Here is a 72,089-nt window from a genome sequence, read left to right as displayed (position 1 = left end):
TGGACAGCCAGCAGCAGGATTCGTCGTTACTCAGTCCGTCCTTATCCTAGACATTGAGTATTAATCGGCTCAAGAACTGAAGATTTTACTGGGGCTTCATCTACTATGTGGATTCTTTCATCTGTACCACAGCGTGAGCAGGAATACATTGTGACCTTGGAGATTTCATTTCACTGTAATATTGTTTTCATGCAAATACATGTTGTACATTCAATACTTAAAGTGTACCTCCGAAGAAACAGAATAAAGTTGAGTTCAGCAGGTCACAATGTTACACTTGGAATGTTGCTGACCAGGATTAAACAACGAATGTTGCTGACCGGTGTTAATCAAGGAATACTGCTGACCGGTATTAAACATCGAATATTGCTGACAAGAAGTAAACAACGAGTACTGCTTACCAGTATTAAACATCGAATACTGCTGACAAGTAGTAAACAACGAGTACTGCTGACCTGTAGTAAACGACGAATACTGCTGACTTGTACTAAACAACGAATACTGCTGACCAGTAGTAAACAACGAATACTGCTGACTTGTACTAAACAACGAATACTGCTGACCAGTAGAAAACACCGAATACTGCTGACCTGTAGTAAACGACGAATGTTGCTGACCAGTAGTAAACGACGAATGTTGCTGACCAGTAGTAAACACCGAATACTGATGACTAGTAGTAAACAACGAGTACTGCTGACCAGTAGTAAACAACGAATACTGCTGACCAGTAGTAAACAACGAATACTGCTGTCCAGTAGAAAACACCGAATACTGCTGACCACTAGTAAACGACGAATGTTGCTGACCACTAGTAAACAACGAGTACTGCTGACCAGTAGTAAACAACGAATACTGCTGACCAGTAGTAAACAACGAGTACTGCTGACCAGTAGTAAACAACGAATACTGCTGACCAGTCGTAAACAACGAGTACTGCTGACCAGTCGTAAACAACGAGTACTGCTGACCAGTAGTAAACAACGAATACTGCTGACCTGTAGTAAACAACGAATACTGCTGACCTGTAGTAAGCAACGAATACTGCTGACCTGTATTAAACAACGAATACTGCTGACCTGTAGTAAACAACGAATACTGCTGACCTGTAGTAAACAACGAATACTGCTGACCTGTAGTAAGCAACGAATACTGCTGACCAGTAGTAAACAACGAATACTGCTGACCAGTAGTAAACAACGAATACTGCTGACTAGTAGTAAACATCGAATACTGCTGTCCGGTATTAAACAACGATTCGTGCTGACCAGTATAAAACAACGGTTACTGCTGACCAGTATTAAACAACGAATATTGCTGACCAGTATTAAACAACGGTTACTGCCGACCAGTATTAAATAACGAATACTGCTGACCAGCTTTAAACAACGAATACTGCTGTCAGTATTAAACAACAAATACTCCTAAATCACACTCCAACTGCTACACGAGCACTACAGCTCTTGGTGTTACACAAACTGACAAAAAGTGCATTACTCAAGGCCATATTGCCACATTACAACTACATATGAATACAACGATTTACAAACGGCTTGTTGAAAACCCCATACCCTTGAAAGTAATTATCTCCCATTTCATGAAGCACAGTTGCGCCCGCTAGGCGCGTCATGGAAACTAGCGCCTACTGCACTGACATGGCCCCAGAGAAACAGGTTCACACGCGGAGCTTCTGATTGGTAGCTCGTTGTGACAGCCTGGTGCATAAAGATTGATTGAATTGCTGAAGCGGAGAGAAAATTAGTTTCATCGACATAAATATTTGAGCGAGAACCGGTTATTTTATCTTGCTTCTCCCGGTCCGCCCGACACAAAGAAAGAAACTATTTGTCGTTGACTGTGTGAAAAGAGTCAGTGGCGGGCTGTGAATGAACCCATTGTATATGCAACATGTTAGCGAATTTCATAGTTGTTCATGATAGGTGTACATATGCACCGCTGACTTTATAAATCTGATCAGCACCTACCGTTCTTTTTTATCAAATGTGAGAATGTGTTCATTAAGTATCCAGCACAGACTCCAAGACGCAACTCTTTACTCCATCTGTTCAGACTGCACCAGTGATCATGGAGGGCCCAATCTACAGCACCACAAACCATGGAGCGTGTATATAGACAGACAGACAGACAGACAGACAGATAGTCTATTTGAGTCTCACCTCATATATACAGTAAAAGTACACGTAGAATTGGGAAAATATAGCAGTATAAGGAATATATGAGCCACTCTATAAGAGTTACGAGAGACTTGTTTATATGCTAAAAGTTTACACTAACACATACATAAGTATATACCATAAAAAAATAAATAAATAAATAAAAGGGTAAAAATAAAAATAATTTTTTTTTTTTTAAATGCATAAACATATCATATGAAAATATATACATACAGAATACTTAAAAGGTAAAACACAGGCATACACAATTAAAACATAATTAATTTATACGATAAAAAGTATACACTCTGAACACTCTGAGTTTTAAGAATATAGAAGATTACGACGACGTTTAAGTATATTAAAACAGTCTTTGGCACATTTAACCATTAAATGGTTATGACTTAAAATATAAATACTTTACCCACAGCACTGTACATTAGTGGCTTCACAACGGCGTTAATTAGCGTCTACACCGAAACGTCGCATTATAGTAATAAGAAGTTGTATATCCATATATTTACCTTGTTCATCGTGCGTCCCTAAGACGCATAAGAAACATACGCTTCTGGGTTCAAGTTCCTCCTCATCCTGTTTCAAGGTTTGTTGGTATCATAGCCGTGGATTTAACCAAAGCGGTTAAAACACCTGCCTCGTTGTGCTCTGTTTTGTTTATCGTTGTTTTGTTTTGTTCATGCCGTATACAGAATACTGTTAAGGCAAACCCCTTTATCAAACGCATTCTATTAGTTTGAAAACTGTGGTGTTATTAGTGTAGGGCAAAGGTATTTTGAATCATGAACGAGGGTGGAAATGGAATCCAGTTATTAACTAAATATGCGCCTCTATTTTGAATCCAGGTATTTGACTGTAACCTATGGGCATTGCTAACACCTTCCATTACCATCATACAAGGGTGTCCAGGCGAGGCCTCGGCTGAAGCAACTATCTGTATAAATATTGACCGTGGTGTTTAGGAGGACATAAATCACAGCTGTAAAGTTTACCAGAGTGCAGATCAGAGGGAGATCGATGCCATATCGCTAACGAGTCTGTCTTTGATTGCCTCGTAATGGTTTGACCAGGGATGGTCAGATAGGGACTCGGTTTGGTCAGCTCTAGTTGCGGCTGGTAATTGTTACATTGTATGACATCGTCATTACGAAGTTACTGGACGTTTGTTATTAGGAGAGGCGAATGGAGGAGAGGGAAAGTTACTTTCTATAAATAAATGTGTTCCGACAAATTGTGGAAATGACCTAAGTTTTACCAAAAACATAAATTGCTCACAGGATATGTTAGATGTTCTGAACAGAAATGTGTTGTCGCTCCGTTCAGATTATTATTTCAAACAGATTACCGACTCAAAAGCAAAGAAAATCATAAGAATATCTAATGGTGGGTTCTGAAGCTCAAACGTTGCGTATCCCAAATTACGACCCAAGCTGGACACATGTATAGGTTAATATCAACCTTTTCCTTGCAGTCGCCATTGTCATGTATCATCCAATACCATTCTATTCCTTATACGTGCCATGAGTGCTATTCAATCTGTGACACGACACAGCGTCCCTATAACTACGTGCCACATGACTCGGTTGAATCAGTGTTTCGCTTTAACGTTGAAATAATAGTGATTTGAAAGAAAAAGCAAGATTTATGGATGTCAACGTCTTTATTGTGAATAACACGACGTTTCGGAATGTATGCTTACTCCTTCATCAGATTGATCGGGTGTTGAAGGATTAAGCATACACTCCGAAACGTCGTGTTATTCACAATAAAGACGTTGACATCTATAATCTTGCTGTTCTTATGTATTCCACTTCTAAATGCCCTTCAAAGATTTTAATAGTGATTTGGGTTTGGATTTAATGTTTGTAATGATTTTGTGATATCGACGTTGAATGAACATCAGATATCAATGGTGTGCTCCAACGTTGAAATGACAGTGACTTTTGGTAGGATCTGAGAATTGAAATAATGCTGAATTATAATCAGATAGCATTGTTTATTTTATTTTTTTGACTGAAAAACTGAAATGGCGTTGAAATATCGACGTTGAGTAAAGATTCCAGGGCTAATGTTGTGCTTCAGCGTGGAAGTGACAAGGATTTGAAAGTTGAAAAAAATGATGAATCAAGATACCAATCTTTAAACAATAGGAATGACATTTGGTTGAATTTGGAAGTTGAAATATCGACTTTGAATCAGTAGTAGATACTTTGTTAAATTTTGTATTGTTTCAGGTTGAATACTGGCTGTATAGATACACACAGCTCTACAGCAACATAAAATCAGCTCAAATGGATTCCGGAATTCAACTCATATATTGGCTACTTCCTCTGTACAAGAAGGTGCTAGATGAGGTCCAGGGTTCAACCTGTGTCGGAGGCAAAGCAGATTCTTCAAATTGGAGACCAAACGTGGCGTGACCTGAGTGAATTGTTGCATGTGGACAGCGTCTAGTGTCATTGTCGGGCTATGAGGTACCCACACGATTACCCCTATCTGCTATGCACAGGTAACAGCTGTTAATAGTTTCAGATCCCTCAAAATCCCGCGATTTTGACATTTTCCATACCGGTATAGCGATCCTGTTAACGTATGCCCTGACAAAGCACGAGACAAGTGATTATCTGAACAAATGACTTTGGGTAACAATATAGCGTATACAAAATCAATGTAAAACTTAAGTTAAACTGTCCCTCAGCTACAAGATGACCACATTAATGTCTAATCTTGGCTTTTCAATCGATAGAAGCGACAAAGCAAAGTCCATCAGAATATTCACGTGTTGTCAAATCTCAATGTGTAAGTCAGTCATTATATTCACATGTTGTCAAATCTAAATGTGTAAGTCAGTCATTATATTCACATGTTGTCAAATCTCAATGTGTAAGTCAGTCATTATATTCACATGTTAAATTTCAATTTGTAAGTCAGTCATTATATTCACATGTTGTCAAATCTCAATGTATAAGTCAGCCATTATATTCACATGTTGTCAGATCTCAATGTGTAAGTCAGTCATTATATTCACATGTTGTCAAATCTCAATGTGTAAGTCAGTCATTATATTCACATGTTGTTAAATTTCAATTTGTAAGTCAGTCATTATATTCACATGTTGTCAGATCTCAATGTATAAGTCAGCCATTATATTCACATGTTGTCAGATCTCAATGTGTAAGTCAGTCATTATATTCACATGTTGTCAAATCTCAATGTGTAAATCAGCCATTATATTCACATGTTGTCAAATCTAAATGTGTAAGTCAGTCATTATATTCACTCGTTGTCAAATCTCAATGTGTAAGTCAGCCATTATATTCACATGTTGTCAGATCTCAATGTGTAAGTCCATCAGAATATTCACATGTTGTCAAATCTCAATGTGTAAGTCAGTCATTATATTCACATGTTGTCAAATCTCAATGTGTAAGTCAGTCATTATATTCACTTGTTGTCAAATCTCAATGTGTAAGTCAGTCATTATATTCAACGTGTAAGTCAGTCATTATATTCACATGTTGTCAAATCTAAATGTGTAAGTCAGCCATTATATTCACATGTTGTCAGATCTCAATGTGTAAGTCAGTCATTATATTCACATGTTGTCAAATCTCAATATGTAAGTCAGTCATTATATTCACATGTTGTTAAATTTCAATTTGTAAGTCAGTCATTATATTCACATGTTGTCAGATCTCAATGTGTAAGTCAGCCATTATATTCACATGTTGTCAGATCTCAATGTGTAAGTCAGTCATTATATTCACATGTTGTCAAATCTCAATGTGTAAGTCAGTCATTATATTCACATGTTGTCAAATCTAAATGTGTAAGTCAGTCATTATATTCACTTGTTGTCAAATCTCAATGTGTAAGTCAGCCATTATATTCACATGTTGTCAGATCTCAATGTGTAGGTCCATCAGAATATTCACATGTTGTCAAATCTCAATGTGTAAGTCAGTCATTATATTCACATGTTGTCAAATCTCAATGTGTAAGTCAGTCATTATATTCACTTGTTGTCAAATCTCAATGTGTAAGTCAGTCATTATATTCAACGTGTAAGTCAGTCATTATATTCACATGTTGTCAAATCTCAATGTGTAAGTCAGCCATTATATTCACATGTTGTCAGATCTCAATGTGTAAGTCAGTCATTATATTCACATGTTGTCAAATCTCAATGTGTAAGTCAGCCATTATATTCACATGTTGTCAAATCTAAATGTGTAAGTCAGTCATTATATTCACATGTTGTCAAATCTCAATGTGTAAGTCAGCCATTATATTCACATGTTGTCAAATCTAAATGTGTAAGTCAGTCATTATATTCACTTGTTGTCAAATCTCAATGTGTAAGTCAGCCATTATATTCACATGTTGTCAGATCTCAATGTGTAAGTCCATCAGAATATTCACATGTTGTCAAATCTCAATGTGTAAGTCAGTCATTATATTCACATGTTGTCAAATCTCAATGTGTAAGTCAGTCATTATATTCACTTGTTGTCAAATCTCAATGTGTAAGTCAGTCATTATATTCAACGTGTAAGTCAGTCATTATATTCACTTGTTGTCAAATCTCAATGTGTAAGTCAGTCATTATATTCACATGTTGTCAAATCTCAATGTGTAAGTCAGTCATTATATTCACATGTTGTCAAATCTCAATGTGTAAGTCAGTCATTATATTCACATGTTGTTAAATTTCAATTTGTAAGTCAGTCATTATATTCACATGTTGTCAAATCTCAATGTGTAAGTCAGCCATTATATTCACATGTTGTCAAATCTCAATGTGTAAGTCAGTCGTTATATTCACATGTTGTCAAATCTAAATGTGTAAGTCAGTCATTATATTCATTTGTTGTCAGATCTCAATGTGTAAGTCAGTCATTATATTCAACGTGTAAGTCAGTCATTATATTCACTTGTTGTCAAATCTCAATGTGTAAGTCAGTCATTATATTCACATGTTGTCAAATCTAAATGTGCAAGTCAGTCATTATATTCACATGTTGTCAAATCTCAATGTGTAAGTCAGTCATTATATTCACATGTTGTTAAATTTCAATTTGTAAGTCAGTCATTATATTCACATGTTGTCAAATCTCAATGTGTAAGTCAGCCATTATATTCACATGTTGTCAGATCTCAATGTGTAAGTCAGTCGTTATATTCACATGTTGTCAAATCTCAATGTGTAAGTCAGTCATTATATTCACTTGTTGTCAAATCTAAATGTATAAGTCAGCCATTATATTCACATGTTGTCAGATCTCAATGTGTAAGTCAGTCATTATATTCACATATTGTCAAATCTCAGTTTGTAAGTCAGTCATTATATTCACATGTTGTCAAATCTCAATGTGTAAGTCAGTCATTATATTCAACGTGTAAGTCAGTCATTATATTCACTTGTTGTCAAATCTAAATGTGTAAGTCAGTCATTATATTCACATGTTGTCAAATCTAAATGTATAAGTCAGTCATTATATTCACGTGTCAAATCTCTAAGTGTAAGTCAGTCATTATGTTCAGTGTATAGTTCAAAAATCTCAATTTATAGTTGTCAAATCTCAATGTATAGTTATATATTAATTGCGTTTTTTTGTATTGTATTATTGTATTAATTGTCATATATACTCTCCCAAAAACGAAACGCATGTAGGTATTTCAACTGTATTTTTATGTTTATTTTGAAACATCTTGTAGGCTTTATGTGTCAATGAAATATAGCGAAATTGCACACTGGGAATGCAGACTTATCCGTCTTTGGCATCAACTCGAGGAAAGTCAGTTTGAGTGTCACATGGAGACGTGTGGTGGCGCTGAAGTCAATACCTCGTGTGACCACCGTGGGCATCCAGAACTGCACGGCATCGCCTCGGCATCGAACGAATAAGTCTCAGAATCTCGTGTTGCCCAATCGCAGCCCACTCTGCCTGTAGTGCCTGTGCGAGTTGCTGAAGTGTCTGGGGCTGAGAGTTACGGCGTCGCACCCGTCTGTCCAGGGCATCCCACAGATGTTCGATCGGGTTTAAATCCGGTGATCTTGAGGGCCAGGGGAGCACATTGATGTCGTGGTTCTGGAGGAAGTCTCTAGTGTGACGTGCTGTGTGAGACCTGGCATTGTCCTGTTGGAACAACTCCCTCTGGCGATCAATGATTGGAAGGAGGTGTGGGCGTAGAATTTCGTCACAGTACCGTTGAGCTGTCAGGTTGCCCTGGATCATCACCAAATCACTTCTCCTACGGCAGGTGATCACTCCCCACATCATAACACTTCCCCGGCCGAATCTGTCCACCTGCGGAACGCAAGTGTCGGCGAAACGTTCACGTCGACGTCTGTACACCCGCATTCTTCCATCGCATCGTTCCAATAGAAATCGTGATTCATCACTGAACCAGATTCTACGCCAATTCGGTAGGTTCCAGTCCTGAACGTTGGTGCACCATTGAACTCGATGTCGACGATGTTGATGTCGAAGCACAGGGCCAAAATACGGTCTTCTGGCACGTAAACCAACCTCTCTCAACCTGTTCCTGACGGTCTGTGCAGAAAGCCTCCTCAATCCGGGTATTTGTCGAGCGGTACTGGTCGCCGTAGCTGTTCGATGACGCAGGTGATGTACCCGGATGTAGCGATCCTGCGCCGCAGTGGTCGCTCCAGGTCGCCCACTACGAGGGGCATCTGCTACCGAATTCTGCCGGCCATATCTCTCCCAGAGCCGTGAAAAGGTGCTTTGGTGAACATTCATGCGTCGGGCAACTGCACGTTGAGACTGGCCAGCTTCAAGCAAACCAATGGCGATATGACGGTTGGCTTCACTTAGACGTGGCATTTTGCGTTCGTCAACATATATTCCAAATACAGTGAATAATCGACAGACAGCGATCAACCTTTTATACCCATCATTGAGACTAACTGATCCCCAACTTTCACATGCATTGCATGTGAATTGTGTATTCTGTGACACTACACGCCGAAATTGACAATCATGCTGTTAAATACGGGTATTTTACGGATGGTGCGTTTTGTTGTGATGTTTCAAAACATAAACACCATAGGACTCAAAAACAGAGCAAAACCTTTTGTAAAACGAATCACGTTTTAATTCACTGCTACATGAAATTGCTATTTTCATGATGCGTTTCTTTTTTGGGAGGGTATATGTTGCCACAAAAAAAATAGAATTTATTCTTAACCACTCCACTGTACACTCGTTTCCCAGTCAGTCCTATTTTTTACCCACCTCCATTTCAGTGTCCAACAACAACTGTGTTTTCATAATGTTTATGCTTCCTGTAAATTAGCTACTTATTTTATACACTGAGCAGGTAACATAAATTCGTTTTAAGTCCTGACATGATTTCGTTATCTCCAAGTACTGCCTTAGAACAAGGCTAATGCCAACTGAAAACGCAATTCGCCTGTCAAAATGCCGACATTTGTATATCGTATATTGTATATTTGTATAAGTCACATGGCCAGGGGAGTAAAGTAAAAAAAAACTTAAGAAAACTTACAATACTGTATGAATGTAACTACACAGGTTTTCAACAGATGATATATCACCCGACTTTATATGTAAGCATTCAAATATTTGAAATGTAAATACACACATATATCTGAAAAATGAGACAAAACATGCACATGGCACACAAATCATTAACCTCGGTGAGATTTGGATTGAACAAGGGTCGCTGTTATGTGTGACAGACTGTGGGTATCAATGACTTCCTGGTATCATGACGTTGATCTTGATGGCGGAAAGCGTGACCCACAGAAGGGTGACAAGGGTGTGTCAGTTGAAATATGTCCTGGTAAAACGGATATGAACTTGGTTTGTTCTATCAGCAGTTTTTAGGTGAGGTAAAATCGATTTTACCGTCACGCTCGTGATTTAGTGACGTGCGTACACGTGTGTTTCACTAGGTCGGACTTCTACCGGCTTCCTAGCGCCAGTCCAATGAGATATCCTGCCGTAGTTTACGGTATACATCCGACACGACGAGGGTGCCGTTGTACAAAGGTATCTTAGGGCTAAGGTAATCGTAACCCCACACCTTAACATAGACTTACGACTGTCGTAGCGCTAAGGTTGTTTTGTACAACAGCGCCAGGGCCCCGATCCGCAAAGCGTTCGTAACGTTACGATCTGTCGTAACTCTATATATAGGTTTACGAATGTCGTAGCTCCCAGTACTTGGATTGGGGCCCAGTACTTGCTGTATCAAATGTCAGTCAGCGGAAACAAGTACCATCATCTAATGTATTCAGTTATAACCCAGTCACACCGCCCGCCCACTCGCCAAACTGATGTTCCGGCCACTAGAACAGGAGCTTATCAACTCAGATAGATATCAAAATTCTGTTTTATATATGGACAGTGTTTTGATGGAGAATAAATACAAGGGCAATTCTTGATAAATGGTGTGATTCGTAGTGGCGTGTCCTTGAAAAAATCATCTTCCATTTGGTGTATAATTGTGTGAATCTAAACACAACCCTAGTGAGTAGGACTAATCTGAGAGATCACATTCAACTTGTTCTCAAATCTCTTCATTGGCTAGTGTAGAAGAGAGGATAGAGTTCAAAATTCTGTCACTGACATACCAGGCTGTTCACAAGACATCTCCTCCATACCTACAAACTTTAACATCTGTCTACCAGCCTACGCGAAGCCTACGCGAAGCCTACGCTCTGCTGATCAGTTCCTCCTGTGTGTTCCTTTCTACATGTTAAAATCATTTGGTGCCAGAACCTTTCTACATGTTAAAATCATTTGGTGCCAGAACCTTTCTACATGTTAAAATCATTTGGTGCCAGAACTTTTCAACATGCGTCAGCTGTACTTTGGAACTCTCATTCCTAGGATCTGAGATGCTCTCCCTCACTTGACGTCTTTAAAGCTCATCTCAAGACCTATCTCTTTGGAAAATATTAAAATTGACTTGAACTGTAGTATGCGCTTAGATATGGAATACTGTAAGGGACATTCTCGCGATCTCGCTTAGAGCATGCCCGTGAGGTGTCGGGATCAGCGCTATACAAATGTCCTGATTGTTATCATTACTACACACGTCCCTTGTCTCACAGGCGCACAATGCTGTCATATGTATGCATATTGATTCATATCGTATCATTTAATTTGATCCAGTCAAGCAATACATTCCTAACGTGATATACTGAAGGTTGCTATATATGTACTGGATTATTTACAGACCGCCACTATATAGCTGGAATATTGATGAGTGCGGCGTTAAACAACAACCAAACCAAACCTTACCTCAGGTTGACCGGACATCGTGCTGCTGACATGTTGAACTGCCTCTCTGTATATTTATGTATATACTACACTTGTATATATAAAGTAGATGTGTTGTATTTTTTATAATTATTAAAGTGACAACATCGTCTAAGGGTCCGCAGAAGTGCAGAATTACGTTATTTCGGCGTTCCAGAATCATAAGATAGTTGGATCACCCTATTCATGAGTAACGGTTTGTCAACTCAGTATCCGTACTTTTGATCCAAGCGAAAGGTGGGAAAATGCACATCCTCATCACTACCGCCTTCCTAGCCATACAAGGTTGACAAGTCACCCCAATTGTAATAGCCGATTCTAAGAATGGGTTACTGATGGCCTATGCTTCCTACAAGTCCAAATTGGGACGACCTCATGTGCATGTGTTATTGACGAGGCAGCTGGGGCTTCTGGAGTTTCATTCCCAACATAAGTTCGATTCCCATTACGGGTATACGTACCGTTTCAATGTGTAGATATTGTAGATACAATGTTTTATGTTACAGAATACTTACAAAGAGTAACGGGATCGGGTGGTCAGGCTCGCTGACTTGGTTGACACATGTCATCGTATCCCAACTACGTGTATCGATGCTCATGCTGTTGATCACTAACCTCACTCACTCACTCAGAGCATGATATTTATTACATGAAATGAAGTGTTCATTGATTTCCATATGTGTCTGCCTCAACCGTTAAATAGAAAAAGGCCAAATTGATTAAACACTTTACTTTCCTAATCTTCTTCATACAGCTGGAATATTGTTGGATGCGTCGTAAAACAACAAACAAACAAACAAACAAATAGAAGAGTGATGTCTATTTATTCAGGTTAGTGTTTGTGTTGTTTAAATGCCAGTGTCAAACGTATTGAACTGCGAGGTGTTTGACAACAGTAAGTTGCATACAGGTTATATGTTCCGTCTGTAGATAATTTGCTTGCCCAAACTGAAGTAATGATGGAAAGGAAGTGCACGATTTCCGTGTATTAAAACACATTTTTGTTGAACGTTGATAAATGGATATTTTATGACAAACTAACATTGCATAGATGACGGAAGATTAAAATAAATCTGTTGACAAAAGAATTATTCTTGTCATTCGGTCCTCCGACTATGGAGAGAGCGGAAGATCGCGGGTTCGATCCCCGACCGCGTCATACCAAAAGACGTTAAAATATGGTACTTGTTGGTCCCTGCCTGGCGCTCGGCATTAATGGGTACAACAAGGACTGGTCGGCTCGGAGTCAGTATAATGTGTCTGAGTTGGGTACTCATGCTTCACTGCGGCATGGTATCTCAGTGGGCTAGCACTATAAAACCAGCTTGAGTCTGGGCTAGTACAAGCAGCCGCACATACACATACACACGCATGCACGTCGTCATATGAGCGAAATATTCCCAAGCACGACGTTAAACCCAATTTCACCTCACCCCAGCTCAGACTATGGAAGTGCATTAGTCTTACATTGCGTAGATGATGATTACATTTAAGTAGATGATATTCTCATCTACTTAGGAGAAGGTATTATCTACTATTGAATTAAGGATTTATATCGTAACCAAATTTAGACGAGTAATCGTTGTTAAAAATGGTTTCAAAACAAATGACGATTATTTTATTTTAAAATTTGAAGTGTGTTTATTGAGGTACTTTGTAAACATATTAAGTGTAGTAACTCTTCACTGAAATGTGCTAAAGCCGTATTCATTGAAATTATTTCACTTTGAGAGTCTGGTCTCAGGAGCAAAGTGATCTATACACCATTGAAATTGACAGCAATATATCTGTAATACATGAAACAGATAGTGTATAGATTTGAAACATTGCATATATATACCTTCATGCAAATAAATTGGAATATGGTTACATGGACTACATATACCGAAATACAAGCATAACTGTCAACTAAAAATATGTCAGAAATATTATATTTTAGAATGACTACGGTATTCACGTTACTGAATACCGTGCTTCCTTAACGACATGTCATACACTAAGTTTTAGCGTAGTTTCAGCCCGTAGAAGGACTCGGTGTGAAACCGGCAAGCAACACAGAGATGGGATCTAGTTAACTAAAAGTTATTCTAAAATTGACTAATTTCACAAATCACTACAGATATATCACCGTGGCAGTGCAGACTCAAAGGTAATATAGTAAGAACAGTGATTGTACTAATAAAACAGACATAGTAATATTCACCTCACTGCAAAAAAATTGAAGTTTCCAAACTTAGGCCCAGGCTGAGTATCCAGGGTAAGAATGACCACCACACCATTGCTGGTGTTCTTGTAACTTGAGATGTTATGTGAGATAAGAGGCAAAAGTTATCGCCCGTTAGATACCTAATAACTAATGACTCCAGAAGATTATCCAACTCCATGGTTCAGAATACATTGGAAATCCCACTGGGTTGCAGTACCCTGTAGTACCTCCCAGAACTCTGTCTAAATATAGCACAACAACAGGTACAATGTATTACGTGTGGAGTGAGTGAATGAGTTGGGTTTTACGCTGCTCTTACCAATATTCGAGCAATATCAGGGCGGGGGACACCAGAAATGGGCTTCACACATTGTAACAATGTGGGGAATCGAACCTGGGTCTTCGGCGTGACGAGCGAACGCCTTAACCACTAGGCTACCCTACCTCCCCGTGTTATATGTGGAACATTGTTACACAATGAATATAACTGCCTCATAACACTCTCCCCTCCAGAGGGAGAAAGAAAGTTTGAAGGTAGTAATAACTTTCTATGATAATCAAAATACAAAAGTTGCTAGGCATTGTTAATAGCGACAAACATTAATGCATAACTGCAAGAGGTGTTAACACAAATGCAAACCATGTCTGCTGTCAAAATTGATCACCATCAACCATCAGCGATATAGTTGTCTTTGCCTTGAACACGTTTGATGTCAAATCAATGCCAAGATGCGATGATGTTTGTTCTTTGTGTTATGAAGAAAATCAGATGTTGATCAGTGTACACTTGAAAAGGAAACAAAGTAGTACTAGGTTACACTTCAGATTGCTGCAGAACTAAAATTAAAGCCAAACTTTCTTCATCAACGGTGGCAATATTTCTCTGATGTTTGTCAAGTTTCCTTTCAAAACCTGATGCATCTTCCTTCAACAGGACAGGTGCAACACCAGTGTTTTAAAATAAAAGGAATACAAATTGCAGATACAGAATACCTAATTTCCCAATACGCTGATGATACTTCATTCATACTAGATGGCACTGAAAAATGTTTACAGGCGACATTAAAAATTCTTAGTAAATATGCCTCATTTTCAGGCTTAAAAATAAATGCAAACAAAACACAAGTATTATGGATAGGCTCAGAAAAAAACTCTACAAGAAAATTTTGCAGAAACTGGAATTTAGACTGGAAGAGTGACTCGTTTACACTATTAGGAATTGTATTTACTCACAACATCGCAGAAATGATTGAACGCAACTATAAACATAAACTTAAGACTCTCAAAATATCAATGAATCAATGGCTAGCAAGAGATCTAACTCCTTTAGGTAGAAATACCATATTGAAAAGTTTACTTTTACCGCAACTTAATCATTTATTTGTAACTCTACCCAACCCAAATGATCAAATGATTAAGGCAATTGAGCAGCTCTGCTATAAATTTATATGGAAAAACAAACCAGACAAAGTCAGTCGAGAAACTAACACAAAGAATTATGAATACGGAGGAATACGAGCCCCAGAGATAAAAAATCTTATTCAATCACAAAAAATATCATGGATTAAAAGACTCACCAACTCAGATTCAAAAGTAAGGAAATTGCTACAAACGAAGACACATTGGAACATCGACAGCTTTATACAAACATGCGAAACACACATACTTGAATCAGTAATAACACAAGAAACAAATCGCTTTTGGAAAGACACTTTGAAATCATGGGGTAAATTCGTAACCAGAAAAGCAGAAAAAGCAAAAAATGCATGTGATATTTTATCCCAACCCTTATGGTTAAATGACAATATTAAAATAGATGGAAAACCAAGCAATTATAAACATTATTCAAGCAAAGGATTACTTATATACACGACATGTTTGACGTCCAAGGTAACTTTTTAACGGTGGAACAATTAAAAAAATCGTTTTGGTGCAAAACTAACTTCCTAGAGCGTCAAGGAATAGTGGAATCAATTAAATACTACTGCAAATCCATAAACATCCATATTGAAGAGAAAATCCAAGCTCCGATCTTGCCCTATCTTTTACGAAATATAGTAGGAAACCCAGAAGGATGTAGAGATATCTATGACATACTCAAAAATGGTAAATCTAGAAAGCCTTTAACATATCGAAACAAGTGGCAAAAAGAACTTAATGAGTCTATTGACGATAGAAAAAACAACCTTTAAATGGTATAATAGTGTAACACACTCGTGGTTTCAATACAGCATTTTACATTGGTTTCTGCCAACAAATGATTTGCTAACAAAAATTAAATATAAAGATTCCAACACATGCACATTTTGCAAATCCGAGGAAGAATCAATTCTACATCTATTTTGTGACTGTAAAGTCATAAAAAACTATTTGGAAGAAAATAGAAGAATGGATATTCGAAAAAACAGGGTCAAATATTATCTTTTCAAAGAAAAATATTATTCTAGGATATTGTGAAAAGAGAAACCATGCTCTGAATTTGATAATAACAGTAGTGAAATATAATATATACAAAATGAAACAAAGAGATAAAACACCAAATGTGAACTACATTATAGAAGACGTAAAGACAACATATTATGCTGAACGTTTTAATGCCTATTCAAATTGCAAATATGACAGCTTCACAAAATTTTGGTCACTACGTCAAAATCTGTTCTGTTAACCTAGCGCTATATATAATGTACTGCTATTATATTTTCAAGTACCTATTCATTTCCACCTGAATGCACATTTGCCTGTAAATCGACTTTGTATATATTTGCGAATCATGTTTATACCAACCCGTTATGTAATGAACTGTATGACCTGGATGTATGGAGAATCAAAACTAAAAAATTATAAAACCAAAAACACCAGTGTTCCCATAAACTCCTTCTTGTTTTGGGGATCTGGGAATTTTTAAATAGGACTCATGTTCCCTTGTTCGAGCTGTACCAGACTTTGTCCTATATTGATGAGAGCGACACTAAACAACAAACCAGCCCGCTACCTTGTGTCAGTGGGTAATCGAGACTGTTGACGTTATATGTTATGAATATCTGAACTTTGATAACGCCGCAGTTAGCAATAGTCCAACTGTAAAACACACACACACACACACACACACACACACACACACACACACACACACACACACACACACACACACACACACACACACACACACACACACACACACACACACACACACACACACACACACACACACACACACACACTAAAAAAGGAGAAACAAAAGAGGAACTCGATTTTCCATTGGAGGTAGCACTTTGCTTTGAAACAAAATGTTTCACCTTCCAAATTTATTCAGGTGTTGGATGGGTTAAGCAGAATTTCTTCCTTGTTGAAAATTTCCATTTGGGCTTTAAATCCATCCCTACACTGTACCCAAGGAAATTGAAATCTGTACAAACACACTGGAGGTCACTGGCAAACGTGATTTTATGCTGCTGCTGTATATGCAGGGAACATGAAGGTTGGTGTTTTGCATCACGTTTCTAAGATATGGCGTCTGTATATATTTGATTACTAGATTTATACGTATTGCTTACTTGGTCCATTTCGATTTTAGGCAAGCAATGGATAGTCTATCGGTAGTCGTGTTATTTCCAGGGGCGTAGCTTCCATTAAGAAAATAAGCCCGAGCGTACACATGATTGTTGCTAAAACGGTTTGGCAAGCCATCAATACTATCTAAATATAAAGCTTGGCAACCCATCGGGCTAACACGAAAGTATTGGCTTGCTACGCGCCTGATTTCCTCCATCATTGAGTTTAGTTCATGCTGATGATGTGTCCTTGTTACTTGTCACGTCCTCTAATCTATGTAACAACATGTGAAACCCTCCTGTACAATATACCTACCTTCCAGGCGTCTGTTGTGCTCTACGTGTCTGCATGCATACTGGCGGAAGCCGAACTCGGTTCTGTGAAAGGTACATCACTTCTCATATCATTATGTGAAAATACTTCCAGATTTGCTAGATTTATATTATTAAAGCAACTGCAAAGGGCAAAGTCATTACAGTAAAATTAAAGTAATACTAACTCTGACAGTTTTCTCTCTTTGTTCAACGTCTCCCATGGGAATGATGCCTCTTAACTGTAAGTCTGTGCACAGAAAATCTGACTTTGTTTTATTATTTCAGATGATACAAAATGTCAGGATACACATTCTTCGTGTAAGTCCGCCAGCTGTGACAGCCCTGGTATTGCGGATAGCTGCCCGATGACATGTGGACGCTGTAACACCACAGGTTAATAACGTTCCTATATTTCTCTATCAGATTCAATAGAGCCATCGAATATACACCTGCTAGCAGCAAACCAGCCATTGTGGGTTTCACCGAAGTGGTATGTTTCGACGACTTAAGTTAGTTTGGGATTTATAAGCATGTTGATGTCACACAGTTTGACGCGAAGTCATCCATCCACAGCTGTCCCTGTGTGCACAGTGAATTTTACATCCTTTAAATTCGTAATGTTTAATGTGTCAGGAGATTACTTACACGCTGAACAGTTAAAACACTCTCTTCTTCTATCTCAAATAAACACGACAAGTTACCTCGAATAAACTCGTAGAATCCTTTGCATCATAATGTTACTTCGGGCGTCTATTCATTGTTAAAATATTCAAATATTTCTTTGCTGCAAAATCACTTACAGGATGCTATGAAAACCCCTATATTGTCTATTCCCTCTATTGTCAAATGCCTCTATAGTGCATTAAAAAAAATCAGTTCCATTTCATACCATACTAACATCAGTAGTAACCAGTATCCTTAAATATGTGTAAAGTGTGAACACCTTTCATGAGAATATTTGTTTCCCACCAAATTGATTGAAATATATGCTAACTTTCCTCTGTCAGGATTAACAAATCTGCAGGTATAAGGCCGAGTGGAATATATGCTGACAATTCTCTGACAGGATGAAATCCTCTGTAGGTATAAATCACTCCGGAGGCCTCGTCTGTCGAGCCACAGATTGTCCATAAACGTTCGGACGTAGCTAACATAAATAGTTATTCACAATTTATTTATTCAAATACAATATTTTGTAAAACCTCGTCTGACTTGAACTGGTTTAATACAACGACGATTCTGTTATTCAGTGAACTGTGAACGTGGACAGTACTGGAATGGCAGCAGCTGCGAGGAATGCCCGGATAGAGTGCCTCCTGAGTACAGCGGGAAGTGTCCTTGTACAATACCTGGGAGATGGGGAGTAAACTGTGAACATACGTGCAACAAATGGTGTTTGGATGGTAATTGTGACCCCATTTCTGGTGAATGTGCAAACTGTCCACGGAACAGATATGATCAGAAGTGCGACAAAACATGTGACAACTGTGGTAACTGTACAGACACACCCTCAGACTGTCACCGCACAAATGGAACCTGTCTGTGTGGATGTAGCCCTGGATTCTTTGGACGTGCATGTGGACAGCGATGCGACAGTAACTGTAGATCCAAGTCATGTAACTCCTCTGGAATCTGCATTAATGGTTGTAAGGAAGGATATTTCGGACCACAATGTGAGAAAACATGTGGAGCATGTGTGGATAAATCTTGTTCAAGAATAGGTAAATGTTTAAAAGGTTGCAACAGTGGATGGCATGGTAAGGAATGCTACACACACTGCAGTAACAAATGTGAACATTCAAACTGCCATCAGAACGGAACATGCATGGAGTGCTTGGATGGTTTTCATGGCAACCAATGCAAGGAAAACTGTTCTGCTGGATGTGCCACGAAACGGTGTAACAGGAATGGAAGCTGTCAATGCAGAAAGGGGTATTTTGGCCACCAGTGTCGTAATACCTGCAGTGTAAATTGTCTTAACACAAGTTGTAGTCAGACATCTGGGGAATGTGAGTATGGTTGTGTACTGGGGTGGTATAGACCGACATGTAGTACCAGATGTCCTGACAACTGTGCTGCTGGTGCCTGCAACAGATACGATGGCTCATGTTTGTCTTGTAGGGTTGGATTCAGGGGTACATATTGTAACATGTCCTGTCCTCGACATTGTGTTGAATGTGACCAGAATGCCAGCAACTGTATGTCGTGTGAGCCTGGTTATTTTGGAAACACCTGTGGAGAAAGGTGCAACGGTTGCCTTAATGGGAGTTGTAACATCACAGATCGATTCTGCATTGACGGATGTAAACCAAGTATATATGGGCAAGAATGGCAGTCCAATTGCTGCAGAAACTGTTTGAAGCAGAATGGTGTCCTATTGTGTTTTCAAAGTAACGGCACGTGTGTCTATGGTTGTCGCAGCGGCTTGTGCAAGGCAGAATGCAACGGAAGTACATGTGGTGGAACCCCTGGTTCCGGCGTCAAAGGTGAGAACCATAGATTCAAAATATCATAAATAGATGCAAGGAATGACAGACAAGCGTTCAGCACTCCTTCACGTGCAACCACTAAAAATATATTCAGTTCCCTAGACATGATAATGCGCGATAGAAGAAAGCAAGAATATTTATGTTAAAACTCCATATACTGTATGTTAAAAAAGTCCTAGAATCTTTACTTTACTAATGAACAATCATTGTCTTAACACAAGTTGTAGTCAGACATCTGGGGAATGTGAGTATGGTTGTGTACTGGGGTGGTATAGACCGACATGTAGTACCAGATGTCCTGACAACTGTGCTGCTGGTGCCTGCAACAGATACGATGGCTCATGTTTGTCTTGTAGGGAGAGATTCAGGGATACATATTGTAACATGTCCTGTCCTCGACATTGTGTTGAATGTGACCAGAATGCCAGCAACTGTATGTCGTGTGAGCCTGGTTATTTTGTAAACACCTGTGGAGAAAAGTGCAACGGTTGCCCTAATGAGAAGTGTGAAATCACAGATGGATTCTGCATTGACGGATGTAAACCAAATTTGTTTGGGCGAGAATGTCAGTCATGTCACTGTCTAATGCCCCGATGTAACGTTACGGGGTTATGCACAGGGTGTCAGAATGGCTACTATGGCCAGAGATGTTCCTCTACATGTCCACCGAGGTGCGATACCTGTGAGCAGTATACTGGCGACTGTGTGACTTGTGTGGAAGGCTGGCGCGGTCATATGTGCAACGGTAAGCATAGCTAAAAGTTGATTCTTAGTCTTCTTGCAACGGTCATTCTAAAAACGTTTAACATTCACACACAGGGTATTCTCCTGATTATTTTAAGCCATCGACCTATATGGATTAGTATTGTTGTCTTCAAACCCGTATTTCAAACACTGAAAAGTGAATCAGGCTAGGCGGAGCTTTATCAGTATTAAGTAAGTGAGTGAGATTGGTTTTGAGCCGTTTTTAGCAATATTCTAGCAATACCGCCGCTGGGAACACCAGAAAAATGGGCTTCTCACATTGTACCCACATGTCTTTGGCGTGACGACCGAACGCTTTCACCACTAGGCTACCTTACCGTCCCACCCATAAGGACGTGCCAGCCTAGCTGGTACTGTGATTGTATCCTGCTTGTGACAAGGAAATTAGCCAGCCTATGTACAATGTCTCAGTAGTATGCCCCGCCGCATTGAAGCCTGCATTGCTGCTCATGGTGACTTGACAAAATACTAACTGTTCACCTGTCTTTGAATCTGAAATTATGTTCTGCTAATATTCACATTTAATACGTGAGTAATGAGTGAAAAAAATATAACAAATTACAATCTTTAAATTCTCAATAATATCTGGTTGTACTGTACAATGTCTCCCTCTTTTTAACCATGTTGTTAACACCACATGTGTACAGTGCATTGGTAGCATCATGGACTCGTTCGTTCACCTCAAACACAAGTGTTATAACTTGTCGTTTCTTCATTGGCAAATGCCTTGTTCACATATGCCTCTGTTCATAATGATGTAACATTATGATGTAGTCTATTGAACAGGTTGATGTACCTCCATTAATGTCGAATTCAACTTTTTTTAGTGTCATACGTAAGGTCAGTTCGTCAGCTGGTCCGTGTCTTGTCATCATGCATTGGCGTCGTACTCTTTAGTGCTGTCATTGTAGCTGCATTTATCATCATCAGGTAATACATTGTATTTTCTTGTCCTTAAAGCAGTGTATCAAGATCAAATGCTATTCTGTATTTAGAGACTTAGAATGCGGGGAACGGTAACCTTTAACGTAAAAAATATGAATTTTACATTGCTATCACATCTCGCTAGGAGAAGAAGTAGAAGTATACCATCATTAACTTTGCAGTAGAACCTGATATTTATCTACAAATATTGACCCTGAATTTAATTTATTAATTTGATTTTCCAGAAAAAAGTGCACTGGATCGCCAAGGGGCATTTATCTCTCCCCTGTCCGAACTGACCACCTTGTATCGGATGACATTTCTCTGCAAGAGTTCAGTGACAACGGGGAAAGTGAACAATCTCAGTACGAAACTATTCCCGATAATTCACAGGCAGGATACGAGGCGCTTTCGCCATCAACTTCACGCACTTCCGGGTACACAGCTCTGCTGCAGTCGGCTGAAAATGCCCGGGTGACAGCAGACTAATATTTTCAACGCACATCGTTCTGTTTCACTTGTTGGGCTGTTGGTTCAGTTACTGATTCGTCTTCCATGTTTCGGCTGACACATTCTGAAACTGGGTTAATATCCTAGTATATACAAAAGGCAGATGTCAAAATATTTAACATCCTCAGTGACTTTTCTGTCAAGTGTTACAACTCCAAGTGGCCGTGTCTTTTTCTTGTAACTTTATAGTCTAAAAGACATTTTGTCCCATATACGAGTTCCAATTCATAGAGCACTATCTATTCATCTTCCTATATCATAACTCAGAATTTCAAATTGATGACCATTGAAACCTGATTTTCCAGAGAGACTCAATTGCAAATTACTCATAATTTGGAGTCATTTGGTTATCACAAACATTATTGTACCACCTGAACCATTGACGAATGTACGTGTTGTTAATGCTTGGGTGTGGACCTCTCCATATAATTGTACTTAGTATGAATTCACAGAGCTATATTTATCACGTATTTTAGTATTTGAAGACAAACCAATTGTAGGTAAACTAAAACATATGTGTATACATCCATATGCTTCAAACTGGACATATTCCTGTCATATACAATCATGTACAAAGATTTAATCTCACTTCAACTCGCTAGAGCTTATTGGTCTAAATGCAGTCCGTCGTCAGCCCGCCATCATTCAAAGCTTTGTATATTATAGAGTTGACTCTCATGCTGTATAGTTAAAATCGAATTCTTGTCAAATAACAGCAGGATTTGGATTCCATAATTATTGGGATGTACAATATTATTTTGCTTAAAGCTAACGTTTATGTGTAAAATATATATAAATGTAATAATTCTCCACAAACATTAGTGTTATGCGATTTAACTACCTTAATGCCAGCCTTATGACACAAGGCAGTCTCTCCATGAATTTAGTGGAAATGAGTCTGTTGTGTATATAGTTATATATTGTCTATCAGATGCAGACTTTAACGATCTCTCTCTATGAATATAGTGGAAATGAGTCTGTTGTGTATATAGTTATATATTGCCTATAAGATGCAGACTTTAAAAATCTCACTATGAATATAGTGGAAATGAGTCTGTTGTGTATATAGTTCTATATTGTCTATCAGATGCAGAGTTTAACAATCTCTCTCTATGAATATAGTGGAAATGAGTCTGTTGTGTATATATTCATATATTGTCTATAAGATGCAGACTCGCGCTTCTGAACTTTGAGGTTTCACCAGCTGAGCTCAGTAATGCGTCTATATTTATAATACTTGCTTATTGTGTATATTATTAAGAACGAGTAGATGTTTACGTGGACAGTGACATATTGATTGTACTTATGAAACCGTATTTTACAATCAAATCAACTTTCTATTCATGTTTCCTGTTCGAAATACTTGCACGCATACAAGTGGTTTGAGTTTTTCGTTTTCTCTGATTAACCACTGAGACAGACTTGTGGCGATCAACTTAAACTCAATTTATATAAAACGTACGTGCATATATTCACATTCGACAACATTTAGGTACAATATATATTCATATTTCTGTTATATACGCTGTGTATATCGTGAGCTGCTGTTATTTGCGAATAATAAAATCCTCCTGATTTAATGCGTGTTTTGATTCAAATTTGATTTTGAATTCATTATCCAGTCGATTATCCATTGTTTGAATTAGAAGCGTATACGTAGTTTATATACATACGCTTTCATCTCTTAGTCGCTCCTAGGCAGTGGAACGCAGTGAAGTGGTTTGGGCGTTCACCAGCCCAAGGCGTGTGTTTAAGTCCAATACTAGTAGCGCCGTTTATACATTGCTGGAATATTGCTCGAAGCGGCAAACACTTTACCCACTCACTGACTCACATAAATGCTGATCAGGTACATATCATGTAACGATGCCAGTGTGAAACTTTTAGGCTCAAGTTCCTTTTCGTATAACTAACAGTAACCAATACTGAAGTTGTTTCGACACGAATCTACATCGAAAAGTATGAGGTCTGCAACTAAGTTGGTTGGTTAGTTGGTTGGTTTGCTGTTTAACGCCGCACTCAGCAATGTTCCAGCTATATGGCGGCGGTCTGTAAACAATCGAGTCCAGACAATCCAGTGATCAACAGTTTGAGCATCAACCGATGCAATTAGGATACTATGGCATGTGTCAACCAAATCAGCGAGTCTGACCACCCGATCCCGTTAGCCGCCTCTTACGACAAGCATGTGTTGCTGAGAACCAATTCTAACCCTGATCTTCACTCGTGATATATGGAAAGATCCATATAGGAATACGGTTTAGCAGTTGTTTCCAGCCCCGCTGTATATATTCATTCATCTTCCCTCATCACCTCATCAAGGCATATAGGAAAGTACAGTTATACGTCTTGGCATGTTTATCAGCCTCGAGAAGGATAGTGGCAGCAGTTCAGAACTATCTACAGTTCGCGGAATGTTGTCCAGTTCTGACAGATATCTTAAGTCCAGTCACTACTGTTCATCACTGATCAAATCACTGGTCATCAAAACAAAACAAACAGTACTAAAGTGTGACAGTATGAGTAACCTTCCTGGCCGTGATGAATCTATTCCTGACGAGGAATTAAACCAACGTGGTCCTCACGATCCTGAATCTATTGTGAACACCATGTGGTGGAACAACCCTGCTCATTCTGCGATTCGTAGCATCAAATTACACACTGACATTAAATGTGGAATATTACACTAAAAAAGGTTCAGATGGGAAGGAATTACATGGAACACACACGTGTCGAAAACATTTCAAAGATGTAATTTTTGGGGTATCCGTAACATGAACCCCAACGTGATGAGAGTGCCCTGCATCCTCTGACAACCTGTACTCAAGCCTATGTCCTTCAGGGTAATCCAGCCCAGATCCATCCTTCTGTATATACAAACACAGAGGAACTATTCATCAAATGTTACTGGTTCAAACGGCAAACTGCTGGTAAAAGTAAACTCAGTTCTGTTATGAGAAGAATGTCAAAAGATTCTGGTTTCGGAAAAAGGAACTAACTAAGAAAAGAAAGAAAATTTCAGCAAGAAAATACTTAGTCCAAAATCTGTGCGACATCAATTGCCTCAAATCATGAAACTAAACTTCTTGGAATGTGCAGATATATTTGACGTCACAAATATGTGCGTACTAATACGTTACGTCCCAAGATCGGTGACACAATTGTTTACTGATCACACAGTTAGGTCATCTAGTTCCCAGTAAGTTTTTATGTTAAAGCACGTATTGTCGTCAACCGATCTTAGCTTACGTTTGAAAAATAACAACACACTCGTATGGGACTTCAGACACCTTTAATTAACCTTTTGAACAACAAAATCACTTTAATGTTCGCGTGACATGTTATGCTTGCCAACACTGACAGTCTGTCGGGGAACTGGTGTTGGTATTTTCGTAAGCCTATGAATTTCTATCTTCGCTTCGTAATCCTCTCCATTACCAGACATGGATCAGATGTCTATTACCAGACCTACTTTTTGGATCAAAGCACTGACAGTACGGCCATCAATCCGGACGCGATCGCCGATAGATGGGTGTGACGCCATGTTTGTTTACACTGTGAAAGTAGTCCCTAAAATTTGCATATGACCTCTCTTATTTGCATCGATATCCGTATAGGACCACGACGGATACCATTAGGTCTTCGTAACATGATGAGTGTCATATGTATACGCTCATCAAAAACGGTGTGGGGTACCAGGAGGCAGGCTCCGTTGCTTGGAAACATAGCTAAGAAGCGAAAGCCAGATAAATGGTATCTGGCGGACACCTGTATGTAACCTGTGCCAGTGGGTCATCGAGCCTGGCGTTGACGTTTTATTCTGCTATGACCCCTGCTTCAAGTGACAAATATAAGGGCTGGTCAAAATGTCGGCAGTGTATGAGTGAGTAACTGAACGTTGATAACGCCACAGTCAGCGTTAGCCCAAATACAATGAATGATTTTTTTGTATTTCCTCAGTTTCAGGGAGGAACATGCATTGATATTTAGAAACAGCATGGAACCATTTTCATTATCAAGAGAAATCCATAAAAAACACAACATATTTTCAAAAGCATTAATATCAGAAATATATGTGGCTTTTGTTCACAGTTTATGTAATATTTCAGTGTCTCATTTCGTAGCTTTATTCTGTGGTGTATAAGTTTTTAAATTAACCACACGGCGAGGCCAATAGGTGAATCAAAATTAATGCTTTTAGATGGGTTATACTGTCACATTTATGTAGTAGCGATACTTTTTCAGTTTTTCATACATTACACTAAGGATTACATATAAGTTTAATCAGATTTTTTAAGTTAATCGACCCTAAAGACATCTAACGCTGTCTGGCATTAGTCATATAAAAGGGTTGTGTTAGAACTAGTAAACTAGCTGTTCATGTGAGATGCGACATATTTCACACATGGTTTATTGCATCCAAACTCTCATCTTGCATCATTAACCCTATATATAGCATTCACTGTCACCTTCCGTAATTGTGCTACCGAAGGTCAGTTAGTAAACTAAATACCCCGTGGCGTACAAGCAACTGTTTTGTTGTTTGTGTGCTTGTTGTTTAATGCTGCACTCAGTAATGGTCCAGCCATATGACAACAGTCTGTAAATATTTGTTCGGCAACACAATCCAGTGATTGATATCATGAGCATCGACCTACGCAACTGGGGTACGATGACATACAACGTTAGTGGCGGCGGTGCACATTGTCGTTAAGCTACATTTTTTATGACTTACCATAGTTTAAGAAGCTGAAATTGTAACCTAAGTTAAACGAAAGAGAAAATTGTCTTACTTGTATTTGAAATGCCTCCCCATGTTCAGTGCTAAACCACGGTTACATGCTATATGTTCAGAGAGACACTCGTGTTGACGAAATCTAGCGCTGGAAACTGGTCATTGATATCAGACCCAGGGACACCTAACCTTCAAAAGGAGGAATGTACTTGTGATTCTGAATCCACAGATAGACCTCCCTCCAAACAACAAAGGTTCACTAAGTGAAAAAAGACAAAAACTTATCATACACAGTTTAACCCGTCATGGTCCAAAAAAGTATTCTTCTATCGTAGTAGCTATCATTTCTATGTCGGGTCGGTGGGATAGTCTAGTAGTTAAAGCGTCCGTTCGTCACGGGTTCGATTCCCCTCATGGTTAGAATGTGTGAAGCCCATTTTTGGTGTCCCCCGTCGTGATATTGTTGGAATATTGCTAGAAGCGGCGTAAGATCATACTAACTCATAGCATTTCTATGTCAGTTTATATAAATATATAACGTCAACGCCAGACGCTCTGTCGCGAAACAGATTCAACAGGGCATAAAGGGGTTTGGGTAAAGATAATATCAATTGATCACTGAAAATCAATGCTGCTTGCGGAAAGGGTATATATAGTATGTTCTGCCCTAGTGGTAGCACTTGCCACTCGTCCAATTTGCATAAAAACGTAAGCGTGTGTTGCCTGACACCTAACGACAATTCTCCTGCCATGCAATGGTAAAGTGCCAGGTTACCGTACATATGATGGACCAGACAACCAATCACATGAGAACGCATTTTTTGTCTTTACTGAAAAATAGATAACTCTAGTGGAGGATTCTGCAATGACATGAAATGAAACTCGTTCGTATAAACCGTTGGCTCGTCGATTCCCCACATGGATACAATATGTGAAGTCCATTTCTGGTGTCCCCCTCCGTAATATTACTGGAATATTGCTAAAAGCGGCGTAAAACCATACTCGCCATCACTCACTCACTCCCTTCCTCTGTACGGAGAGCTAGAGGTCGATGATTATACTCCGCGGTAAGACATGCTAACACGGTAAAACCGACTTTATTCATGGCACATACAACCAGCAAATCTTCACCTTACTCCATTCGATGCCATTCACATGAGGTAAGGCATCCTGGATTATGTTAAGGATTTTGACAATAATATTAAAAAAATCAAATGATCAATTTAAATCTCTTCAAAAACAGACACAATATTACGATTTCGAGTATGAGCATGTCATGAGCATGTGTTTATGAATAGCTGTCAAATGATGATGATACAATGTGTTTGCAAAATGGCAAGTGTTTTCAGCCCAACCTATGGCACCCGTCACAAACACATGTAGAGGCAAGGCAATTGTTCACCGGAAACAATCCATGTTATAAGAGATATCAATGTCAGAGTAAAAGCTTTACACGCTTTAAATGCGAGTTAAATACGACGATATCTTGCGTGGATACATATACAGCATAATGTTCTTTATATGGATAAAAGATTTTCAGTCCCGTCAACAGTATAGTGTGATGGAGGTGCGAAAAAACGAGGTTTTTGAAATATCAGCATTGTATGAAAAAATCCATTAAATTCAAGGTAACACCAACATATGCCTATAAGACATGTATAAACATGGATACACGTGTGTCTGTGTGTATGTACTGTAATGTATGACTATCATCGCCTATATTCCTCGTGAAACCTACTGTCAGTCGTGGCTATAGAAAGTCTAAATAGCGACATATAATCACCACAGTCAGTTTCAATGTCCCGATTAGTAAGCGACTTAAAAGCGACCTCAGTGCATGTTCGTCAACAATGAAGGTAACTGGAGTTAAGGAATATTGACATGCTTCTAGATTATACTATATCACTGTGCTTTTACCATTCACATCCGATGAAGGATTATACAATTGCAAGTTCGTCGCATGTGTGCAATCCACATCATTTTGATGTTTTTGTTACAGCCATTGCGTTTGATTGACGAGACAACAGATCTGAGATGTATTATCTGCCTGTACACACTTGTAGCAGCCATAACTGGAGGTCAGACAGGTAGGTAATGGACAGAGTGATTTCAGCATCTAGGAACAGATTAAAGTGTAAGTAAATGTACATAGCACACAATCTTGGCATCATCTGTGGTCTAACGATAAAATGGCCATTGATTATCATCAATGGAGCATACCAATAAATAGCTTGACAACCGGAACGAGAAATATGAAAGATCAGTGCGACTTGGTCGCCTGTTATATTTAGATCTACAACTTGAAGACCTGGAAAACACTCTCCACAACACAGTGACAAGGAAAATGGCTTCAGCATCCTTCATACAGAGCATACAACTCAAATATCCCTTTCATAGTTACAATTTTTGCTTGCCGAGGTGACGGTTACAATGTCTTCGTCAAATATTTCGAAATTTTATTCACTAAAATAAGCGTTACTCCTTGAACACTCCTTGAAAATAGTAAGAAACAACTGATTTAACGGCTATTGTAACATGGAAGACCAGGGTACAGCTGACAAAACGAGAATCATCGCTGAGATCATTTTAACGGCACTGCCCTTGTAGAAATCCATACCATGTCCTGATCAAATGGATGCGTTTCATGCAACAGGTTCATCTTCCCATGTCAAATGACGAGCATCACATTATCAATACTGACCCAATATTGACACGATCGCTGCGGTTCTCAGGTTGCAGTATCGTTTTCTGCATGACCGACCAACTAGTTGTGATCTGTTTCTAATAGTAAAGTAGAACGCCTGTGAGGTGAGGTGAAATTGGGTTTTACGTCGTGCTTGAGAATATTTCTCTCATATGACGAAGAAGGCCTGTGGGGGTTGATAAGTAACTGTGTAGGAAATTCAAGAATTTGAAACTTTCTCTACAATTGTCTGTGACGGTTCAGTTTCGATATATGTTATACATTGTCATGATGTTCTTAGTTCTTCAATTATATTTCTAACGAAACTCCTAATTCATAACACGTTTTGGAAAGGTTGACACAATAATCACTGACTGAGTTTGGTTTTACGCCGCTTTTAGCAATATTCCAGCAACATCACGGCGGGGGACACCAGAAATGGGCTTCATACAATGTACCCATGTGGGGATTCGAACCCGGGTCTTCGGCGTGACGAGCCAACGCTTTAACCACTAGGCTACCCCACCGCCCCGACACAATAATCAAAGGGAGACACTGTTTAGTCCACCGAGCTTATTCCACGGCGTTCCAAGGGAGTACATGAATTCAGTAGGTGAACTTGTCGCATAAGAAGCAATAACAATAGTCGAACATATGAAAGTGGAAATTACCAACGGATATTGAATTTGAACGAGTATTTTGTTTTCTTCAAATCCGTCCGCGTTGATACAACACAGTGAACACATTTCTATGTTCATTCATTCTGTTTGTGTTTGAGGGGACAGATGTGTTTATGGGTAACTGTTTCATGAAATTCAAATTTTGTCTGCAACTGTATGTAACAGTTTTGCTATATCGAATCTATATCTAATATTATACACTACACGCCAAAAGAAACGTTACCCTCCTATCTTTATGAATTACTGAAAAACTATCAAAGATATGTTAGAAAGTATTAGTTTACAAGAAAACTTAAAAACACAGCTTTATGCAAATCACGAAAAATAAATTCTCAAATGCATTCATATTTAGGTAAAATGCATCCTTTTCAGAAGAGTTAAATTGTCCAATTTTCGTCCATGCCGAAATACACTAACAACATTGATTTAGATGTCCAAAAGAAAGGTTGTAATATAATTCTGCTTTGAGACAAAGATAAACAATTTATAGTCACCATTTTTCAACTATTAAAACAAGAAACAATTGTTGTAGAGTATGTAATATTGTAAAATAATCATTCCTATGCTTCCAGTCTTTTAAAACATTTTCTGCTGATTTGCATTAGTGAAAACAAGTAAAACGTGTCTTTGGTATTGTGAAAAAGTGTTTAGGAACATCTAAAATTAATTTTGTTAACAGTTTTGCTTGCAAAGTAACATTGTTCCATTTTCTGTGTAAAAATAGCAATATCAATCGCCAAAACGCAGCAATATTCAATTATAGTATTTGCAACCATTTTACGTGTAGTATGATTCTATAGGGTATGAAGAGAGCCTAGAATACATGATATGATAGACAAGTACGAGAAATATGCCACGATTAACAGCTGAAGAGAGAGAAAGAGCCATTGGGGTGGTGCAGATGGGGTCGATGTACAATGCTGTTGCCAACGCCATCGGATGCCACCGTATCATGGTTATAATACTTGTTCAGGGCTTCAGTCAGACTGGGGTCACCGTAGACAGACCAAGAAGTACACGTCCACGCATCACAACGCCAGCTGAAGATAGGTACCTCCGTCACTAAGGCAGGAGGGTAACATTTCTTTTGGCGTTTAGTGTATATCCCCGTCATTTTGACCATTTAAAAAAAATTAAAACCTTTAAGGTCATAAAACGAAATTTTCAGGTCTGTTTGTAATAGTGCTATACATATCTATGGGATAGATACATTCTGAATACCTTTCTCTATTCATTCATGCTATTTGTGGTTCTTCTATTTAGTCTGAGGGCACATCTTATTTATGCCTCATATCATATTTCCCCGTTTTGTTTTCAGTTTGTAAGGGCTATGGAATAGAGTCATAGAATGTCATGAAAACACCACATCATTCAATTTTGGGTACTTATAAACAGAGACCGTATACCGATATATGGTCTCTGTTTTAAACAATTATTTGCAACATGTAACATTTGGACTTAGAATTAGCGCGGCCACCACGTGGCCTAAATAGGCTACCACGTTTCTTTACTATAGAGAATCGGTGTTTATCAAATTCAGTATCTAAAGATGTTATATATAGTAGTATAAACACCAAAGTGTGTATTTGAAAAGGGAATGAACTGTATCCAGTATTGTTTAGATTGTTGATTAAACATTTTGGGAAATTTGTTTTATTGAAGATTACAATAGTTCGCCATTGTAATCTAGACATAATATTGTGGTAAAGCCACGTTAGAGTTATCAGAACGAAACTGTTAATCACTTTGTGGACAAATTGTAGAAATACGCTAATTGTACGCAAATCGTCAAACCGTCTCCATCTAGGATAGAACAAACTCAAAGGGACCACTAATTTTAGTTGGATGAAACCATAGTCATAGGCACTGTGACTATGCTGTGGCCGAAACACATGTGCAGTTTACTGTAATTAAAAGCAAAGAACAGTGCAAAAGAATTAGACATATTTAAATAAATATACATTGCTTCATGACTTCACAGATGGTGCAACATGCCGGGATTCAAGTCCAACGTTATGTATCAAGAGTCTTTGTGGAAATCCAGGTATCGCTGAACACTGCCGGAGGACGTGCGGTCGCTGTAACGTAACGGGTTTGTGTTGCTGTCTATATATTTGTATTCCTTCCAACTTGAACACATGCAGAGATGTATGACAAACCAACATTGATACAGTAATATGTGAATTGCTTATGTGGCATATTAAACAATGATTCAGTGTCAGTTAAGGCTATCCATGGTGAGATTCATAGTACCAGGGTGCCGTTGTACAAAGCGACCTTAGCGCTGAGGTGAGCGTAACTCCCATACCTGAACATAGACATAAGGTATTCTTAGCGCTAGGGTTGTTTTGTACAAGGGCACCCTGGCTTATCAACACCTTTTCACCTTAATCGTCAAGATATGTCAAATGATTGCCAATGCTAAAATGTGACCAACTGTATTAATGTTTGGTCATATTGTACTTGTTCACATCTGCTTCATTTCGCTTTGAAGATAACATGAATGAAGCTTCGAATTCCCAAATCGAAACAATTATGATCTTTTTCATAAAAAAAACCATAACCATTTTGGTTTGGCTGAAATATGATCAATATGAAATATGATGAAAAACTGCTGTAATTGTCTAAATCTGAGGTACTGCTTGTGCATAAACGTCATAACGAAATGACGGATAAATCCATAATTCATTTTTCTGTATTTCATTTTATTAGATTGTGCAGTAGGTATGTACAGGACTGGCGACTCCTGCACAGAATGTCAGAGACAAACTCAGGATGACCATGATGGATGTACCAGAACGTGTCCGGAAATGGGAAGATGGGGAGACGCATGTAGAAAACAATGTGGAGTTGGATGCCGGAGTCTGGTGTGCTATCAGTGGTCAGGGGAGTGTGTTGATGGTTGCATTGGGGGGAAATATGGACAACGTTGTGACCTCAACTGTGACCACTGTGGTGTCTGTGGCAATGGAGTCTCGAACTGTGACCGTGAAGATGCTTCTTGTATCTGTGGGTGTTCAGGAAACTTGTACGGAGTTAAATGTAACAAACATTGCAATAGCAAGTGTCTAAATACATCCTGCAATAGCACAACAGGTGCATGTACACATGGATGCCTAAAGGGTAGGTTTGGATCGCAGTGCAACACAGCCTGCAGTGCCACATGTCTTCACGGTACATGCTACCAGAATGGATCATGCATGACGTGTGTACAGGGATATCATGGTGAACAATGTCGGGAGAGGTGTTCCAGGAACTGTGGTATTGAGACATGTAGTAGAGATGGGAGATGCAGTCCTTGTAAACCTGGCTACTTCAAAACACACTGCCAGGAGAAATGCAGCGACAATTGTCTGAATGAAACATGCAGTCAGAACAACGGGAAATGTGATTATGGTTGTGTTTCGGGCTGGCATGGCGACACCTGTTCTGTTAAATGTCCTGAGAACTGTGCTACCGACAAGTGCAGCAGAGACAATGGTTCATGTTCAGAGGGATGTGTAGCTGGTGCTTACGGTCAGCACTGTACCCTGACATGCAGTAGCCACTGTACAGACATGGAATGTTCCACTAAACCTGTCTGTACTTTGGGATGTCAAGCAGGACTGTGGGGAGAATACTGTGACAACGAGTGTCCCGACCACTGTTCAGTGTGCAACAGAAGCACTGGGTCCTGCCTGGAATGTGAGCATTAACTATACTGTAACAAGTCTTGATATGATGACTGTCAGAAATGTATTTTGATATCCAAATGTAACTTGGGTAAAGTGTAATCCCAAATCCCAAATATAGCTTGTGTTACACGTGGAGCACGTTCTAAATATTATTGTATGTTCATAAGTTGAGGCTGTTATGAATTCTTTATTGTAAAGAAAATGAAAGTTGGATTTTAAAAACATAGTTGCCCTTATAAGATAATCTTAATAGTAAATGTATTTCTTTTCCTTTCTTGAAATACATTTTTACTCTTGTCGGACTATTATCAGGGTATATATGCTGTTATCACTTCCTGAATTCACAGCTAGTCACGGTCCTAACATAACCCAGATTATCGGGCCGGCAAAGCTTTGTATGCTAATCTTCGTTCTACTGGAGATTACCATGACAAGTGTAACACGACGGTGTTATGTGCCCTTTGATGTTAAGACGGTTTCTGTGCTCAGATTTGTGTTATGGGTCTATTTAAAGGTATTTATTTGTTATTTAACTAGCTACACATATTACAAATGGTAAAACAGAGGGCACAGCTTACAATTGCAGTCCTATTCTGAGGCTTCTTTAAGTAAATATTGCACTGTGAAACACATTGCATTGTTTCCAGTGTAAGTAAAGGGTAGGCTTGGCGAAATTTAGTATAGTATATTTAAGTTCATATCGAAGATAGAAGAATATCTAATGAAAGATATGAAAACAAATTGTCAAATAGCAAATGTCAGGTAATCAGTAAGCTGTGTCATATTCATCATGATGTAAAGAATATACATCGATATTATCCTCTCTCAAGCAAATAAAGCAAAATATCTAAAGAGGCTGTGGTGGACGTTAGTGAGTGTGTTTGTTTTAGGAGTTGTAGAACGAGTGGCACGAGATTTACGTAGATTTTCTCCAGCGTGACAAGAATCTCAATCCAAGTACAACTATTGCTTTCCTTACATTCATATTCCTTGTCCATGTTTCCTTGTGAAACTGAAAGTTGTACAGCATCAGAGATATAAGCTTTGTATTTATATGAAAACTCGGCAGATACTATCCATCACTCATCCATCCATCCATCCATCCATCCATCCATACACTCATCCATCCATCTATCCATACACCACATCCATCCATCTATCCATACACCACATCCATCATCCATAAATCCATCCATCCATCCATACACACATCCATCCATCCATCTATCCATACTACACATCCATCATCCATCCATCCATCCATCCATACACCCATCCATCCATCTATCCATACACCACATCCATCATCCATAAATCCATCCACCCATACATACATACATACATACATACATACATACATACATACATACATACATACATACATACATACATACATACATACATACATACATACATACATACATACATACATACACACACATACAGACAGACAGACATACAGACATTAGAATTATTCTGCTGTACTGTGCAGAGAAATATTACAATGCTACTGTTGTCATAGTTTCAGGGTCCCTTCACAGACTTGTCGTCGTCTTGCCAGCATGTCTCGGTGTTTTCATCCTTGTCATTGCCGTCATGATCGTCAGGTGAAATCTTTGCAAACTCTTTTTGATACAAGCGAAAGAAATTGCGCCGGGTCAAACCTTATAACATTAACAGAAATGCCTTCTTGGTCTGTGTGTATCTGAAACCTTTAACATATATTCATGAACACCTTTAACGACTTAACTTGTTTCTATCAGGAGGAGAGAGTGTACGTCTTGTCCGGGTTTCCACAGAAGTATATCACCAATCAACCCTGACAGCAGACCAGAAGAAATCTCACTGCAAGAGTTTAATGTATCACGCAACAGTGAAAATTCTCAGTATGACGTGATCCCGGATATAAATAACGACCTCGCTGTGGAAGAGAGAGACTACGAACAACTGCAAGCACCCCGACCAGACACTGGCTACATGCCGTTATTATATACTTGGCAGTGAGATAAACTTGAGTGTCAGTAAAAGATCCTCTATTTATTACCTGTGTCACTGCAATTTGATGATGTCATCAACAGTGTCTTATTACCTGCAACAATATTTCTATCAATATTGCGTGTATGTATATATTGTATATGATCTTTGAATGCTTTCCTGTATGACTATATGGTTTTCAAAATACGTACTTTTGTCCTCACAAGCACGGAAATGAGACATGAAAGGATTATTACGTGATGTCTTAAATGCAACTATATTCGTTGTGTGTCATGTAGAGTAGTGTTTGACAGTTCCTATGTAAATGGGCGGTGGGGTAGCCTAGTGGTTAAAGCGTTCGCTCGTCACGCCGAAGACCCGGGTTCGATTCCCCACAAGGGTACAATGTGTGAAGCCCATTTCTGGTGTCCCCCACTGTGATATTGCTGGAATATTGCTAAAAGCGGCGTAAAACTAAACTCACTCACTCCTATGTAAATGTCAGGAACAGCAACAAATATATCTCTAATTTTGTACAGAGTTGCTCACATATTTTTGTCAATAAATCATTATAAAGTCGTTTATTTACAATGCGTTCTTGATAGATTCCTTCGCCTTTCTGACGTGTTTGGAAATGGGCGAAAATCAAAATGTTATAAGATATTTGCATTTTTCCTTAACAGAATATACATGATACACTCAGTAAGGTCAGGTCAGCCCCCTCAGAAAAAAATTTGTTTCATTCACTGGTAAGAGTGGATGACCATTCATAAAGAATGGTGAATAAAAAGAGATTGGTACTTATTCCACTGTAGTATTCGACAAAATGCTTTGCCGCTTTGGGTAACCAAATGGAATATACTTAGAATCAGTGCACATCTTGACTGGACATGCGAAATACGTACAGGGTAGTCAAGTAATAAGTTGGAAATTACTCGACTTACATATAACGGTATGGTAGTTTTGGTTGTGGCAATTCTTCACAACTGCAGAAATGTTGGTACGTTTAATCCGAAAAGAATACATTTGATGAAGATGCTGATTTTGCAACACAGTAGGTGGGTGATTGTGTTGGAATGGGTACGAGTAGGGGGAGAGAGCGGTTGTTTGAAACATGATATACGTGAGCGTATACTGTGGAAAGGGATCCTGGGTAATGAATGACAGTAGCACAAAGATGGCTACATTATGCATAGTTATGGCTCCAAAATGTAATTTAAGAAAGAAATATGTATGGAAAGTGTTTGATGCAGACGCAATAGATTGTGGGTAGGTAGTTATATTTGTTATGAATGTTGTTGGAGTAAACTGTAGTTATATTGCTTTGTGAATATTGTACATACGCATCAGTCACTTTACTCATTTGTTTTTAGCGGTATGTAAAATACAAAAACAATTAACTCCCTTGTATCTTCCGGAAGTACCTGTACATGTGTTTCCCATGCTCAGTTCAAATGTAACCGCCGATGTGCGAAGAAGGTATATTAAACTTTTAACCCCAACTTGGATGCCTTTGTCGTTCATGAGTGAGAAGCACGATGTCAACAGGTTATGGGCCCAGGCAACGGTTGATGTTCGACGGAGAGGAAGAGAAATATGAACTATGGGAGGTGAAATTCCTCGGACATATGCGTTTGCAGAAATTATACGACGTGATATTACCGACCGAAGAGTCGTCAGAGAGCTCCCCTCTGCTAGCAAAAATGCTGATGCTTTTGCTGAGTTGGTGCAATGCCTGGACGATAGAAGCTTAGCCCTCGTAATGAGGGATGCTAAGGATGATGGAAGAAGAGCACTGAAAATTTTACGAGAACATTATTTAGGAGCGGAAAACCACGAGTCATCTCGTTATACACAGAACTCACATCGCTGAAGATGGGGAACGGAGTGTACAACTGACTATGTAATCAAGGCGGAGACTGCCGCGAATTCTTTGAAAATGGCAGGTGAGACAATTAGCGATAGCCTCTTGATAGCAATGGTACTTAAAGGTTTACCTTCTTCATATAAAACCTTTGCTATAGTGGTAACACAAAAGATAAGACCATGACTTTTCGGAGTTTAAAACGGCTCTGCGAAGTTATGAAGAGACTGACAAAATACAATATACACGTAAAGGTGAAGACAGTATTATGACATTCAAGTGTTATTCATGTGGAAAGCCCGGACATAGAGCATCAGAGTGTAGAAGAAGGAATCAGCAACAGACACAAGGACCAAAGAAGTATTATCCAAATGGAAACAAGAAACAAGGCCGATGGTGTGACATATGCAAAAGTCCAACACATGACACAAGATTTTGCCGGAAGAGAGATACTGCCAAAAGTGTGAGTAATGAGAAAGAAAATTGTGAGCCAGAACATTCATATTTAGCATTCAAGGTTAGTGTTCAAGATGAAACTGGGGATCTTCTTAACAATCTTCTTGTGGACTGTGGAGCTACAACACATATCATAACTGACAAAGACAAGTTTGTTAATTTTGACGAGATTTTCCGCACATCTGAACACTACATCGAGTTTGCTGATGGAAGTAGAACTAACGGGATTGTCCAAGCTAAAGGTGAAGCATGTGTTTCTTTGTGTGATGTCGACGGTAAGCAACACAAAGTGATTCTGGAGGATGCGTTATATGTTCCATCGTTCAACCAAGACATTTTGTCTGTGCAGGCAGCTACAAACAAGGGAGCAACCATCAATTTTAATCCTGACAGAGCATGTTTGAAGGCTCCAGACGGTACTACCTTCAACATACTAAAACATGGTAAACTTTATTACTTGAACAACACTGTTTCATCTAAATGTGTTACTCATTCAGCCCAAGACTGGCATAAGATTCTTGGACATTGTAACATGAAGGATGTCATGAAACTAGAAGAGGCAGTAAATGGTATGAAGATTGCTGGTAAGGCACAGAATGATGTATGTGACACTTGTGCTAAGGGAAAGATGTTCCAGTGGATAGATAGGAAACCTGACAAACGAGCAACTAAGACACTTGAGATGGTTCATTGTGACTTAGCGGGACCCATTGAGCCATCAGCTCGTGGTGGTTTTAGATATGTTCTATCATTTGTTGATGATTGCTCAAGTACTGTTACCTTGTATCTCCTGAAACAGAAAAGTGACACACCAGCAGCTACAGAAAAATTCTTAGCAGATATGGCACCATTTGGAAAAGTGGTCACCTTGAGGACTGACAACGGGACAGAATTCACCAGCGAGAAATTTAGGCACATTCTCATCAAGAACAAGATACGTCACCAGAGGTCAGCACCGTACTCACCCCATCAGAACGGAACAGTAGAAAGGGCATGGCGTTCCCTATTCGACATGGCGAGATGCCTCATCATTGAAGCCAAGTTACCCAAGACTCTGTGGTCATATGCTATCATGACTTCAGCGTACATTCGGAACCGGTGTTACAACAAGAGACTAAACAAGACACCATTTGAGGTTATGACAGGTCAGAAGCCAAATCTGTCAAATATGCATGTTTTCGGCACAGCTTGTTTTGCTTATGTTCAAGGGACGAAGAAACTGGACAATCGCAGCGAAAAAGGTGTTTTCGTTGGATATGATCGTGAAAGCCCAGCCTACCTGGTCTACTTCCCTCAACAGGATGAAGTCAGAAGAATAAGATGTGTGAAATTCACAGAAACATTTACAGAAACTGTTTATGAACCTGACTATGAGGAAGAACAGGAAATCTACAAGAGACCTGAGGCTGAAGAAACTAAAGAACAGGAGAAAGAAGAAACACAACATGAAGAGAACAAAGGTCCAATGACAGAAGGAAACCAAAAGCAACAAGAAGTCGAGCCAACGCGTAGATATCCCAAACGACAAACTACAAAACCCAAACGCATGGAGGACTATGTGTGTGAATCAGACATATCTGAATCTGAGGATAGTGCAATGTACACTGTACACTACTGCTACAAAATGGCGAGCATTCCAACTACATATGATGAAGCAATGTCATCGCCTGACAAAGAGAATTGGTATCAAGCAATGGAGGAAGAAATGACAGCATTACGTGACAATGAGACATTCGAAATCACCAACCCACCAGCAGGTAAATCGACAGTGGGGGGAAGATGGGTATTTGACATAAAATCTGGTCACGGCGGTGAGAGATATAAAGCAAGGTATGTAGCCAAGGGATATTCACAAGTTCCAGGCATCGATTACCATGAGACTTTTGCTCCTACTGCCAAAATGACCTCAATTCGGACTCTATTACAGCTTGCGGTTCAGCGAGATATGGTAGTTCATCAGATGGACGTCAAGACAGCATACCTGAACGCGCCAATCGACTGTGAGATATATGTTCACCAACCAGAAGGATTTGAGGTTCAAGGTGAAAATGGTGAAAAGCTTGTGTGGAAATTGAAGAAATCATTGTATGGTCTGAAGCAGAGTGGTAGAAATTGGAATTCATTGCTTCATACATTTCTCATAGAAAATCTGCAGTTTGAACAGTCACTTGCAGATCCCTGTGTGTATTGTCAGAGTATGGAGGGTTCTCCTGTGATTATGATAGTGTGGGTGGATGATATCATAGTTGCTGCTGAAAATGATACAAACCTTCAACATGTGAAAAATGTATTGTGTGAAAGATTCAATATGAAGGATCTAGGAAAACTGTCAAGTTTTCTTGGAATTGAATTCAGCTGGGAAGGAAACAGTGTGGAAATGAAGCAGACGAAACATATGGAGAAGATGCTGGAGAAATTCGGTATGAAGGACTGCAAACCAAAGGCCATTCCTTGTGAACAGGGTGTCGATAAATCAGGCGACGAGCTGACGACACAAACTTGATGATCCGAGACTGTACCGGAAATCGTAGGGAAGTTTGATTTATATCATGACTTCGACAAGACCAGACCTATGTTATGTCGTAACTAAACTCTCTCAATATATGGCCAAGCCAACATCAACTCATCTTGGTATGGCTAAACAAGCATTGAAATACATCAGAGGCACCAGTGACAAAGGTTTGAAATATTTTAAATCATCTCTTCCACTTGAACTTGTGGGATATTCAGATGCAGACTGGGGATCATCACCTGATAGGAAAAGCATTACTGGTTATGCATACCGGTTGAGTGATAATGGAGCTCTGATTTCATGGAGAAGTAAGAAACAACCAACTGTGGCGCTGTCAACCTGTGAGGCCGAATATATGGCCATGGCAGCCTCAGTACAGGAGGGTAAATTTCTCCGACAATTGTGGAAAGACATGAGTGGAGACTGTGACTCATTTACTGTAATGGTCGATAATCAGGGCGCAATTGCATTAGCAGAAAACCCTGTGACCCAGCAGAGGTCCAAGCATATAGACATTAAATACCATTTCATTAGATCTGAAGTCCAGAGCGGTATGGTAGAACTTGCATACATTGCGTCAGAACTGAATGTGGCTGATGTCTTCACCAAGCCGGTGTCATCAATCAGACTGAGAAGACTTGTCAAACTCAGTAACCAGTAAGACATTGATCATGTGTATATAGTACATAACTACAGTTCAAGTGGGGGTGTTGGAGTAAACTGTAGTTATATTGCTTTGTGAATATTGTACATACGCATCAGTCACTTTACTCATTTGTTTTTTAGCGGTATGTAAAATACAAAAACAATTAACTCCCTTGTATCTTCCGGAAGTACCTGTACATGTGTTTCCCATGCTCAGTTCAAATGTAACAGCCGATGTGCGAAGAAGGTATATTAAACTTTTAACCCCAACTTGGGGATGCCTTTGTCGTTCATGAGTGAGAAGCACGATGTCAACAAATGTCATGTTCTTTGCATGTACGAATGCTTGCTTTCAAAGACATTTGGCAACAAATGTACACCAACGTTTAACAAGTATGAAATGGATAAAACGCTTTGTTCGAAAGAGCAATGTTGTGCGAAAATGGAAACCCTTACCTGGAATACAAACTGTATCTTGCATTTTGAAATGCATTTTCAACAACAAATATTTCACGTTTTTTAACAGCGGTTTAACAGCTTTTAATACGGTATTTTGTAATATTGAGAGAAATAATAATCAGATTACTATCAGCCAATCACCACACTCACAAAAACATGGACACACTGTAAAGGCGGGGCTATGCGATGCTAATGAGGTTATGGTGTGACTTTCAGTTGTTTCATCAGGATCATATCATTCAAGACCTTAGTCCTATTTACAGTTTTCTTTTTTTATGACAGGGTATATTCTTATTTAAGGCACCTGAAACCAAAACGGGTGTTCGATACTATTCCCTGTTCTATCTTATACCATAAGCCCCACTTCTGTTCAAGTGGTCTCTTGAAGTGACTTTTCATATGTTTGACGGTGATCTATAACAGACAAGTGAAAAGCATTATACGCGATATTTGATTAGAATGATAAATTGTTTTATCTCTATGATTGACTGTGATTGACTTTGAAAAACATGAAACAGGTCGTCTATGCAGTTTCCTGACTAATGAACAAATGATATATATATATATATAACAAATAAGTCTTCATATGTTCATATGGCTTTGTTGGCAGAACGATCTGAGATACCATTTCCTTGTCAGGCAAAGATACTAGATGACACTACAATGTCCTGCAAACCCCACCAAACACATAGGTGCCGTGAACTTCAGTTTTTGTTGATAAAAACATTTTTCAGACTCATTTCATTGCACACACACGCTCACACGCACACACATACACACACATGTAAAATATCATCATCCCACATGTTCCAGGGGCTGTGGGGTAGCCTAGTGGTTAAGCGTTCGTTCGTCACGCCGAAGACCCGGGTTCGATTCCCCACAGGGGCATATTGTGTGAAGCCCGTTTCTGGTGTCCCCCGCCATGATACTGCTGGAATATTGCTAAAAGCGGCGTAAATCCCAACCCACTCACTCAATCACTCAATCACTCACTCACCCAATGCTCCACATACATCTACACTCAGGTGAGGCAGTATGGGTACGAATATCCAACATGACATTCGTTAATGCACGTCCACCGAAGATATGGTTCAGCTAGAACTGACAATGGTAATTTCGCTGAGCCAGGACTCTCACTAACTCCAAATGAATATGTTTCTTCTCACACTAACTGTAAACACAATGACAAACTATCCTTTCATCATGTTTATAACTGTTCACTCTTAGATAGAACATATTGTCTATTGCTAATATATATTATAAAATTGACACTTGAACTACATAATGTGGCATGCACATTGGCATGTTTGTAGCACACTATACAATACCAAGTTGGAATGTTACCAACGGTGGGGGTGTCAAATTACAATTGGTGTTAAAGTGTCAATACACAATGTTATGTGTCAGTGTTCACATGGTACAATATCACTTGCCCATGGAAAGAGGAATGTGATCAGTGTTGTCTTTGATTGTCCAGTATTCACGAGGAGCACCGAGAAAGTGTCTATCAAATCCTGCGTTTAAGGAGGCACCAGGAAAGAAAAAGACTATAATATTGATCTGTGACTTTCTATGGGCTAACATTGTGTCCTCAAAAGTTGAGGTGTGAATTATTATGACATTATGGTTGTCTGTTTTTTGTTTGTTTTGTTTGTTTTTTCTAATGCTATATCAACCCATCACTGATAGTACTGGTATTGTAATTATATTTTCAGTGTCAGCGGCATGGTATTTCTTTGAAGCTTCACAATCATGTGTTGTACTCGCTTTGGGTCCTTAACCTGGTAAATGTTGAGCTACAAGCAGGTGATGCTTTAATTTATTTATTTTTGTGGGGTTTTTTTACGCTCTAAACTCATGATGGACGGTATGGTTTGATTATGATTACTGGTGTTTGTAGATTCTTTTGAGGTCATAACCCGTTAAATATTCTCCTAAATGAAATTAGCAGTATTATGATTCCATTTTAAAGACGCTACATTTTTTTATTTGATAACTATATCACGAGAGGTCACCATGATCTGATGGTCACGGGTGTTTTTAAGAATACATGTGTATCAGCGTTGTCGAATAACATACTCATGAGTGATCGTGCTACGTTCAATAAATTTATAGTATTTTGCATTCATACAATGTGCTCAATAAGCTATCTCTGCTAATTAACACTTGACTCAACTACTGTATTATCCAAATCATTATTATACATTTGTTCATTACCCTTTTGATTTCCGTCTATGGTAAAGCATTGAATATGTCTATATAGAATAGGATATGTAACAAACAACAGTACAACAGTACTCACGTTGTTTCACAACACAATGCATCTAATAGCACAGGTATCCAGTCCGTTTTGGTTGTGCCCCGAACATGCATCCTTAACACACACACATTCTCGTGCTAAGCGCCCACATCGTGGTCTCTCGCAATGGACATGAGTCGACATGGATACAAACTTATTACTGTTAACTATGATATTATATAGATATTTTGGGCAATTGATATGAATATGATTAACTCTCTCTCTCTATGTATATATATGTATGTATGTGTGTATATGTATATATGTGTATGTGTGTATGTGTATGTATTTGTGTGTATGTTTATGTGTATACATGTATGTGTGTGTATGGTCACGGGTGTATATGTGTATGTATATATATATATATGTGTGTGTATGTATAAATTATATATATGTGTGTGTGTGTGTTTGTGTGTTTAAATCGCAACCCGTTAAACAATTGCTTAAATGAAATTGACACGTTTACGGCTTCATTCTTAAAGCGCATGGACGCTATGTTTTGATCTGATAATTATGACATAAGAGGTCACCATGATCTGAATAACATACTCATGGGTGATCGTGCTACGTTCAATACATTCATAGTCGTTTGCATTCATACAATGTGCACAATAAGCTATCTGTGTCAATTAACACTTGACTCAACTACTGTACTATACAAATCATTATTATACATTTTTTACATTACCCTTTTTATTTCCGTCTATGATAAAGCATTGAATATGTCTATATAGAATAGGATATGTAACAAACAACAGTACTCACGTTGTTTCACAACACCATGCATCTAATCGCACAGGTATCCAGTCCGTTTTGGTCGTGCCCTGAACATGCATCCTTAACACACACACACACGCACACATTCTCGTGCTAAGCGCCCACATCGTGTTCTCTCGCACATGCACATGCGTTGACACGGATACAAATCTCCTCACTACTGTTAACTACGTTTTGATGTAGATATTTTGGGCAATTGATATGACTAAGACTTTCATTTATAGGCAATTTGAAAACATTATATATATGAAATTTTCTCGAATTTTCCTCTCACTAAATAGACAAATGTTTTTTGTCTTTGTATTTCCTGTTTTACCCTTTCCTCTTCTGTTTGTTTGATTATTTCTGTTATGAATGTGACAAGAAAAGAATGCCCTTGTTTTGTTTACGTATTATATCATTAAGTTATGTTGTTGGTGTGTGCCTATGCAGTTTTGCATCCTCAAGACCCACTGTCTACTATATTTGTCACCAGTTTCTAATTTTCGATGTCGGTTAAAATATCACAATATAGACAGGCAGTGGGTACATTTGCTGCAGCACTTCATTCTAAACACTCAGCATAAATGCTTTAAGGATAGTCCATCTAAATGTACGTAGTCTTAAGGAAAAATTAAGATATTTTAAGAGTTGAACTTGGATTTTATGATGTGATATGTCTAACCGAAACTTGGTTAACTTCCGATACAAATAACATTGATATAAATATTCCTGGCTTTCATCTACCTTTCCGTAAAGACAGACAAACTCGCGGTGGCGGTGTAGCAGTGTATGTAAAAAGATACTATTTGTGCGTTGTTGATGTCTGATTTAGACATAGTCGGACTTGAGGCGATATGGATACAGACTAAATGTAAAACAAGAAACTACCTGATTGGGAACTGTTTATCGCGCCGACAAGAGCTCCGAATATTGGAATTTGATCGATGAATCAATAGGTAACGCAGTTGATCTTAATATGCAGACAATTATAACCGGTGATTTCAATAATGACGTTCTTCATGGCAATAATCAAAAGATAGACTTTATACAAAGTTACTACGGCCTTCGACAAATAATCACGGATGCTACTAGAATAACCGCAAGTAGTAAAACTTTGATCGATTTGATATTTGTTTCTCGCGTTGACGTTGTTAAAGATTCTGGTGTATTAGATCCAATATGCAGCGATCACTGCCCCGTATTTGTTAACATAGCAGAAATGATGCAGCACAAGAATTCATTCAAAAGGAAAATCTATAATTATTCTTCAATGGATGTTAATGGTATGAATGAAACCATCAAAGAGATAAACTCAGATATATTTTTCTCTTCGGGGAACTTAGATAATATCACTGAAAACCTTACATCCTTGTTATTGAATATCATGAATGAATATATTCCAAATAAAACTGTAACAATTAGAACCAAAGATCCCGCGTGGATGAATAACAAAATCCGATCCTTAATAAGAAAAAACGAAATCGTGTTCATAAGATTGCAAAAAACAGAAACCTTCCTGATGATTGGACTAAGTTCAGAACACTTCGGAACAAAGTAATAGCAACAGTTAGAAATGCAAAACGTGCTTTTGATGCACGAGTTGATGAAACTATAAATAACACTCATGGTGCTAAAATGTGGTGGCGATTAGTTAAGAATTATGTTAAAACAAATTCGATAAAATCGTCCTTTCCATCAATTGTCAGCAATAACATAGTTTATGACAATGAACAAGATATTGCTGATGTACTCAACTCATTTTTCTCAGAACAATCCCAAGTTGCTGATCCTAACGCCGATCTGCCTGATTTCGAACCGCATGAAATCGATCATCCTATGTCATCTATCACAATAAGTAATGGAGATGTTCGCGATATTCTTCTGAGTCTAGATACATCGAAAGCCATGGGGCCTGATGGCATTGGAATCATTCTGAAACTAACTGCAACCTCTTTAACCCCGTTGTTAGCTAAGTTGTTCAACATCTCCCTTCGTAATAAAACGTATCCTACTTCTTGGAAACTAGCTTCGGTGATTCCCCTTCATAAGAAAGGTGATGAACACGATTGCTCAAACTATAGACCTGTAGCGTTAACAAGCTGTGCCGCTAAAGTTTTTGAGAAATGCATTTTTAAATACGTCTTCAACTTCCTCAGGGATAACAATATTTTATCAAACTTACAATCCGGATTTATGTCTGGTGATTCTACAGTAAATCAACTAACTTATCTTTATAATTTTATCGCAAGTGCCGTAGACCAAGGAAAGGAAATCAGAGCGGTATTCTGTGATGCAAGTAAAGCCTTTGACAAAGTTTGGCACAAAGGTATTATTCATAAACTTTACGCTTATGGTATACAGGGAGAACTTTTGGAGTGGTTTGAAAGTTATTTAGATAGTAGAATGCAGAAAGTGGTAATAAATGGATATAGTTCAGGTATCAAATCTGTGGAAGCTGGTGTACCCCAGGGTTACGTATTAGGACCACTTTTGTCATCATTTATATTAATGACATTGTAGATGGTATAGACAGTAACATTCGCCTTTTTGCTGATGATACATCAATATATGCTATAATAGATGATCATATTACAGCAGCCGCAATTATAAACAATGATTTGGCAAAGATTTCAGACTGGGCCAGAAAGTGGCAGGTAAGTTTTAATCCTAGTAAGACTGAGAGTATAACATTCACTCGTAAAATGAAAAAGTATGCCAGGCCGAACTTACTAATGAATGGCGAAACTATTAAAGAAGTTGATAACCATAAACACTTAGGTATAACACTTCAAAGCGATTGTTCTTGGAAAGTTCATATAGGTGACATGGTAAAGAAAATTAGTCCAATGATCAATTGTCTGAGAAGTTTGAAATATCGTTTATCTCGGAAAACGCTAAATACTTTATATAACTCCTTTATCTTACCACTTTTTGATTACTGCTGTCATATATGGGATAACTGTACGATTGAACAGGCGATTTTACTGGAAAATTTACACTTAGACGCATTAAGAACTATATGCGGTGCGGTTCGTGGCACCAGTCATGATAAAATATACATCGTCTGACTCCTGATTATATGAATGATCTTGTACCAGGTAGAGTATTTCAACAAAGCAACTATAATCTTAGAGATAGTACTTCCATTCAAACTACTAACTGTAGAACCCAAAGATATTCTCAGTCATTTTTACCGAGCTATTTCCGTGAGGCAGTTTAAAACCATGATAAATCCAACAAAAACTGACAACTACTTTGATTTAAATTTTGGGACTAGATTTTGTCAAATCATCCATTGTCGCCTCAAGCTCGGCTGTAGTGATCTGAACGCAGACAGATATAATCGACATATATCAGAAACAGCTAAGTGTTCATGTGGTCATTATAACGAAGACGTCATTCACTACCTTTTTACATGTCGGAACTATCAAAATTTAAGAACAACGGTGTATTTTTATATTCAAGGATACGATGTGAAAACTACCTTATACGGTAACGGCGCATTGGATAACTCAACAAATTGTGACATTCTAAACTCATTACACCAGTTCATTTCTAAAAGTAAGCGCTTTCAGTGATTATCACCTCTACATATACATGTATATTCAACGCAAGACAAGATTTATATAACTTGATTTTCTGCGGCAGCTCTTTTCGTTGCTAGGCACAACCAACACCATAACCAAATATTTATTATTCAATCATTTTTCTGAGTGTAATTTTGTTTCAGTAGTATTCTTTTCTTGTCGGACTATTTCAAATATGTATCCAGCTATATTGGAACAGAGTACTGGAGCGGCGTTTATATAAGCCACTTGGCTTGTTCGCCTATCCAGGTTTCTCTATTGACGGAATAAAAATATGTTTAAAACATATGGTTCAGCTGTAAGATAAAACATTTTCCATTTCCCTCAGCTGCGCATAGATCTTTTACGGTTGACATACATCGTATCAATGTGAATAAAGGAGCAACTTTTGTCTATTGCATCCATAGAGTTATGTGCTTCATGTTTGACTCACCAACTTCTAGAATGCCGATCAAGGAATTAGAAAGCACAAAAGATTTAAAAATAAAATCAATGATTAGATGTTTTAATCCTAACGCCACGGAGCTTGGTAGATTTAAACATAAAACCACTGACTGTATCTGTGCGAGACCAACTTCCTGTGCACCATTGTAAGTGGCAACAGGAAAAAGGAAATAGAAAGGTTAGTTCCCACAAAGCGACGACAATACATGTACGTCAGTACCAGCACTTGCAGACCATGAAGGTAAATACTGTTTACTCTTCAGTTCATTCAAACTGTTAATTTGTGTACATTTTTCCTTTCATGTATGATGAAAAAATCACAAATTCTTTACATGTATGGTTATAAATACGTATGTGTATACTTGCAATCCACACCAGGTTGTTGGCGTATTGCAGACACTACGTTTGCATGACTACACTTCTGTTCATCGCATGGGTGGTTTCTAAATCCGCTTGCGTATACTTGCAATCGACAATTCTGTGTCGTAGGCCCAACGTTTGTTTGACGAGACCACAGATCTGAGACGTATTATCTGTCTGTACACACTTGTAGCAGCTATAACCGGAGATCAGACAGGTAAGTAATGGAGCGATGAACACAGTGATTTCAGCATCTCAGAAAAGATTAAATATAAGTGGTAAGTAAATGTATATATCAAACAATCTTGGCATCATCTGTGGTCTAACGTTAAATGACCTGGGACTAACCGTCACCTAACAACAATGATGGATAACAATACATTGTTTTGCAACCGGAACCAGAAATATGTGAGGTCAGAGACTTCTTCATTTGTTTTATATTTAGATCTACAACTTGAAGATTAAGAAAACACTCTCTTAAAGACAGTATGACAAGAAGAATGGCTTCAGCTTTCAAACTGTCCACCCTTCCTGTAGACCATGTAACTGTATCTCCAGCCGATACAGCCAGCATGTCAAATCTCTCGTTCATAGTTAGGTGACGGTTATAATGTCGTCGTCAAACAACACTTCGAAAATGTATTCACCAAAATAAGCATTATACACCTTGAAAATGGTAAGAATTAAATAATTTAACGGCTGTTGTAACAAGGAATACTAGGGTACAGCTGGCAAAACGACGTTGTAGTTGTACGGAGAATCGTCACAGAGATTATTTTAACGGCACTGCCCTTGCAGAATTCCATACCATGATCAAATTGTTTCATGTAACAGGTTGATCTTGCCATGAATAACTACATGTAACCACTCAAAGGAACCACTAACTCTAGTTGGATGAAACCGTAGTTATACGCACTGCGGCTGAAGTACACATCAAGTGGCCAAAACAGAGTTCGTTATAAAAGTGTTCGTTATATACCTAGTTTACTTATATATTTGCTTCGTGACTTCACAGATGGTGCAACATGCCGGGATTCAAGTCCATCGTTATGTATCAATAGTCGTTGTGGACAGCCAGGTATCGCTGAACACTGCCGGAGGACGTGCGGTCTCTGTAACGTAACGGGTTTGTGTTGCTGTCTTTATATTTGTATTCCTTCCAACTTGAACACATTCAGAGATGTATGACAAACCAACTTTGATACAGTAATACGTGAATTGCTTATGTTGCATATTAAACAATGATTCAATGTCAGTTAATGCTATCCATGGTGAGATTCATAGTACCAGGTTTACCGACATATGCGAAGAAAAAGATATAGAAAGTATAATCCAAGAACCTGATTGACACACCTGCCGTAATGTTTGGTTATATTGTACTTTGCTCACATCTGCTTCGATTTCAATTTGAAGATAACATGAATGAGGGTTCGAATTCCCAAATGGATCCAATTATGATCATTTTCACACAAAAAAAACCCTACCCATTTTGGTTTGGTTGAAATATAATCAAAGCGGTCAGGTAGCATCGAAAAACATTTAAAATGCTGATGTAATTGTCTAAATTTGAAAGTACTGTTTGTGCATAAACGAAATGACGTATAACTCCATAATTGATTTTGATCTGTTTTAAAAGATTGTGCAGTAGGTATGTACAGGACTGGCGACTCCTGCACCGAATGTCAGAGACAAACTCAGGATGACCATGATGAATGTACCAGAACGTGTCCGGTAACGGGAAGATGGGGAGAAGCATGTAACAAACGATGTGGAGTTGGATGCCGGAGTCTGGTGTGCTATCAGTGGTCAGGGGAGTGTGTCCATGGTTGCATTGGGGGTAAATATGGACAACGATGTGACCTCGCCTGTGATCATTGTGGTGTCTGTGGCGATGGAGTCTCGAACTGTGCCCGTGAAGATGGTTCTTGTATCTGTGGGTGTTCAGGAAACTTTTACGGAGTTAAATGTGACAAACATTGCAATAGCAAGTGTCTAAATACATCCTGCAATGGCACAACAGGTGCATGTACACATGGGTGCATAGAGGGTAGGTTTGGATGGCAGTGCGACACAGCCTGCAGTGCCACTTGTCTTCACCGTACATGCTACCAGAATGGATCATGCATGACGTGTGTACAGGGATATCATGGTGAACAATGTCGGGAGAGGTGTTCCAGGAACTGTGGTAGTGAGACATGTAGTAGAGATGGGAGATGCAGTCCTTGTAAACCTGGCTACTTCAAAACACACTGCCAGGAGAAATGCAGCGACAATTGTCTGAACGAAACATGCAGTCAGAACACCGGGAAATGTGATTATGGTTGTGTTTCGGGCTGGCATGGTGACACCTGTTCTGTTAAATGTCCTGAGAACTGTGCTACCGACAAGTGTAACAGAGACAATGGTTCATGTTCAGATGGATGTGTAGCTGGTGCTTACGGTCAGCACTGTACCCTCACATGCAGTAGCAACTGTACAGACATGGAATGTTCCACTACCGACACAGGTAGAAGCAAACCTGTCTGTACTTTGGGATGTCAAGCAGGACTGTGGGGAGAATACTGTGACAAGGAGTGTCCCGACCACTGTTCAGTGTGCAACAGAAGTACTGGGTCCTGCCTTGAATGTAAGCATTAACTATACTGTAATAAGTCTTGATATGATGACTGACAGAGATGTATCTTGATATCCAAATGTAACTTGGGTAAAGTGTTATCCCAAATCCCAAATATAGCTTGTGTTACACGTGGAGCACGTTCAAAATAATATTGTATGTTCATATATTGAGGCTGTTATGAATTCTTTAGTGTAAAGAAAATGAAAGTTGGATTTTAAAAAAACATAGTTGCCCTTATAAGATAACTTAATAATAACTCAGTGTATTTCTTTTCCTTTCTTGAAATACATTTTTACTCTTGTCGGACTATTATCAGGGTATATATGCTGTTATCACTTCCTGAATTCTCAGGTAGTCACGGTCCCAACATAACCCAGATTATCGGGCCGGCAAAGCTTTGTATGCTAATCTTCGTTGTACTGGAGATTACCGTGACAAGTCTAACACGACAGTGTTATGTGCCCTTTGATGTTAAGACGGTTTCTGTTCTCAGATTTGTGTTATGGGTCTATTTAAAGGTATTTGTTTGTTATTTAACTATAGCTACACATATTACAAATGGGAAAACAGAGGACACAGCTTACAATTGCAGTCCTATTCTGTGGCTTCTTTAAGTAAATATTGCATTGTGAAACACATTGCATTGTTTCCAGTGTAGGTGAAGGGTAGGCTTGGCGAAATTTAGTATAGTATATTTAGGTTCGCATGGAAGATAGAAGAATATCTAATGAAAGATATGAAAACAAATTGTCAAATAGCAAATGTCAGGTAATCAGTAAGCTGTGTCATATTCATCATCATGTAAAGAATATACATCGATATTATCCTCTCAAATAAAGCAAAATATCTAAAGAGGCCGTGGTTGACGTTAGTGAGTGTGTTTGTTTGAGGAGTGGTAGAACGTTTGGCACGAGATTTACGTGACACGAATCTCAATCCAAGTACAACTATTGCTTTCCTTACATTCATATTCCTTGTCCATGTTTCCTTGTGAAACTGAAAGGTTATACACCACCAGAGAAATAAGCTTTGTATTTATATGAAAACTCGGCAGATACTATCCATCCCTAATCCATCCATCCATCCATCAATCCATCCATCCATACACCCATCCATCCATCCATACATCCATCCATCCATCATCCATAAATCCATCCATCCATACATACATACATCCATACATACATACATACATACACACATACAGGCAGACATATATACATACAGACAGACAGACAGACAGACATTAGAATTATTCTGCTGTACTGTGCAGAGAAATATAACGATGCTACTGTTGTCATAGTTTCAGTGTCCTACGACTCCTACGTCCAGTCCCTTCACAGACTTGTCGTCGTCTTGTCAGCATGTCTCGGTGTTCTCATCCTTGTCATTGCCGTCATGATCGTCAGGTGAAATCTTTGCAAACTCTTTTTGATACAAGCGAAAGAAATTACGCCGGGTCAAACCAGCACAATAGCCAATTCAATGAACCTGTACTGAATAATATGTAATAAAGTTTCAATTTCTATTACAGTATTGTGAGTCCAGTGTATCTGGCATTATCATATCTCACAATCTTATAGCATTAACAGAAATGCCTTCTTGGTCTGTGTGTATCTGAAACCTTTAGCATTTATTCATGAACACCTTTAACGACTTAACATGTTTCTATCAGGAGGAGAGAGTGTACGTCTTGTCCGGGTTTCCACGGAGGTATATCACCAATCAACCCTGACAGCAGACCAGAAGAAATCTCACTGCATGAGTTTAATGTATCACGCAACAGTGAAAATTCTCAGTATGATGTGATCCGGGATATAAATAACGACGTCGCTGTGGAAGAGAGAGACTACGAACAACTGCAAGCACCCCGACCAGACACTGGCTACATGCCGTTATTGGCAGTGAGATAAACTTGAGTGTCAGATAAAGATCCTCTATTTATTACCTGTGTCACAGCAATTTGATGATGTCATCAACAGTGTCTTATTACCTGCATCAATATAGTCTGTCAATATTGCGTGTATGTATATTTTGTGTACAGTCTTTGAATGCTTTCCTGTATGACTATAGGGTTTTTAAAATACGTACTTTTGTCCTCACAAGCACGGAAATGAAACATGAAAGGATTTATTACGTGATGTCTTAAATGAAACTATATTCGCTGTGTGTCGCGTGTTTGACAGTTCCTATGTAAATGTCAGGAACAGCAACAAATATATCTCTAACTTTGTACAGAATTGCTCACATATTTTTGTAAATAAATCAATATGGAGTCGGTTATTTCCAATGCGTTCTTGATAGATTCCATCGCCTAACTGACGTGTTTGGAAATGGGTGAAAATCAAAATGTTATAAGACATTTGCATTTTTCCTTAACAGAATACACATGACATACTCAGTAAGGTCACGTCAGCTCTCCCCGAAACAAATTTATAATTGTTTCATTCACTGACTAGAGTGAATGACCATTCACAAAGAATGGTGAATAAAAAGAGATTGGTACTTATTCCACTGTAGTAATCGACAAAATGCTTTGTCGCTTTGGGTAACCAAATGGAATATACTTAAACTTAAAATCAGTGCACATCTTGACTGGACATGCGAAATACGTACAGGGGAGTCAAGTAATAAGTTTGAAATTACTCGAATTACATATAACGGTATGGTAGTTTTGGATGTCGCAATTCTTCACAACTGCAGAAATTTTGGTACGTTAATCCGAAAAGAATACATTTGATGAAGATGCTGATTTTGCAACAAAGTGGGTGGGTGATTTTGTTGGAATGGGTAGGGAATTGGGGGAGAGGGGCGATTGTATGAAACATGATATACGTATGCGTATACTGTGGAAAGGGATCCTGGGTAATGAATGACAGTAGCACAAGGATGGCTACATTATGCATAGTTATGGCTACAAAATGTATTCAGAAAGAAATATGTATGGAAAGTGTTTGATGCAGACACAATACATTGTGGGTAGGTAGTTATATTTGTTATAATGTCATGTTCTTTGCAAGTACGAATGCTTCCTTTCAAAGACATTTTGAAACAAATGTACACCAACGTTTAACAAGTGTGAAATGGCAAAAACGCTATTTTCGAAAGAGCAATGTTTTGCGAAAATGGAAACCCTTACCTGGAATACAAACTGTGTCTTGCATTTTGAAATGCATTTTCAACAACAAATATTTCACGTTTTTTAACAGCGGTACTTTTGTAATATTGAGAGAAATAATAATCAGATTACTATCAGCCAATCACCACACTCACAAAAACATGGACACACTGTAAAGGAGGAGCTATGCGATGTTAATGAGGTTATGGTGTGATCCAGGTTGTTTCATCAGGATCATATCATTCAAGACCTTAGTCCTAAATAAAGATTTCCTTTTTTATGACAAACATGTGCAGGGTATATTCTTATTTAAGGCACCTGAAACCAAAACCGGTGTTCGATGCTATTCCCCTGTTCTATCTTGTACCATAAGCCCCGCTTCTGTTCAAGTGGTCTCTTGAAGTGACTTTTCATATGTTTGACGGTGGTCTATAACAGACAAGTGAAAAGCATTATACGCGATATTTGATTAGAATGATAATGTTTTATCACGATGATTGACTGTGATTGACTTTGAAAAACATGAAATAGGTCGTCTATGCAGTTTCCTGACTATAAGAACAAATGATATATATATAACAAATAAGTCTTCATATGTTCATATGGCTTCGGTGGTAGAAAGATCTGAGATACCATTTCCTTGTCAGGGAAAGATACTAGATGACACTACAATGTCCTGCAAACCCCACCAAACACATAGCTGCCGTGAACTTCAGTTTTTGTTGATTAAAACACTTTTCAAATTCATTTCATTGCAACACACACGCTCACACGCCCACAAATACACACACATGTAAAATATCATCATCCCACATGTTCCAGGGGTGGTGGGGTAGCCTAGTGGTTAAAGCGTTCGTTCGTCACGCCGAAGACCCCGGGTTCGATTCCCCACAGGGGCACAATGTGTGAAGCCCATTTCTGGTGTCCTCCGCCGTGATACTGCTGGAATATTGCTAAAAGCGGCTTAAATCCCAACTCACTCACTCAATCACTCACTCACCCAATGCTCCACATACATCTACACTTAGGTGAGGCAGTATGGGTACGAATATCCAAACATGACATTCGTTAATCGACGTCCACCAAGTATATGGTTCAGCTGTAAGATAAAACAGTTTCCATTTCCCTCAGCTGCGCATAGATCTATTACGGTCGACACACATCGTATCAATGTGAATAAAGGAAGGATAATTAATGATGCACGTATTCATGTGCACACCATAAAAGCACAAGAGTAAAGCATACACCTTTATGGTTGACAACTTTTGTCTATTGCATCCATAGAGTTATATGATTCATTTTTGACTCACCAACTTCTAGAATGCCGATCAAGGAATTAGAAAGCACAAGAGATTTAAAAATAATATCAATGATTAGATCTTTCAACGTGTAAAGATCCTAACGCCACGGAGCTTGGTCGATTTAAGCATAAAACAACTGACTGAAGCTGTGCGAGACCAATTTCCTGTGCATCATTGTAAGTGACAACAGGAAAAAGGAAAGAGAAAGTGTAGTTCCCAAGAAAGACGACAATACATGTACGTCAGTACCAGCACTTGCAGACCATGATGGTAAATACTGTTTACTCTTCAATTCATTCAAACTGTTAATTTTTGTACATTTTTCCATTCATGTATGATAAAAAATCACAAATTCTTTACATGTATGGTTATAAATACGTATGTGTATACTTGCAATCCACACAAGTTTGTTGGTGTATTGCAGACACTACGTTTGAATGACTACACTACTGATCTTACATCACTCTTTTGCTACACGTTACTGGGTCGATATGCATCTTAACCAATTGGATATCACTGGTGAATAAGTAATGATTCACATAAACGTGCCCACGTTATGAAAGAGCTAGAGATTTGAAACGTATGTCAATCAATGTTTAATATATCCCTCCTAAACCCAAATTAAGCTATGGTAAGTTACATTGACAAACGTATTTTGGGGACGAAATATTATTGACTCACAAAGCCATTGAGAGTTACAGTTGTAAAACTTCCAACGACAAGGCGAGACTTCCTGTGATCCATTTCGAATAGCAATAGAAGTGGGAAATAGAAAGAATGGTTCACAAATACGACAGAACATGTACATCAATACGAACTTTTACAGGAAAACGGTGAAGATTGATAATGTTAACTTTTTCAGCTTTGTTATTGTACTTTTCTCATTCATATTTGATAAATATTCAAATTTTGCATGTTCATCGCATGGGTGGTTTCTAAATCCGCTTGCGTATACTTGCAATCGACAATTCTGTGTCGTAGGCCCAACGTTTGTTTGACGAGACCACAGATCTGAGACGTATTATCTGTCTGTACACACTTGTAGCAGCTATAACCGGAGATCAGGCAGGTAAGTAATGGAGCGATGAACACAATGATTTCAGCATCTCAGAAAAGATTAAATATAAGTGGTAAGTAAATGTATATATCAAACAATCTTGGCATCATCTGTGGTCTAACGTTAAATGACCTGGGACTAACCGTCACCTAACAACAATGATGGATAACGATACATTGTTTTGCAACCGGAACCAGAAATATGTGAGGTCAGTGGGACTTCTTCATTTGTTTTATATTTTGATCTTCAACTTGAAGATTAAGAAAACACTCTCCGAAAGACAGTATGACAAGAAGAATGGCTTCAGCTTTCAAACTGTCCACCCTTCGTGTAGACCATGTAACTGTATCTCCAGCCGATACAGCCAGCATGTCAAATCTCTCGTTCATAGTTACAATTAATGCTTGCCGAGGTGACGGTTATAATGTCGTCGTCAAACAACACTTTGAAAATGTATTCACTAAAATAAGCATTATACTCCTTGAAAATGGTAAGAATTAATTAATTTAACGTCTGTTGTAACAAGGAATACCAGGGTACAGCTGGCAAAACGACGGTGTAGTTGTACAGAGAATCGTCACAGAGATTATTTTGAAGGCGCTACCCTTGCAGAATTCCATACCATGATCAAATGGTTTTGTTTCATGTAACAGGTTGATCTTGCCATGAATAACTACATGTAACGACCACTAACTCTAGTTGGATGAAACCGTAGTTATACGCACTGTGGCTGAAGTACACATCAAGTGGCCAAAACACAGTTCGTTATAAAAGTGTTCGTTATATACCTAGTTTACTTATATATTTGCTTCATGACTTCACAGATGGTGCAACATGCCGGGATTCAAGTCCATCGTTATGTATCAAGAGTCGTTGTGGACAGCCAGGTATCGCTGAACACTGCCGGAGGACGTGCGGTCGCTGCAACGTAACAGGTTTGTGTTGCTGTCTTTATATTTGTATTCCTTCCAAATGGAACACATTCAGAGACGTATGACAAACCAACATTGATACAGTAATACGTGAATTGCTTATGTTGCATATTAAACAATGATTCAATGTCAGTTAAAGCTATCCATGGTGAGACTCATAGTACCAGGTTTACAGACTTACTGCGAAGAAAAAGAATAAGATAGTATAATCCAAGAACCTGATTGACCTGTTCCATCCATTCACCTTTATCTCTTTAGCTGAGATATGTCAAATGATTGCCAATAATTCAATGTGCACACCTGCAGTAATGTTTGGTTATATTGTACTTTGCTCACATCTGCTTCGATTTCAATTTGAAGATAACAAAAACAAGGGTTCGAATTCCCAAATCGATCCAATTATGATCATTTTCACACAAAAAACCCTACCCATTTTGGTTTGGTTGAAATATAATCAAAGCGGTCAGGCAGCATCTAAAAACATTTAAAATGCTGATGTAATTGTCTAAATTTGAAAGTATTGTTTGTGCATAAACGAAATGACGTATAACTCCAATATTGATTTTGATCTGTTTTAAAAGAGTGTGCAGTAGGTATGTACAGAACTGGCGACTCCTGCACAGAATGTCAGAGAAAAACTCAGGATGACCATGATGAATGTACAAGAACGTGTCCGGTAACGGGAAGATGGGGAGAAGCATGTAGCAAACGATGTGGAGTTGGATGCCGGAGTCTGGTGTGTTATCAGTGGTCAGGGGAATGTGCACATGGTTGCATTGGGGGTAAATATGGACAACAATGTGGCCTCACCTGTGACCTCTGTGGTGTCTGTGGCGATGGAGTCTCGAACTGTGCCCGTGAAGATGCTTCTTGTATCTGTGGGTGTTCAGGAAACTTGTACGGAGTTAAATGTGACAAACAATGCAATAGCCAGTGTCTAAATACATTATGCAATAGCACAACAGGTGCATGTACACATGGGTGCATAAAGGGTATGTTTGGATGGCAGTGCAACTCAGCCTGCAGTGCCACATGTCTTCACGGTACATGCTACCAGAATGGATCATGCATGACGTGTGTACAGGGATATCATGATGAACAATGTCGGGAGAGGTGTTCCAGGAACTGTGGTAGTGAGACATGTAGGAGAGATGGGAGATGCAGTCCTTGTAAACCTGGCTACTTCAAAACACACTGTCAGGAGAAATGCAGCGACAATTGTCTGAATGAAACTTGCAGTCAGAACAACGGGAAATGTGATTATGGTTGTGTTTCGGGCTGGCATGGCGACACATGTACTGTTAACTGTCCTGAGAACTGTGCTACCGACAAGTGCAGCAGAGACAATGGTTCGTGTTCAGATGGATGTGTAGCTGGTGCTTACGGTCAACATTGTACCCTCTCATGCAGTAGCAACTGTACAGACATGGAATGTTCCACTACCGACACAGGTAGAAGCAAACCTGTCTGTACTTTGGGATGTGAAGCAGGACTGTGGGAAGAATACTGTGACAAAGAGTGTCCCGACCACTGTTCAATGTGCAACAGAAGCACTGGGTCCTGCCTGGAATGTGAGCATTAACTATACTGTAACAAGTCTTGATATGATCACTGTCAGAAATGTATCTTGATATCCAAATGTAACTTGGGGAATGTGTAATCCCAAATCCCAAATCCCAAATATAGCATGTGTTACACGTTCTAAATAATATTGTATATTCATAAATTGAGGCTGTTATGAATTCTTTATTGCCAGGAAAATAAAAGCTTGGGTCAGAAAAATTATTTGCCGCTATAAGATAGTCTAAATAGTAATTGTATTTCTTTTCCTTTCTTGAATTACATTTAAAACTCAGACTATTATCAGGGTATATATGCGGTTATCACTTCTCGTATTCACAGTTAGTTCCAGTCAGCGGACTACCCAGATTCTCGGGTCGGCATTGCCTTGTATCTTCGTCATCGTTCTACTCGTTCTCGTGGTGTTTGTCCGTAAAAGGTAGGCAATGTCAATTTAAAACCTATGGAATTTTATGTAATATTTCATTTATTCTTGTTGATTAGAATAATATATAAATATTTGATGAAGCAGTTTTATCGTAAGGTGTAAATGTTAGGAAAATACTATCTTAATGTGTGTATTTATGCCCACTGTTTTGTTTTAATGTAGGAATACAGTTAAAAATATATCGAAGAGAAGACAAGGATTCCGCAACGATTCTGCAAACAATTCAACAACCAAGCCACTGATCTACCCATCCCATCAACTTACTCCTAGAGGTAGCATGACATGTCTTATTGGGCTGTTACCCCGTTAAACGTGTAGCATTTACGATGCTTCTATAAAGTTATCATTCTACTCGTTGTGGAGAACCAGGGAACGCTGTTAGTTGACATTTTGCAAAATCTGAATTGTGACCTATAAAATATTATTGATATCCAAATTATAATAATGGTGAATTATGGTAATAATTATATAATGGTGAACTCTAAAAAGACAGGGTAGGACACGCAAACAAGCAGATTCTGTAGGCCATGACACACATATGGGCATAATCATTAGGGCAGGGTACGCAAATAAACAGTACAAGAAGGTTAGGTCCAACAGATTAACACTACACTGTCAGCAACACAGGATAGAAAGATGGAAGTCTCAGAAAGAAATATCACCAAGGTGAGCACATAGAACAGATGGACACTCTCAGTAGGACATGGCACAGAGGTGAGCACATAGACCAGATGAGCGCTCTCAGTAGGAAATGGAACGAAGGTGAGCACATAGACCAGATGAGCGCTATGGGTAGGGCATGGCATAGAGGTGAGCACATGCAAACATACGGACACTCTCAGTAGGACATGGCATAGAGGTGAGCACATATACCAGATGAGCACTCTCAGTAGGACATAGCATAGAGCTGAGCACATAGAACAGATGGGCACTACCGGTAGGACATGGCATAGAAGTGAGCACATGGAACAGATGGACACTCTCAGTAGGACTTGGCATAGAGCTGAGCACATAGAACAGATGGGCACTACCGGTAGGACATGGCATAGAAGTGAGCACATGGAACAGATGGACACTCTCAGTAGGACATGGCAACGACGTGAGCACATGCAAACAGATGGACACTCTCAGTAGGACATGGCATAGAGGTGAGCACATAGATGAGGTGAGGTGAGCACTCTCAGTAGGACATGGCACATAGGTGAGCACATAGACAAGATAAACACTCTCAGTAGGACATGGCATAGAAGTGAGCACATAGAACAGATGGACGCTCTCAGTAGGACATGGCAAAGAGGTGAACACATAGATGAGGTGAGGTGAGCACTCTCAGCAGGACATGGCAACGAAGTGAGCAAATGGAACAGATGGACACTCGAAGTAGGGCATGGCATAGAGGTGAGCACATAAAACAAATGGACACCCTAAGTAGGACATGGCATAGAGGTGAGCACATAGAAGAGATGGACACTCTCAGTAGGAAATGGCAACGAAGTGAGCACATAGAACAGGTGGACACTCTCAGAAGGAAATGGCAACGAAGTGAGCACATGGAACAGATGGGCGTTGTCAGTAGGGAGGGAACATAGATGGGAACTACCAATACAAATGTACATTTATAGACACTAGGCAAGTCCATACAGATGAGTACTGATATCAGGGTACCATTAACAATTACCAGGGACATGCAACTTGCAATGTGACATATATATGAATACGCATGTGTCCTTTCAACTAGAATTCCGTATTGCAAGGCTATATGATCCCTGTTGTTGTAGAATCAACTGAACACTATGAGGATGGTGTCTCCTTACCCACGGATAAAGCACAAAAGAGCAACGGAAATGTCATTGTCCACGTTCATGCGTCCAGACATTCTACATTGTCGCTGGATGAAGAAGGATGTGGATCTGGTTTTGACCCTCGCCCATGCTACGTGCCCGACTCGTCACCCTCGAGCAGTCTGTGGCCAACGGAGGTCTCTGTCCAAGGCTTGAGAAAATATGTTGAACACATGAGGAGGCCTGGTGGTTTCTCCACACAATGTACAGTGAGTGACGTCGTCTCTGTATTGGACAGTAATGAAACACAAGGAAGTAACTGATGACTTTAAACCTGTAATATTGACATAGTTTACACCTTGTATTAACTTGATATTCCGGCATCTCTTGTTTCTCTTCTAAGGACCTTCCGCGTGGCAAGCTGGGTTCCTGTTATCAAGCCGAATTACCAGAAAATACTGTCAAAAACAGATATAGGAATGTATTACCCTGTGAGTATCAGTAATTTAACTTTCTTTGCATTTCACAACTTTATGTTCACTGCCAGGCAGTGAAGGGAAACCAGTAACTGTTGTATCCAGAGATAAATGTGTTCTATGGAGAAGTGTTGTCCTTTACTCACTGACCTGAGTGACGGCTCTTTAGCGCCATTCCTTGCTGGGGTGTGACTGATGTTTTCACATGTTAGAAAATGTTTCATCGGGTTAATACAATCAATATATAGATTAAAACTGAATCTTTCCCAACATTGAACCTCTGTGTGTATAATGTTTAGATATATATAGATCTTTGTGATCTGAACAGTTAAAAACACATAAAATGGAACGAACAAGACAAATCAACCCCCACGTACCGTTTAAGACAAGAGTCAGCAAACATTAGTCGACTTTTATTATTTAATTATATTTGTTTACAGAACTGTACAATGGTATCCACTACAATATTTTTTCCAGATGATCATTGCAGGGTCAAACTTAGTCCTATCCCAAACATCCCTGGATCCGACTACATCAACGCTAGCTACATAAATGTAAGCTCTTGACGAAAGCGTGGTCAACAAAATTCTGATGACGCAATCAGTACACTGGTGCGCGTGAAGTGATGTTTGCACACGTGCACATACGAGTTTCTACGAATAGGGCTATTTCTTAGTTTTCATTATTGAGACAGTAACCTGTTGTAACTTATGCTTTTCAGATGACGGGGACATGGGTGATCTAATCGCCAAGTCGCAACAAATTATGTCCCTTGGGCAAACCTGAATGTTATTGAGGGCTCGAATCCTGTTTTGCTCCAATTATGTTTCCAGAGTTTTCTGCACAATAGTTTTTTTTATCAAGGTTGTAAACGTCTGAGGACGGCATGCATACCTCAAGGTCACACGATATAAGTGAACTACTGTTCGAAGCGGTGCTAAACTAAACACATTCACTTTATTTCTTTAGAGGATATATGTATGTTGGAAGAAAGGTTTGGGGTTATATGCTTTGTACATGAGATGTTCTTCTACGTTTATACCTTTGGAAAATAGTGTGAGTAGTTTATAACACCACGTGTTAGTTTAGGAGTGAATTAGATTATGTATAATACAGAGTTGCACATGTGTTTGAGCTACGAATGTCTTTATATTTCAGGGATATGGGGAACCACAGGACTATGTAGCTACACAAGGTAATACGTTTCTTTACCTGTCGCATTTTAGACTTGATTCTCACTTGCAGGGAGAAACAATTTAGTACACTACCATTTTTTCACGAAAATGTTCTATATTCCCAGGGCCTTATGAAGACGTTCTTCGAGACTTCTGGAGGATGCTATGGGAGATAGATGCCAGTAAAATAATCATGCTAACAAACTGTGTAGAAAACAGAAAGGTATTATTAAGCAGAATAAACGGCTCATTTATTAGTTGCAAGTGAAAAGATCATGCGATAATACGATGTTGTTTTCCTTTCTTATACAGAGAGGTCATATGGATGTGGAAAGGGTATTGTTGCGTCTATTAAAGCATTATCACGGTTATGGTGTCAATAGAGCATGTATGTAAAACATTAGCAATTCGATTTTACCGTTTGCTGATGTTATCCTAAATCGATTCCAGATAGTTAGAATATACGGTCAAATGTGTTATATTTGTGTGGAAATGTATGATTTTAACATCGTACAAGCATACACATATCCTTTTCTTTCTAGGCTAAGTGTGATAAGTACTGGCCCGACTTCGGCCAGCCAGGCTCTGACTATGACGATGTCCATGTCCAATGTGTAGCTGAGGAGGAGCTGATGAACTACACAGTCAGGACGTTCTCTGTACACAGGGTAAGGATAAACTACACAGTCAGGAGGCTCTCTGTACACAGGGTAAGGACAAACTACACAGTCAGGACGTTCTCTGTACACAGGGTAAGGATGAACTACACAGTCAGGACGTTCTCTGTACACAGGGTAAGGATAAACTACACAGTCAGGACGTTCTCTGTACACAGGGTAAGGATAAACTACACAGTTAGGACGTTCTCTGTACACAGGGTAAGGACAAACTACACAGTCAGGACGTTCTCTGTACACAGGGTAAGGATAAACTACACAGTCAGGACGTTCTCTGTACACAGGCTAAGGATAAACTACACAGTCAGGACGTTCTCTGTACACAGGGTAAGGATAAACTACACAGTCAGGACGTTCTCTGTACACAGGGTAAGGATAAACTACACAGGCAGGACGTTCTCTGTACACAGGGTAAGGATAAACTACACAGTCAGGATGTTCTCTGTACACTGGGTAAGGATAAACTACACAGTCAGGACGTTCTCTGTACACAGGGTAAGGATAAACTACACAGTCAGGACGTTCTCTGTACACAGGGTAAGGATACACTACACAGTCAGGACGTTCTCTGTATACAAGGTAAGGATAAACTACACAGTCAGGACGTTTTCTGTACACAGGGTAAGGATAAACTACACAATCAGGAGGTTCCCTGTACACAGGGTAAGGATAAACTACACAGTCAGGACGTTCTCTTTACTCACGGTAAAGGTAATTGCTCTTTCCGAGGTGATACTGGGTTTACTCAAGTCAACACTGCACAGATTTCAACATTGATTTGATGGGAGATTTTCACACCCTTTTGCTTTTCAGGAGGCGGAGTTACCTCGGAGACTGAAGCAGTACCATTTCACAGCGTGGCCAGATAAAGAAGTGCCAGAAGATGTCGGGACGCTGGTGGACTTCCACAGACTGGTCAAGAAAGAACAGTCGACTGGGAAAGGCCCAGCGGTTGTCCATTGCAGGTGTGCGTTGTGAATTTCCAGAGTCCAGAATGGGAAGGAAGGAGGTTTTCATGGACACAACATGATGCTCTAATACCTTGTGAATATCGTTTATCGAATGCTACTGACAGAACACCTTATGACATCCATTTCAAGAACACCCGGTGTCGTTCTCCTTGTTGACATGCATATTACATACACCCCACCTTGCGTACTCATGTACAGGCAGCAGAAACACTGTTATGAATTGACCATGGTTCGGATGAGTACCACATCCAGAGCATTCAGTGAAATATATATATATATATATATATATATCATGTGACTCAATGAGAGCGGTATACTTATTGCAGTAGGTATTGAAGATAAGCACGTGTGTATTAATTGAGATGACATATGGGTAAGTTATTACACCCTTTTGTTATGTAATCATGTTGGGCATGACGAGTCACTTCAAAAGCTTGACCACACCTACATCTTCGTATTTTCTCGATATCATTGTAGTACTGTTATTTATATAGATTGTATATGTTTTCAGTGCTGGTATAGGCCGAACTGGGACCTGGATCGCTCTGGACTATTTGATCCAACAAGCCAAGGCGGAAGGTGTGGTTGATGTCTTTGAGTGCATTGTCAGGCTCCGGCATCAGCGTATGAATGTAATACAGACAACGGTAAGAGGTCAAGGAGTTTAACCTGCACTGCACTGACAAGAACAATTTTCATCTTCAAATTATTAATTTCAATACTTTTCACATCTTGATTTACAAGCCCAGATACGTATACGTAGTATAGTGAGTGAGGAACAATCTTGGATTCAAGGTCAAGATAAAATTATTCGTGCTCTTCTGTGGAAGCTGGTTAACTGAGCGAACTGAGGCTTCGTACTATAGGACCACTCTTATTGTTATTTCTTTGTCTTCCGATATAGTGCTTTTGTTGGATATATCGATACAGGATATCTAGACCGAATATCCGAATACAGCTACACCGACGTTAGATATGCCAAATCCTATATTTTGCCTCGTTTAATTTTCTACTTTTTAAATACCAGGAGCAATATGTGTTTCTCCATGAGGCCCTAATGGAGGCGCTCCCGTCATGTCACAGAATGACCTCCAGTCTCGTCGACAACGGTACTGGGGATTACGAAAACGTTGAGGTGAATTGATGCATTATCATGATATCCATTTGTCCGTGGATGAATGAATGATAGAACGAATGAACAAGGATCGATGACTGCAAGTGTGTGACTTACGTTTTACTCCGCACTCAGCAATATTCCAGCTATATGGTGGCGGATCGATGACTGCAAAATGTGGCCATAGTTTTTTTATCTTGCTTCTTTTATAAACCTTCAGACGACGCCAGGGAAGTTTGAAGGAAGTATAACACATTCCTAGATTTAGGAGGTTTATATTCAACTCTTGTTGTTTCATCTGATATCAGCATATTGCATTTTAATACTTCAACGTAATATATAAATAATACATTTATCAATATGTTTAGAGGCGTCAACAGTCTAAGAGGAACCAGTTTTTGGATCAAGATGCAGATGTTGATCACCATGACAACAACGTACTGCCAGACATTCCCTAAACGAAACTGTCGTGACAAACGATAGTTGTCACCAGAGCTACCGGCCGGTAGATTGTGCTTCCACCATATACATGCAGGGACACTAGGGGTCGGTAGAAAATAACAGGTTCCTGGTATCAAGCGTGTTTTCAACGTGTTTCAGTTTGACTGAACCACCTATGTGTCACTACATATCCCACCCAGGACTAATGCTGGTTTCTAGTGATTTGTAGCCCACTGAGACCCCATGATGTAGTTGAACACTGCTTCCACTCAGACACAATATGCAGCCAGTCCTCGTTTCATCCCGTCAATGTCAGGCTTCCTAGGCAACAAAAGTATTATCATTTGTCGCGTTTCGGTATGACACGGACGGCAGTCGAACCACCGAGTTCCGGGATCCAGACACGCTCTACCCACAGGACTACGGATGTCGACTCCTGAGAGAGAGATATGTGGACATGGAGTATTCGCTTTATGACAGTTATAGCTGCACACAGTAGACAGTCACATGTGATTAGTTTCGAAACCCATCCCGTGAACATCCGTTTTAACCAAGTCATGGATATTTGGACACAAGCTACAAGATGACCACATTAATGTCTAATCTTGGCTTTTCAATAGATAGAAGCGACAAAGCAAAGTCCATCAGAATATTCACATTTTGTCAAATCTCAATGTGTAAGTCAGTCATTATATTCAATGTGTAAGTCAGTCATTATATTCACATGTTGTCAAATCTCAATGTGTAAGTCAGTCATTATATTCACATGTTAAATTTCAATGTGTAAGTCAGTCATTATATTCACATGTTGTCAAATCTCAATGTGTAAGTCAGTCATTATATTCACATGTTGTTAAATTTCAATTTGTAAGTCAGTCATTATATTCACATGTTGTCAAATCTCAATTTGTAAATCAGCCATTATATTCACATGTTGTCAAATCTCAATGTGTAAGTCAGTCATTATATTCACATGTTGTTAAATCTCAATGTGTAAGTCAGGCATTATATTTACATGTTGTCAAATCTCACTTTGTAAGTCAGCCATTATATTCACATGTTGTCAAATCTCAATGTGTAAGTCAGTCATTATATTCACATGTTGTCAAATTTCAATGTGTAATCAGTCATTATATTCACATGTTGTCAAATCTAAATGTGTCAGTCAGTCATTATACTCACATGTTGTCAATCTAAATGTGTAATCAGTCATTATATTCACATGTTGTCAAATCTAAATGTGTAATCAGTCATTATGTTCAGTGTATAGTTCAAATATCTCAATTTATAGTTGTCAAATCTCAATGTATAGTTATATATTAATTGTATTTTTGTATTGTATTATTGTATTAATTGTCATATATACTCTCCCAAAAACGAAACGCATATAGGTATTTCAACTGTATTTTTATGTTTATTTTGAAACATCTTGTAGGCTTTACGAGTCAATGAAATATAGCGAAATTGCACACTGGGAATGCAGATTTATCCGTCTTTGGCATCAACTCGAGGAAAGTCAGTTTGAGTGTCACATGGATACGTGTGGTGGCGCTGAAGTCAATACCTCGTGTGACCCCCGTGGGCATCCAGAACTGTACGGCATCGCCTCGGCATCGAACGAATAAGTCTCACAATCTCGTGTTGCCCAATCGCAGCCCACTCTGCCTGTAGTGCCTGTGCGAGTTGCTGAAGTGTCTGGGGCTGAGGGTTACGGCGTCGCACTCGTCTGTCCAGGGCATCCCACAGATGTTCGATCGGGTTTAGGTCCGGTGATCTTGAGGGCCAGGGGAGCACATTGATGTTTTGGTTCTGGAGGAAGTCTCTAGTGTGACGTGCTGTGTGAGGCCAGGCATTGTCCTGTTGAAACAACTCCCTCTGGCGATCAATGATTGGAAGGAGGTGTGGGCGTAGAATTTCGTCACAGTACCGTTGAGCTGTCAGGTTGCCCTGGATCATCACCAAATCACTTCTCCTACGGCAGGTGATCGCCCCCCACATCATAACACTTTCCCGGCCGAATCTGTCCACCTGCGGAACGCAAGCGTTGACGAAACGTTCACGTCGACGTCTGTACACCCGCATTCTTCCATCGCGTCGTTCCAATAGAAATCGTGATTCATCACTGAACCAGATTCTACGCCAATTCGGTAGCTGCCAGGCCTGAACGTTGGTGCACCATTGAACTCGATGTCGACGATGTTGTTGTCGAAGCACAGGACCAAAATACGGTCTTCTGGCGAGTAAACCAACTTCTCTCAACCTGTTGCTGACGGTCTGTGCAGAAAGCCTCCTCAATCCGGGTATTTGTCGAGCGGTACTGGTCGCCGTAGCTGTTCGATGACGCAGGTGATGTACCCGGATGTAGCGATCCTGCGCCGCAGTGGTCGCTCGAGGTCGCCCACTACGAGGGCATCTGCTACCGAATTCTGCCGGCCATATCTCCCAGAGCCGTGAAAAGGTGCTTTGGTGAACATTCATGCGTCGGGCAACTGCACGTTGAGACTGACCAGCTTCAAGCAAACCAATGGCGATATGACGGTTGGCTTCACTTAGACGTGGCATTTTGCGTTCGTCAACATATATTCCAAATACAGTGAATAATCGACAGACACCGATCAACCTTTTAGGCCCATCATTGAGACTATCTGGTCCACAACTTTCACGTGCATTGCATGTGAATTGTGTATTCTGTGACACTACACGCCGAAATTGAAAATCATACTGTTAAATATGTTTCAAAACATAAACGCCATAGGACTCATAAATAGAGCAAAACCTTTTTGTAAAACGAATCACGTTTTAATTCATTGCTACATTGCTAAACATTGCTATTTTCATGATGCGTTTCTTTTTTGGGAGAGTATATGTTGCCAAAAAAAAAAAATAGAATGTATTCTTAACCACTCCACTGTACACTCGTTTCCCATTCATTCCTATTTTTTACCCACCTCCATTTCAGTGTCCAACAACAACTGTGCTTTTACAATGTTTATGCTTCCTGTAAATTAGCTTCTTATTTTATACACTGAGCAGGTAACATAAATTCGTTTTAAGTCCTGACATGATTTCGTTATCTCCAAGTACTGCCTTAGAACAAGGCTAATGCCAACTGAAAACGCAATTCGCCTGTGAAAATACCGACATTTGTATATCGTATATTGTATATTTGTATAAGTCACATGGCCAGGGGAGTAAAGTAAAAAAAACTTAAGATAATTTAAAATACTGTATGAATGTAACTACACAGGTTTTCAACAGATGATATATCACCGACTTTATATGTAAGCATTCAAATATTTGAAATGTAAATACACACATATATCTGAAAAATGAGACAAAACATGCACATGGCACACAAATCATTAACCTCGGTGAGATTTGGTTTGAACAAGGGTCGCTGTTATGTGTGACAGACTGTGGGTATCAATGACTTCCTGGTATCATGACGTTGATCTTGATGGCGGAAAGCGTGACCCACAGAAGGGTGACAAGGTCGTGTTGAAATATGTCCTGGTAAAACCGATATGAACTTGGTTTGTTCTATCAGCAGTTTTTAGGTGAGGTAAAATCGATTTTACCGTCACGCTCGTGATTTAGTGACGGGCGTACACGCGTGTTTCACTAGGTCGGACTTCTACCGGCTTCCTAGCGCCAGTCCAATGAGATATCCTGCCGTAGTTTACGGTATATATCCGACACAACGAGGGTGCCGTTGTACAAAGGTATATTAGGGCTAAGGTAATCGTAACTCCATACCTTAACATAGACTTACGACTGTCGTAGCGCTAAGGTTGTTTTGTACAACTGCGCCCAGGGCCCCGATCCGCAAAGCGTTCGTAACGTTACGATCTGTCGTAACTCTATATATAGGTTTACGAATGTCGTAGCTCCCAGTACTTGGATTGGGGCGCAGTACTGCTGTATCAAATGTCAGTCAGCGGAAACAAGTACCATCATCTAATGTTTTCAGTTATAACCCAGTCACACCGCCCGCCCACTCGCCAAACTGATGTTCCGTCCACTAGAACAGGAGCTTGTCAACTCAGATAGATATCAAAATTGTGTTTTATATATGGACCGTGTTTTGATGGAGAATAAATACAAGGGTAATTCTTGATAAATGGTGTGATTCGTAGTGGCGTGTCCTTGAAAACATCATCTTCCATTCGGTGTATAATTGTGTGAATCTAAACACAACCCTAGTGAGTAGGACTAATCTGAGAGATCACATTCAACTTGTTCTCAAATCTCTTCATTGGCTAGTGTAGAAGAGAGGATAGAGTTCAAATTCCTGTCACTGACATACCAGGCTGTTCACAAGACATATCCTCCATACCTACAAACTTTAACATCTGTCTACCAGCCTACGCGAAGCCTACGCGAAGCCTACGCTCTGCTGATCAGTTCCTCCTTGTTTTTCCCGCCTACATGTTAAAATCATTTGGTGCCAGAACTTTTCAACATGCGTCAGCTGTACTTTGAAACTCTCATCCCTAGGATCTGAGATGCTCTCCCTCACTTGACGTTTTAAAGCTCATCTCAAGACCTATCTCTTTGGGATATATTAAAATTGACTTGAACTGTAGTATGCGCTTAGATATGGAATACTGTAGGGGACATTCTCGCGATCTCGCTTAGAGCAATGCCCATGAGGTGTCGGGATCAGCGCTATACAAATGTCCTGATTGTTATCATTACTACACACGTCCCTTTGTCTCACAGGCGCACAGTGCTGTCATATGTATGTGTCGCGGGTCCTGGCCGCTGATTAATCGGACTGAGGCGTGGTTGATTAAAATCTGTTTATTCTGTAAAATACACATGGACATCAATATAATATGATGTATGGCCGATGGGTGTATCAACTCACCTCGGCCGTGGCGTGACATGAAGTGGCAAATATGAAGATGCCTACGTATGTTACCATTTATAAGATGGTCTTTACAGCATTTTATGTAATATTGCACTTTGAATTTTATGCGCAAATTGAAAGAAGCAGACATCACTCACACTTACTTACGTGCTGGTGT

The 72,089-nt window shown here is 39.2% G+C and overlaps 4 protein-coding genes across 4 annotated transcripts; all 4 read left to right on the top strand.

Annotated features, from left to right (window-relative positions):
• Positions 1-17,567: 17,567 nt before the first annotated feature.
• On the top strand, positions 17,568-20,087 carry LOC124270896 (multiple epidermal growth factor-like domains protein 10). Its single transcript, XM_046705959.1, has 3 exons — positions 17,568-17,644; positions 17,858-17,965; positions 18,823-20,087. The coding sequence occupies exons 2-3, from the start codon at positions 17,938-17,940 to the stop codon at positions 20,085-20,087; spliced, it is 1,293 nt and encodes a 430-aa protein (XP_046561915.1). The 5' UTR covers positions 17,568-17,644; positions 17,858-17,937.
• A 128-nt stretch (positions 20,088-20,215) lies between these two features.
• LOC124270900 (scavenger receptor class F member 1-like) lies at positions 20,216-23,823 on the top strand. The gene is made up of 3 exons (XM_046705964.1): positions 20,216-20,806; positions 21,654-21,756; positions 21,996-23,823. Exons 1-3 carry the CDS (start codon positions 20,257-20,259, stop codon positions 22,237-22,239), a joined length of 897 nt encoding a protein of 298 aa, XP_046561920.1. The 5' UTR covers positions 20,216-20,256; the 3' UTR covers positions 22,240-23,823.
• Positions 23,824-29,000: 5,177 nt separating this feature from the next.
• Positions 29,001-36,584, top strand: LOC124270898 (cell death abnormality protein 1-like). The gene is made up of 5 exons (XM_046705962.1): positions 29,001-29,082; positions 32,340-32,450; positions 33,071-34,042; positions 35,555-35,639; positions 35,796-36,584. Exons 3-5 carry the CDS (start codon positions 33,085-33,087, stop codon positions 36,034-36,036), a joined length of 1,284 nt encoding a protein of 427 aa, XP_046561918.1. The 5' UTR covers positions 29,001-29,082; positions 32,340-32,450; positions 33,071-33,084; the 3' UTR covers positions 36,037-36,584.
• A 12,648-nt stretch (positions 36,585-49,232) lies between these two features.
• On the top strand, positions 49,233-67,777 carry LOC124270894. The gene is made up of 22 exons (XM_046705958.1): positions 49,233-49,272; positions 49,521-49,608; positions 50,407-50,517; positions 51,028-52,017; positions 53,312-53,417; positions 53,684-53,912; positions 56,653-56,697; positions 57,409-57,496; positions 58,309-58,419; positions 58,998-59,987; positions 60,319-60,415; positions 60,587-60,696; positions 62,203-62,474; positions 62,609-62,696; positions 63,159-63,235; positions 63,840-63,876; positions 63,982-64,079; positions 64,399-64,524; positions 65,347-65,498; positions 66,016-66,151; positions 66,532-66,639; positions 66,987-67,777. Exons 1-22 carry the CDS (start codon positions 49,267-49,269, stop codon positions 67,074-67,076), a joined length of 4,155 nt encoding a protein of 1,384 aa, XP_046561914.1. The 5' UTR covers positions 49,233-49,266; the 3' UTR covers positions 67,077-67,777.
• Positions 67,778-72,089: the final 4,312 nt, after the last annotated feature.

This window comes from Haliotis rubra, unplaced genomic scaffold (assembly GCF_003918875.1).
Source record: "Haliotis rubra isolate DU_JTF1 unplaced genomic scaffold, ASM391887v1 Scf1558, whole genome shotgun sequence".
NCBI lineage: Eukaryota > Metazoa > Mollusca > Gastropoda > Lepetellida > Haliotidae > Haliotis > Haliotis rubra.
Note: the sequence above shows the minus strand (reverse complement) of the source record. Positions and strands in the feature narration are given on the sequence as shown.

Bases quoted from the DNA above. Each gene is read 5' to 3' on its own strand.
- LOC124270898 (XM_046705962.1), top strand. From the start codon at position 33,085: ATGTACAGGACTGGCGACTCCTGCACAGAATGTCAGAGACAAACTCAG. The intron at 34,043-35,554 runs GTGAGCATTAAC...CTGTTGTCATAG, and splicing joins CACTGGGTCCTGCCTGGAAT to TTTCAGGGTCCCTTCACAGA. The intron at 35,640-35,795 runs GTGAAATCTTTG...TGTTTCTATCAG, and splicing joins ATTGCCGTCATGATCGTCAG to GAGGAGAGAGTGTACGTCTT.
- LOC124270894 (XM_046705958.1), top strand. The intron at 53,418-53,683 runs GTGAAATCTTTG...TGTTTCTATCAG, and splicing joins ATTGCCGTCATGATCGTCAG to GAGGAGAGAGTGTACGTCTT. The intron at 62,475-62,608 runs GTGAGTGACGTC...TTCTCTTCTAAG, and splicing joins GTTTCTCCACACAATGTACA to GACCTTCCGCGTGGCAAGCT.
- LOC124270896 (XM_046705959.1), top strand. From the start codon at position 17,938: ATGACATGTGGACGCTGTAACACCACAG. The intron at 17,966-18,822 runs GTTAATAACGTT...TCTGTTATTCAG, and splicing joins TGGACGCTGTAACACCACAG to TGAACTGTGAACGTGGACAG.
- LOC124270900 (XM_046705964.1), top strand. From the start codon at position 20,257: ATGAACAATCATTGTCTTAACACAAGTTGTAGTCAGACATCTGGGGAA. The intron at 20,807-21,653 runs GTAAGCATAGCT...AACTTTTTTTAG, and splicing joins GCGCGGTCATATGTGCAACG to TGTCATACGTAAGGTCAGTT. The intron at 21,757-21,995 runs GTAATACATTGT...TTGATTTTCCAG, and splicing joins GCTGCATTTATCATCATCAG to AAAAAAGTGCACTGGATCGC.